Source organism: Pongo abelii, chromosome 11 (genome assembly GCF_028885655.2).
Source record: "Pongo abelii isolate AG06213 chromosome 11, NHGRI_mPonAbe1-v2.0_pri, whole genome shotgun sequence".
NCBI classification, from domain to species: Eukaryota; Metazoa; Chordata; class Mammalia; order Primates; family Hominidae; genus Pongo; species Pongo abelii.
In genome coordinates this window covers 126,164,896-126,236,984 of record NC_071996.2, presented here as the reverse complement: position 1 = coordinate 126,236,984, position 72,089 = coordinate 126,164,896, and the positions used below count along the sequence as shown (strand labels likewise).

Sequence of the window (72,089 nt, the reverse complement as noted above, 5' to 3'; positions counted from 1 at the left end):
TAAATGACTCACAAAGTATAGTATGCATGGTACACCATGTACAATCTTGTACAGTAAGTCAAATCTTGAGAAACACTGAGTTCTCAAGATACTAAAGTATAAAAGAAGTCTATCACAGAACATTTTAAACATTTTATCAAATCCATCTCTAGGACTATGTGAGGGAGGATGGAGAATTCCAAGGTATCCCTGCTTGTCAGTAAGGTATGTTTGTGTTGTTTTAATATGAATACTTTATTATTTATTTATTTATTTTGAGATAGAGTCTCGTTCTGCCACCCAGGCTGGAGTGCAGTGGCACAATGTTGGCTCACTGCAGCCTCTACCTCCTGGGTTCAAGCAGTTCTCCTGCCTCAGCCTCCCGAGTAGCTGGGATTACAAGCACACACTGCCAGCAAATTTTTGTACTTTTAGTAGAGAGGGGGGTTTCACCACGTTGTCCAGGCTGGTCTCAAACTCCCAATCTCAAGTGATCCACCCGCCTAGGCCTCCCAAAGTGCTGGGATTACAGGCATGAGGCATGGCACCCGGCCTAATATGAATACTTCATAATCTTAACACATATTAATAGATTTTTTTGCTGGTATGAGTACTGAACAGTTGTTATCTATGAAAGTGCCTACTATAAGATCTGACATGTAGGAGGTCTCACTAGATTTGAACCTAAATCTTTCTTGATTAAATATTTATACATACTATTCTTTGAAAAGTTAAAGAAAAGGTTTTGGACATTACTATCTTATTTTTTCAAAGCAGCCTGTTCTCTTTCTCACCTTGGGCATTGATCGATCTTGTGATGGTTTCTTAGTGTAAGTTAATGCTTATAATTAGTGCCTTTAATAATGAAATTGCAGATTTGAAAGATGGACTTTATTTTAAGAGGACTGTTAGTTCACAAAACTAACTTCATTATTTATCAGTCCTATGATCTTGGGCAAGTTAATATTTTAGAAATTATTTCCCCATCTTCAGAAAAGGTTATTGATAACTACTTCAACAATTTAAGTCATATATGTGAAGCACCCAGCCCAGAGTAGATCCAGGTCCCAAAGTCATATTTCAGGAAAAGATAACTTATTTCAAAACGAGTTATAAAGAAAAATAAAGAGTTATAATGGGTATTCAGTAATAATATCACTGGTATGGTTTGGTTCTGTGTCCCCACCCAAATCTCATCTTGAATTGTAACTCCCATGTGTCAAGTGGGGTATCTGGTGGGAGGTGATTGGATCATGGTGGTGGTTTCCCCCATGTTGTTTTCATGATAATGAGGGAGTTCTCACGAGATCTGATGGTTTTATGGTGTTTGGCAGTGCCTCTGTTGCTCTCTCTCTTCTCTTTCCTGCCATCTTGTGAAGAGGTGCCTGCTTCTCCTTTGGCTTCTGCCATGATTGTTAGTTTTCTGAGGCTCCCCAAGCCATAAGGAACTGTGAGTCAATCAAATTCCTTTTGTTCATAAATTACCCAGTCTTGGGAAGTATCTTTATAGCAGTGTAAGAATGGACTGATACAATTGCCTTTAACCACATTAAGTAGCAATTTAAGATGAATTACATATATGATAAAACATAATGAAATGTTTTATGTAATCAGTCTTTCCTTTAAAATGTTATGTAATCAGTCTTTCCTTTAAAATGTTGACTATGGATATATTTGTTTTTTGGGGCTACCATAACAAAGTAACAAAAACAGAATGGCTTAAAAAAAGGAAATTTGTTGTCTCATATTTCTGGAGGCTAGAAGTCTGAAATCAGCATGTTGCCCAAGCCATGCTCTTTCTGATGGCTCCAGGGGAGAATCCTTCCTTGCCTCGTTTAGCTCCTGGTGTTTGCCCATAACCCTTGACATTGCTAGGCTTATAGAGGCGTCACTCTAGCCTCATGGTTGTCTTCTCCCTGTGTGTCTTCACATCATCTTCCCTTTGTGTGTATCTGTCTCTGTATCCAAATTTCCCCTCTTTAAAAGGATACCAGTCATATTGGATTAGGACCCAACTCTGACGACTTCATTTTAAGTTGACTTGACCCTACTTCCAAATAAGGTCACATTCTGAAGTAGTGGGGTTTAGGACTTCAATAGGTCTTTTCAGGGGGATATAATTCAACTCATAATACCAGGGTTGTGCAATGTTTCAGCATAGTTAATGGCCGTAGAAGCTAACCTCAGGGCAGTAGGAGTTGGGCAGAAGGGGAAGGTGGAAAGGAAGGATTTTCCACACCCACATCTGTTAACACTACATTTGTAGAGGCCAGATGCACATGAAGGATGAAAAGTGGAAGCTTCTTTAAGGCCTTAAAATTTCACCATTTTTAACTAAGAGTAAAGAAAGCTTCAAATGTCTACTGCTTTTCACTATGAATCTTAGAGTTCAGAATAACAAGATAAAGACTTTACTTCCTCCTAGCCAAAGTCATAGCATAACTTAACACAGACTTATAGCAAATATATTTAATGTGTTCAATACAAATTAGCAATGGAATTGGATAATAAAATATAACAGTTTGACATATAATGAGAAGCTACACCTATAGTCAATAAATATTAGTTAGTTCCTCCCTTCTGTTGACTGTCAACTCCCCCAAAGCTAATTTTGTTAGACTCACTGTAGCAAAGGAAAACACAACTTGACAGATAGTGTCTCAGAAGGAGGATTTCAAGAAAAGCTATTTGTAGAACTTGGGGTCAGGCTCAAGTGGCATTAGGCTGATTTTTCACTACAGGGAACTGATTGATGCCAGGCATAGTTGATGACATAATAGTGTAGTATTGATGGACCCAGTGAGGGAAGGCTTTTGATGTGATACATAAGCCTTTTTCTCAGGTGAGCAATCCATTTCTGATAGGAGGGTTGGTTTCCAACATGAGAAAACTGTTTTCCTGGATAAATAAGTTTGCAGGAATCTCCTGAAGCAAATTATTAAGAGTTAAATTATTTATTGGTTTACATATATCTTCCTGAGCAATGATTTCCAGAGAATATCAACATAGGTGTCATCAGTTCTCACCTTTCTCATATTTTGCCATTGAAAGTATGGCGAAAACTGCAATTACTTTTGCACCAACCTAGTACAACTTGAAATGTTTCTATTTGAGGAATTCACGTTCAGTTATCTTTAATGAGTGAAATAATTCATATACACATTAGAGCACTATTTTCAGTAGATGAAAGGATCTGTCCCTTGCTGCAACAGAAAGACCACATTCATATCAATAGTCCTTTTATAAGAGGTATCCCTAAACCTGTGGTCAACACATGGGGCTAATCACATGACTGTCATAGGTTTGGTTTCTGGGCAGGCCAGAGAACCTTTTGCTGTTTTATAATCCTGATTATAGCTATAACTTCACATTTTCCATTATGTATGCCATTAATCATAAGAGATAATAAGTTGAGAGACTTTGAATGAACGATAATTGAATGAAACTCTATCTCCAATTCAATTCAATTAATAGAATTAATTGAAACTCTATCTCCATAACCATAAACAGAACTCAAAGCATGTAACCCTCAAAGAAGCATTTCTCACAAAGCTCAGCCTATTGGCCAGAAAGCCAACACATTCCTCACCTGCTGTCAAGGTTTTTTGTCGATGTGTAAGTTAACTGAGTTGGGAAATATTAATATGATAGCATTGAAAGAAATCTGCATTATCAGTACTAGACATCAAAATGGAAGCATGCGGGAAGCAGGGTTAATAGACAGGTGTGAAGCTGCCAACCTATGAGATTTTTCTCTAAATAAATAAACTATGCTAAAATAGCACGCTTCCCCTTAATAGCAGATCAGCATTTCTTCAAATCAGACTGTCATATTTTCTGCAATAGCAATCACTGATTTGATGACATAAGCATCATTTCTGGTTCTCATTTTGAGACAAGTTATATTCCACTGGAAATGTTCAAGCATGGGAATGTATTTTGGTACAACATTTTGTTGCCTTTGACACCAAGAATGAAGACCAGAAAAAAACAGTCTCTCTTGAGAGACTCTAAACAACATGGCTCACAGCTTTTTTTTTTTTTTTTTTTGAAACAAGTTCACTGTCACACAGGCTAGAGTGCAGTGGCATGATCACAGCTCACTGCAGCCTCAACCTCAAGGGCTCAAGCAATGTTCTTGCCTCACCCTCTTGAGTAGCTAGGGCTACAGGAGTGCACCACCACGCCTGGCTATTTTTGTTTTTTTATAGAGACAGGGTCTCACCATGTTGTCCAGTCTAGTCTTGAACTTCTGGGCTCAAGCAGTCCTCCCACCTCGACCTCCCAGAGTGCTGGGATTACAGACGTAACCCACTGTGCCCAGCCTTATGGCTCACAGCTTTAAGACAAATCTCTCTGTTTTTTTTTTTGAGATGGAGTCTCATGCTGTTGCCCAGGCTGGAGTGCAGTGGTATGATCTTGGGACACTGCAACCTCCACCTCTCAGGTTCAAGTGATTCTCCTGCCTCAGCCTCCTGAGTAGTGGTAATTACAGGCCCACACCACCACGCCTGGCTAATTTTTGTATTTTTAGTAGAGACGAGGTTTCACCATGTTGTCCAGGCTGGTCTCGAACTCCTGACCTCAAATGATCCACCCACCCACGCCTCCCAAAGTGCTGGAATTATAGGTGTGAACCACCATGCCCACCCAGAAAAATCTCTGACAGAGCAGCCTGAGAAAGTGAATATTCATGACTGTAACTTTGATTATTATTAGTCAGAAAGGAATAAAGAAGCATATTTGCAACTGCGCATGAGATACACCCTCTTACAGAAAACTTAAACAGGTCTTTTGAGAGCTGGTGAGAGACAGGGAAAAAGCAACTGTCCCAACAATAAACATATGCACATCCTCAAGCTCACAAGCCACCATGTTTACTTTGAGACAGGTTCGTGACTTGCCAGCGGCTTGCTTTCTCCTTGATGACCTCAAAAGAGCTAGGACTTGCATTTCTCAGGTCACTTGGCTGATTGTGCACACCTTTGGCACAAGTGTATTATACTTCTTGCTGATAGAATTTTGTTCTCCTTCTAGAATGTTCTTCTCCTTCTGAACATTAGGATGCCACAAGAGATCAATGGAAGTGGTGGGAAATGGGTTGAGTTCCCCCGACTCTACCCTACTAGGCTGGTTTTAAATTCTGGTCCTCTTCCAAAGTCCATGCTTTTTCTAGTGCTAATTTATTCATTCACTCAATAACATTTCAGAACCTCCTATATACCTTTATCAGCGAGAAACCCTAGAGAAAACAGAGGAAGCAGTTAAGAGCTTGAGGAGAGCTTAATAAACAGAGTGTTTAAAAGGTTCAGGAAACATATAGGGAAACCACAAGGAATAATGTAGTGGGCTCTATTGCCATCCCTAAGCCTCAACGAACAAGAGGATAAAGCAGTTACTAGGACTTGGGCATAGTGGCCTCTCTGTGAAGAGGGCCACCTCACAGGAGCTGTGACCTTGGTTGCAGGACTTAGCCAGCTTGCAGCAACCCTATAGGGAGGAAGCCAGGGAAATAAATATCCTACCTTTATCCTCCTCCCTCTCTCTGAGCTGCTGTTAATGTTTCCCACTGGTAGAACCAGAGGTGGATTTGCCATGAAGCTAATGACTGTTAACCAGCAGCAACTTTCATGTACACTGGTCCCTTCTAAGACTCTGGGTGGGCCCTAGCAATGTTCGCATGGTCATGGGGTTTTTGTAAAATGTCCATATGTAACATACCTTTTTACTTTTCTTTTCTTTTCTTTTTCTTTTTTTTTTTTTTAAGACAGGGTTTCACTCCCATCACCCAGGCTGGAGTGCAATGGCGTGATCTCGGCTCACTGCAGCCTCCACCTCTCAGGCTCAAGGAATTCACCTGCCTCAGTCTCCCCAGTAGCTGGGAGCACAGGTGCACGCCATCGTAGCCAGCCATTTTTTTTCTTTTTTTGTATTTTTTATAGAGGTGGGGTTCACCATGTTGCCCAGGCTGGTTTCAAACTCCTGACTTCAAGTGATCTACCCACCTTGGCCTCCTAAAGTTCTGGGATTACAGGTGTGAGCCGCCATGCCCAGCCTCCAAATGTAACACACCTGCAGCTAGTTAAGTCTGCTGTCTCTTTACACTCTGCACCAGACTTCTCCTATATCATGTGGTACTGAAAATCATCATGGGTATTTGAAGGGTCCCGCTGAGGGGAAGTTGAGTTGGAGATATGCTTACGTTGCATTTGGGGGGAAATGCATGTGGCTCACAGTGCTATCTGTGTCTTTTCCTTTCCCGTGGAGGAATTTTCAGGAATACTCCTACCGTCTTCTGTGCAGGATCAGAGTCACACTGTGATGTCACTGTGTCCTGTGGAGTATGTGTGTGCGTGTGTGTGTGTGTGTGTGTATGGGGAAGGGGCTAAGGGATCGAGTTGAAAAGATCCAGAAGCCAGTCAGAACATTTCTTCAACCCTTACAACTCATCTAGGGGAAAAACAAAACAAAACAAAACACACTGCCAATGTATTTCCCGAATTTGACAAAAATACTAGAAATTTAAGTGATGTCACCAGTAATAGGCTATGAGGTAAAAGAACTTTTAAAAAATAGTACACTGTGCCAGAAGAAAAATTGAATTATCTAGTCTCTTCATTGTACATAATATTACAAAACTGTTGTCACATGAAGAGGCACTCAAGAGAATTCAGACCAAAAATGTAGGGGAAAGACTATTACAGAGGCATATCAGGAAGTTCATTGACAAAAAATATGATGCTATTTTTCAGGATGTATTTTTTTCTTATTGAAAATATTTACTTTTGTATCTTATTTTATATTCATAATTTTATGATCTTTTTATTTAAAAAAATACGTTTTATAATAGAGATGGGGTCTCACTATATTGGCCAGGCTGGTCTTGATACCCTGGCCTCAAGCAATCCTCTCACCTGGGCCTCCCCAAATGCTGAGATTATAGGCATGAACTACCGTGCCTGGCCTATAATCTTATTTTCTTAAGGAAAACACCAAAGATGCTGTGAGCTTTAAGCCCCAACAAAACCTGCTCCACCCCTGGGCCAAACCCACCTGAAAGCCAGAGGGCAAAGGAGTCGGTTGGTGTCACTGTGGGCCAACTTACCAGGGCACAGAGCAGAACAGAGGAGGCGGAGAGTGGGTCTGGTTTGTAAACAATACATCCCAGGACTATACCAGATACTGCCTCAGGTGTTGGATTTATCATGAGAATAACATGGACATGGTCTCTGCCCTTGAGCAGTTTATTGTTTAGTGAGAGAAAGAAGCTGGCAAACAGGCATTACAATGCAATCTGCTGAGTGCTGTGCTATGGGAGCGCTGGGTGACACAAGAGGTGACTTCAAGGGCTGCCTAGCAGAAGATGCATATCTGCATGACAGGAATTAAATGAATGAGTCATTGAAATATGCCCTGAGGTCCCAAGTGGAAGGGGAGAGAGAGGCAAATGGAGTGCAGTGAAATTTTCAAAAGAGTTGGGAATAAGACATTAACAAGTATATTGTAAAGTTGTGCTATTACAATGGTCAACTTATGTTAGAATGCAGACCTGGGCTACTTAGTTTTTGTTGTTGTTGTTGAAACAGAGTCTCGTTCTGTCTCCCAGGCTGGAGTGCAGTGGTGCGATCTCGGTTCTTTGCAACCTCCGCCTCCCAGGTTCAAGCAATTCTCCTGTGTCAGCCTCCCGAGTAGCTGGGATTACAAGTACCTGCCACCAAACCCAGCTAATTTTTGTATTTTCAGTAGAGACGGGGTTTCGCCATGTTGGCCAGGCTGGTCTCGAATTCCTGACCTCAAGTGATCTGCCTGCCTTGGCCTCCCAAAGTGCTGGGATTACAGGTGTGAGCCACCATGCCTGGCCTACTTACTATTGTTATCTATCAGTTATCAGATCGAAACGTATCTGGTAATTTCTGTGATTCCTTTTATCCTTTAATATTAAAAAAATTATAACATTTAAATAATTTTTTCCTTTTTATAAAAGTAATATATGTGGGAAATATAGACTATCTAGAAAATACAGATGAAAATTGAAAAAGGAAACAGTCTCAACACTATTAACAGCCACTGTTAGTATTTGGGGGTATATTCTTCTGATGTTTTTTCTAGGCATATGAATCCTTGTGAAAGTTACACTATACGTAAGAATTTAGGCCGGGGGCAGTGGCCCATGTCTGTAATTCCAGCACTTTGGGAGGCCAAGGCAGGCAGATCACCTGATGTCAGGAGTTCAAGACTAGCCTTGCCGACATGGTGAAACCCATCTCTGCTAAAAATATAAAAAATTAGCCAGGCGTGGTGGCGGGTACCTGTATTCCCAGTTACTCAGGGGGCTGAGGCGGGAGAATCGCTTGAACCTGGAAGGCAAAGGTTGCAGTGAGCTGAGATTGCGCCATTGCACTCCAGCCTGGGTGACAAAGCATAACTCCGTCAAAAAAAAAAAAAAAAAAAAAAAGAATTTATAACTCTTGTGAGTTATAAGACCATGAACCATGTGCCAGGGAGTTGGGTTAATGTGGGGTTGCAATTGTGGATTTATAGATGATGGTGCCAAGCAACCTAGAGTCTGCTACGCTGTGATGGCATGGATACAAACGGAAAGAAGGCTTAACACGTGAGAAGCTGAAGGGGGATAGTCTCAAGCCCTATAAGGAAAAGTCTCTTGGTCTAATCAGTCCAAAGGGAATCATCACGCCTAGAATGCGAATGTAACCCAGTTGAATCCGTGATCCACGTGATCCATCTCAGGACAGTGTTCCCTTCAAAGGAGGACATTCCAATAATCAAAGTAATTTCAAAAAATCTCAAGCTCTTGGTCTTTTCAAATATCACAAAGGGATATGTACCCATAGAAGTGCTTCTTAAAAATGTTCTTTCCTTTCCCAACAACCTCATTTAAAGATGACAGAGACCTCCGTGCCATTCACCAACCCTCCCTGGGAAAAAATACACTTCCCTCAGCTCTAGCTGTTGCATTTCTTCACTTTTACCTTCTCCAGTTTTTCCAAGTCTGTGCCAGAAAAAGCCAAAAGGAGTCAATCCTGCAAGGAAAGACCCGGTTGGAGGACTAGGGGAGAAAAGAACTGAGTAAGTGAAGCCAAATTCCTTTTTGGGAGGAGGGGAGAGGGAACCTGGGTTCACTCACATATGATTCATTTTCATCCATCTAATCATATAGAGAAAATCATGATCTAGTCTGATGGGGAAAGGTATTCTGCGGAGTCTGAAAAGGCAGTGTCAGACAGCAGCACTCCATCAGTGTGTGGTCGCATCCTCGACAGCGGTGGGTTCAGCCCAGCTCAATCGAATCTGGACCTCGTTGTGAGTCCCTCACATCACTGCCCCCCACATTCGATCGGTCACTAAGTCCTGTTCCTTCTGTCCCTGATCAGTTGGGTAACAGGACTCAGAGCATTTATTGGTACAAGGCTGCTTTATTCAGATGCAAAGACTGAGTTAGAGGCTGTATTAGTTTGTTCTGGCTGCCATAACAAAATATCACAGATTGAGTGGCTTAAACAACAGAAATTTACCTTCTCACAGTTCTGGAGGCTAGAAGTCCAAGATCAAGATTTTGGTAGTGTTGGTTTCTCCCAAGACCTCTCTCCTTGGCTTGCAGCCGGCCGCCTTCTCCCTGCGTCCCCACGTGGCCTTTTCTGTGTGTGATGCATGCATGCATCCCGGGTGGCTCTTCTTTTGTAAGGACACCAGTCATATTGGATTAGGTCCCCACCCTAAAGGCCTCGTTTTGACTTAATCACCTCTTTAAAGATCTTATCTCCAAATACGGTTACATTCAGAGGTACTCAGGATTGGTTGTGGGGGACATGGTTCAGCCCCTACTAGAGCCCAAGACAAGATGCTGCAACAGAGTAGACCACTTCATACCTGCAGAGAGAGGAAAAGCCCAAAGTACAGACTGGGAGGTGAGCTTGGTGGCTGGGAGAATCAGGAGAGCCCCAGGCAGGGTCTCAGGACAGAAGAGGTTGAAGAATTCTTGGCTCTGTCTGCTTGTGGGGAGCAAGGGCTGGGATATGACTTGAATATTAGATATCAAAGGTATGCAGAAGGTGCACTCAGCTGCCTGGAGGAACCTCTTGCAATTATTTGCATGTCTGTATCTCTTTCTAGACTGTGAGGTTCTCCGGGCCAAGGAAAGTAATTCATCCATCCTGGCATTGCCAGCATCTAGGAACCTGGAACAGTGAAGGAACACAGCAAAGTTTGCTAAAGAAATTAATGAGGCTCCTAATGAGACTAAGAATGAATTAATGCCTCGTTTTCAAACCATCTGTGAGCTGGGTCACTATGAAGGTGGATGATCCCATCAGTTCTACGTTTATGTTCATCTTGTTCTCAAACTCAGGTTCCTGTTCCCCACCCCTCACTGCATGCTCTCTCTCTCTCACACACACACACACACACACTCACACAGACCCACTTTCACTCACACTCACACACACTCTTACACTCACACACACACATATGCTCTCACACAAAAAATCTCACACTCACACACACATATGCTCCCTCACACACACACTCTCATACACACACACAGATCCACTTTCACTCACACTCACACACACTGTCATACACATACATATGCTCTCACATACACCCACTCATGCTCACATACACACACACATTCTCACATTCATACTCACACACACATACACACTATAGTCCTCAGGCTATAGCAAGAAAGTGTGGCAGAATCTTCCCAAAGAAAGTACAAACCTTGGCCAGGCGTGGTGGCTCACACCTGTAATCCCAGCACTCTGGGAGGCAGAGGCGGGCTGGATCACTTGAGGTCAAGAGTTTGAGACCAGCCAGGCCAACACGGTGAAACCCTGTCTCTACTAAAAATACAAAAATAAGCCAGGTGTGGTGGCATGCGCCTATAGTCCCAGCTACTTGGGAGGCTAAGGCAGGAGAATCACTTGAACCTAGGAGGCAGAGGTTGCAGTGAGCCGAGATTGTGCCACTGCACTCCAGCCTGGGTGACAGAGCATGGCTCCATTTAAAAAAAAAAGAAAGAAAAAAAGTACACACCTGTTTGTCTAAAGATAATTTAAATAAAAATTTCATTGTCCCCTGAGCCTTTACTTATAAGAATTGGCAATAACAATAGGTTAGCAAGAGGAGGGGATTGCTTGAGCCCAGGAGTTCAAGACCAGCCTGGGCAACATAGTTAGAACATACAAACAAAAAACAATGGATAGATTTTTGCCTAAAAACCAAAGTGCTTATTCTGCTCTTTCCTCTGATGTTCCTTAACTCTGTTTTGCCTCAATGATTTTTGAAGAATGACAACAAATCAGCAAGAAAAAAGCAAATAATCCCATCAAAAAGTGGGCAGAGGACATACATAGACAATTCACAAGAGAAAATATACAAATGGCCAACAAGCAAATGAAAAAATGCTCAACATCACTAATTATCAGAGAAATGCAAATTAAAACCATAATGAGATACCACCTTACTCCTGCAAGAATGTCCATAATGTAAAAATGAAAAAATAATAGATGTTGATGTGGATGTGGTGAAAAGGGAACACTTTTACACTGCTGATGGGAATGTAAACTGGTACAACCACTAGGGAAAACAGTGTGGAGATTCCTTAAAGATCTAAAAGTAGAACTACCATTTGATCCAGCAATCCCACTACTGGGTATCTACCCAGAGGAAAAGAAATCATTATATGAAAAATACACTTGTCCACGCATGTCTATAGCAGCAAAACTCATAATTGAAAAAATATGGGACCAGCTTAAATGCCTGATATGGTTTGCTTGTGTCCTCACCCAAATCTCACCTTGAATTGTAATAATCCCAACATGTGAGGGGCAGGGCATGGAGATAATTGAATCATGGAGGTGGTTTCCCCCATACTGTTCTCATGGTAGTGAGCAAGTCTCATGAGATCTGATGGCTTTACAAACAGGAGTTACCCTGCACAAGCTCTCTTTCCTGCTGCCATGTAAGACGTGACTTTGCTCTTCATGATTGCGAGGCCTCCCCAGCCATATGGAACTGTGAGTCAATTAAACTTCTTTCCTTTATAAATTACCCAGTCTCGGGTATGTCTTTATTAGCAGTGTGAGAACAGAATAATACAATGCCCATCAATCAACAAGTGGATAAAGAAAATGTGGCATATATATATATGAGTATATATACTACTCAGCCATAAAAAGGAATGAAATAATGGCATTTGCAGCAACCTGGATGGAGTTGGAGACCATTATTCTAAGTACAGTAACTCAGGAATGGAAAACCAAATATCGAATGTTATGGTATAAGCTTAACTCCCACTTATAAGTGGGAGCTACGCTATGAGGACGCAACGGCATAAGAATGAGATAATGGACTTTAGGGACTCAGGGAGAAGGGCTGGAGCAGGGTGAGGAATAAAAGACTACACATTGGGTACAGTGTACACTGCTTAGGTGATACGTGCACTGAAATCTCAGAAGTCACCACTAAAAAACTTATCCATGTAGCCAAAAACCACCCGTTCCCCCAAAACTATTGAAAAAAACATTTTTTTAAAAAGCAATTTTTGAAGAGTAAAATGGTGACCTGCAGGTGGTGAAAGTGACAGTCTCAGGTCCTCTCAGGATCTGACCAGCTGCTGTGATACCTCAGTTCTTGTCTTCCTAGTTTAAAAGATTTTAAACAGGAGACACACAACAAAGGAGATGCAGCATAGAACAACTTATCGTAAAGGAGAAAGAATATTTTGAAAGCACAGAATAGACAGTACACCCTAAGGGGGAGAGGATTCAGGGCGGGCTGCTCATAAGGATGAGACAGCAGAGGCTGGCATGAAGGAGACTCCCTTACACGATCATTCATAAGGAGGTGGGAAGAGGTGTTGCTAGTAAGCATGTTCTGGTTGGTCCTCTGAGTGCACATGTGCAGTAGCTGTACATGCTTGTTCATACTTCGAATGTCTCATTAGCTTCTTATATCTCCACCCAGGGGTGGTTGTTTTTTTTTTTTTTTTTTTTTACTATTGTAATGAGCAAAGGGTCACTGTCTTTGAGAACAGTGAGTGGGTGATCTAAGGCCTCCCCAGCCATGTGGAACTGTGAATCAATTAAACCTCTTTCCGTTATAAATTATCCAGTCTCAGGTATATCTTTATAGCAGTGTGAAAACCAACTAATACATAACCCAAAGAAAGTTCAACGCCATTTTTTGACAATGTTTCACATATGAGTTTAACATACCAAATAAGCCTAATATGGATCTCTCAGACTTCTACAGGTCCTAATATTCAAAAAATTATTTAAGGTTAAAAAGACTGAATTTAGAATTTGAAATTTGAGTTTGGAAAGTTTGTCAATATTAAAGATTTAAAACACTTGATCGAAATAGACTCACAGGTCACTGTAAAATAATAGTCATTCATATAGCCAAATTGATATTCAAAGATTTTAAATTCAAAGATTTTAAAAAAGCAGAAACTTTTACTCTGATAGAGAAGAGATTCATTTTTTCAAACAATCAGAAACCTAATAAAGACAGCATGAAACAAATGGAATCTGTCTCTCTTCTTTTTATTTTTTTTTGCAGTTGGCTTAAAAGGTAAACAAAAATATTTACTATCTTTCATTAATGCTACACAAAAATCTTGCTCAAAAGAGAAAACCAAATTTTACCTTTGCCTCAGTATATTTTTAATGCTAAAGATAATTTTAACAAAACGTTATAAACAAATCCATCCAATCTCAATTCAGATCAGAGCACAAAATGTAAGATTTTTATAAACTTTTTATAACCTCTTACAATTTTTCCCATTTTTTTTTTAACTTCTATATCCATTTAGGTTTTTTTGTTTTCTTTTTTTTTGAAACAAAGTCTTGTTCTGTTGCCCAGGCTGGAGTAGCGTGGCACAATCTCAGCTCGTCATAACTTTTGCCACTCAAATTCTCCTGCCTCAGCCTCCCAAGGAGGTGGTATTACAGGCACACACCACCACACCTGGCTAATTTTTGTATTTTTAGTAGAGACAGAGTTTCATCATGCTGGCCAGCCTGGTCTGGAACTCCTGACCTCAAGTGATCCGCAATGCCTCGGCCTCCCAAAGTGCTGGGATTACAGACATGAGCCACTGCGCCCAGCCTTCAGTTAGTTTTATCTATCTCTTTTCCTTCCATTTAAAGCAACTTTTAAAAACCTCTAAACTAGACAAAATTACTTGGCCTTTAACAAAAACCACATTTTCATGTGATTAAGAAGTTATAACCTTTTTTTTTTTTTAACCAAAAACACATCCTATTGTCCTTATACATACTATTTCTTTTTGAGACAGAGTCTCGCTCTGTCCCCCAGCCTGGAGTGCAGTAGCGCCATCTCAGCTCACTGTAACCTCTGCATCCTGGGTTCAAGCGATTCTCCTGCCTCAGCCTCCCGAGTAGCTGGGATTACAGGCACACATCACCACGCCTGGCTAATTTTTTGTATTTTTAGTAGAGAGGGAGTTTCACAATGTTGGCCAGGCTGGTCTGGAACTCCTGACCTCAGGTGATCCACCTGCCTCGGCCTCCCAAAGTGCTGGGATTACAAGCGTGAGCCACTGGGCCCAGCCTATACACACTTTTTACATAGAATTTTTTGTCTTATTTATAGCAGTTTTCAATATATATACTTATTACAATGTTAACTCTTAGCACTCTAATTTTCAGTGAACACCTAGGAAGTAAGCAATTTTTTGTTTTCAGAGACAGAGTCTCACTGTGTTGCCCAGGCTGGTCTCAAACTCCTGGGCTCAAGCTATGCTCCCACCTCTGCCTCCCACAGTGCTGGGATTATAGGTGTGAGCCACTGTGCTTGGCTAAAATAAGCAACTTACTTTCAATCACATACCAACAATCCGTGACTACACATTTTACAAGTCCAGCAACATACGCTTTTCAACTGAACAACTCTTTAATATGGAATAGGAACATTTTTACTAACTCATAACTTTTGAGTAACTTTTACTAACTTTTACTAACTCATAACTTTTGTTGTTCTGAAATAAGAAGCCAAAAGTATATGAGTCTAAACTCTTATTCAGTAACTGATTAGTCTCAGTATTACATCTTATCTGGAAAGGATCTAGCCAGTCATGAACTTCTGTCATTTAATTTAGCTTAGCAAACCCCTAAGGGTATAGCTACTAAAAAGATTTGAGAAATATTTCTAGGTAAACATATTACAAAACATAACCATTATAAGAAGTTCACTTACAAACTTTTGTCCCCTTTATATTCATTTACTCTTAGCGATCATATCTGGAAAACTTTATGAAACTCTAGACTAATCTAGCTACCATCCCAAGCTAAATTTTCTATCAACCAATTTTTTTTTTTTTTTTTTTTTGAGAGAGATGGAGTCTTGCTCTGTTGCCAGGCTGGAGTGCAGTGGCACGATCTTGGCTCACTGTAACCTCCACCTCCCTGGTTCAAGCGATTCTCCTGCCTCACCACACCCAGCTTATTTTTGTATTTTTAGTAGAGACAGGGTTTTACCACGTTGGCCAGGATGGTCTCAATCTCTTGACCTCATAATCTGCCCACCTTGGTCTCTCAAAGTGCTGGGATTACAGGCATGAGCCACCATGCCCAGCGTATCAACCAATTTTACATTACTGTACACCAGGCAAGTATCATAAAAGCAAGAACTTTAAACTTAATACATGCACATTTTGCAGATAATTGAGAAGAAACAGTCATTCCCATCAAACCAATAATATTAGACTTGTCCCATCCAACAAAAGATTACTAAGTCATGTGAACTTGAAAAGCATCTGGCTTATTTAATTAATTTATGAATGCTCCTTTATTTACAAGCCAAATTTCTACTATAGACAATACACAAACAGACATATATACACATGTATACACAAAAATATAGACAGACACAAGGATTTTATAGCTTTAGTTTTAAAACTTTAGCCATGAATCAGGTAAAACTCACTAGTTTAAAGGGTCAGTTGGATTCAAACCGTATCTCTACAAATGGAACAGGCTGAAACTTACCTGCTCCACATGGCTGAAACCGTTACCGAATTTTAGAGAAAACGAGGTAGCATATTTACACTCTAGCACACTCGGGGAACTCAAGCCTCTCCAAGAAGCCTGGGCATTTTAAAGGGGGATTGAAATGAATGCCAAGGTAACATAAATCATAGGAATAAATTAAAACAACTGGGACTGGTTCCTTGAACAGGAATCGAACTTAGCCTGCAATGGTGAAGGACTAAATTCTAGACAATAGACTAGAGTGGAGAGCCTTTCTTTTTTCTTTTCCTTTTTTCTTTTTTTTTTCTGAGACAGCATCTTGCCCTGTCACCCAGGATAGAGTGCAGTGGCACAATCACAGCTCACTGCAGCCTTGACCTCCTGGGTTCTGGTGATCCTCCTACCTCAGCCTCCCGAGTGGCTGGGACTAGAGGTGTGCACCACCATGCCTGGCTAATTTTTTGTCTTTTTGGTAGAAATGGGGTTTTGCCATGTTGCCCAGGCTGGTCTCGAGCTCCTGGGCTCAATCATTTCTCCCACCTTGGACTCCCAAAATTCCGGGATTACAGATGTAAGCCACTGTGCCCATTCCCTTTTTTAAATCCTACAGGGAATCCAAAGCAGGTAGTTTGAGCATTTAAAGAGTTTTAACTTATTCCAGATCCGATTTCAGCTGGAATGCTGCTTACCTAATTTGCTGGATGTCAGCATTTCAGACAAGATTTACATTTCCAAGGGACTTCAGGACATTTAAAGAGTATTTTCTGATATTGGGTCAATAAGTCATTAGTGCCATTCATTAGTCCTAGTTTACAAAAAACTTGTTAAATATGTATTTTTATAACCTCAGTATTGGTTTCTTCTGTTCTAAATCTTAATACATTTCTTCCTTTTTGACCATCAGTTTTCCAATGAACTGTTTCATTGCCCTAAACTATTGTCAACTAAGCAACCCTAAATCTGCACCCTCAAGTGGATGGCTTCTAGGTGAAACAAGGCAGAAAAAATCTATTCATACATCTCAAAAGCAGAAAGCGTGGCCAGGTGCAGTGGCTCACGCCTGTAATCCTAGCACTTTGGGAGGCTGAGGTAGGGGGTTCAATTGAGGTCAGAAGTTCAAGACCAGCCTGACCAATATGGTGAAACCCTGTCTCTACTAAAATACAAAAATTAGCTGGGTGTGATGGTGGGTACCTGTAATCCCAGCTACTTGGGAGGTTGAGACGTGAGACGAGAGAATCGCTTGAACCGGAGAGACGGTGGTTGCAGTGAGCTGACATCACACCACTGCACTTCAGCCTGGGCAACTGAGTGGGACTCTGTCTCAAAAAAAACAAGAAACAAACAAACCCACAACAACAACAACAGCAGAAAGCCAGACTTCAGGCCTAAATATTGTACCATAATTTGCCCAAACTTAGAGAGTATAGCTGAAAGCTCACTTTTGAGACACATTGGCCAGGAGAAGCACCTAAACGAAGGTAAGACTTGTCTCAGCCCTCTCCTTTTTCCAGGTGCACAGAGGCAGACATCCTCACAGAAGATTTCCTTTATGGATAGAAATATTTTTAACAAAAGTCTTTAAAAATAGCTAGATAAATGCCAGAAAGGTATATTTTGGAGACCCATCTGGTTCAAGGGTGTTTGTTTATTTTTTAAAAATTTAGCTTCTGGCCAGACGGGGTGGCTCACACCTGTAATCCCAGCACTTTGGGAGGCTGAGGCAGGCAGATCACAAGGTCAAGAGATTGAGACCATTCTGGCCAACATGGTGAAACCCCATCTCTACTAAAAATACAAAAATTAGCTGGGCGTGGTGGTATGTGCCTGTAGTCCCAGCTACTCAGGAGGCTGAGGCAGGGGAATCACTTGAACCTGGGAGGTGGAGGTTGCAGCGAGCCGAGATCGCACCACTGCACTCCAGCCTTGTGACAGAATGAGACTCCATCTGAAAAAAAAAAGAAAACAAAATTAGCTTCTGGCCGGGCACAGTGGCTCACGCCTGTAATCCCAGCACTCTGGGAGGCCAAGGCGGGTGGATCACCTGAGGTCAGGAGTTCAAGACCAGCCTGGCCAACATGGTGAAACCCTTTCTCTACTAAACAAAAAAAAACTTAACTCAGTGTGGTGGTGCATGCCTGTGATCCCAGCTACTTGGGAGGCTGAGGCAGGAGAATCACTTGAACCTGGGAGACAGAGGTTGCCATAAGCCGAGATCGTGACACTGCACTCCAGCCCAGGCGACAGAGAGCAAGACTCAGTCTAAAAAAAAAAAAAAAAAAAAGAATGAAAAATGTAGCTTCTATTTCTTAGTTAAAATTACTGAGTTTAGCAGGGGGCCCATCAAGGAATACGGTGAAAAGGGCCTACCTTTTATAAACACTTTTTTTTTTTTTTTTTTTTTTTTTGAGACGGAGTCTTGCTTTGTCGCCCAGGCTGGAGTGCAGTGGCGTGATCTCGGCTCACTGCAAGCTCCGCCTCCCAGCTTCATGCCATTCTCCTGCCTCAGCCTCCCGAGTAGCTGGGACTACAGGTGCTCGCCACTACGCCCAGCTAATTTTTTGTATTTTTCAGTAGAGACGGGGTTTCACTGTGTTAGCCAGGATGGTCTCGATCTCCTGACCTCGTGATCCACCCAGGACAGCTTTCTTTAACCTTTAGAACAGGACAGTAACTAAGCCAAAAGATTAGCAGATTCAGTTTTCCTTATCACTTAAGCTTTTCATTTACCTTTTATAAAGAGTCTTTTAAAAGAGGCAATTTGCTGGCACAGTGGCTATAACACCTATAATCCCAGTACTTTGGGAGGTCCAGGCAGGAGAATTGCTTGAGATCAGGAGTTCAAGACCCTGTCTCTAATATAATAAATACAATTAAATAAAAGAGGCAACACAATATGAAAATATTTTCAGAAGCTTTGGCACATCAATAGGCATCCTTCAGTGAGACAAATTCGGGAGCCCTTATTTAAAATGCACTTCGTCTTTTTTATTTATTTTATTTTTTTTCTGAGACAGAGTCTCGCTCTGCCACCCAGCCTGGAGTGCAGTGTTGCAATCTCAGCTCCCTGCAACCTCCGCCTCCCAGGTTCAAGCAATTCTCCTGCCTCAGCCTCCTGAGTTGCTAGGATTACAGGTGTGCGCCATCACGCCTGGCTAATTTTTGTGTTTTTGGTAGAGATGGGGCTTCACCATGTTGGCCAGGCTGGTCTGGAACTGCTGACCTCCTGATCTGCCTGCCTCGACCTCCCAAAGTGCTGGGATTACAGGCGTGATCCTCCGCGCCCAGCCACAGATAACTGTCTCCTAAAAAAAGCAAAAAGAAAGAAAGAATAGCTGATGGAATGAAAACATGTAATTGACATATAAAGCAACTGAAATTTTAAAATAGCTCATATGGTATAATTCTATATATATTACATATGTATAAAGAGAAATAATATAAAATCACATGAAAAGTATACATCAAAATGCTAACAGTTTTCAGTTTTACCTCTGGATGGATGAGACTATAGAGAAGCTATCTTTTTATATTAAGTTTTTTTCTATATTTTACTTTCACAACCATTTTTTTAAGATTTCTTTTTCTTTCGATTAAAAAAAAAAAAGTCTCACTATGTTGCCCAGGCTGGTCTCAAACTCCTGGGCTCAAGTGATCCTCCAGCCTCAGCCTCCCAAAGTGCTGGAATTCAGGCATGAGCCACTGCACCCAGCCTTAAAAATATTTTAATGTAGAAAAATTCCTTCAATAACACATGCGGTAGTCAATGACTGGGATGGCTGCTGTTTTTCAGCCAGAAGAGTTTTGTGAATATAGGAAATACAATCAGGAAAAAGTCACCAAAAGTGTGTGAGCTAGTGAAGCTTTTGTCATGAAAGACAATCCCCATTCATCTCTGACAGCAATGGGCTTGCATGGACGGTGAATGTTGACAAAGATTGTTGTCTTTTGCCTTCTATCTTTCCCTTATCTCACATACTAACAGAATCTCCAGTTTTTAGCTGGGCACATGCCCATCCCAAATCATGATCACATTTCTCAGTATTCTTTGCAGGCAGATGTGGGTGTGTGATTAAGTTCAGGCAATGGAATGAAAATAAGTGTTGGGGGGAACTTTCAAGTTTTGCCCTAAAAGGAAAGGGTTATAGCCTCACTCTGCATTTCCCTCCCCTCCCCATTCCCATTGCTTGGGATTGTGGGAGCTGGAGCAGCCATCTTGGACCAAGAGATGAAAGTCACACGTTACAGACAGAAAAGCAGTAAGATCGGAGGAGCCTAGGGCTCCTGATGATTGTGGAGCCACCATGCCAGCCCTGAACACTTATGTGACTATTATATGAGCGTGAGATGAAATTTCATCTTGTCTTAGTCACTACTATTTTTTTTAATTTTAGTATTTTTCTTTTCTTTTTATTTGTATATTTATTGATTTATTTTTTGGAGATAGAGTCTTGCTCTGTTGCCCAGGCTGGAGGGCAGTGGTGCAATCACAGCTCACTGCAGCCTCGACCTCCCAGGTTCAACTGATCTTTCTGCTTCAGCCTCATGAGTAGCTGGGACTACAGGTGTGCACCACCACGCCTGGCTACTTTTTAAAATTTTTTATAGGGACAAGGTATCCCATTTTTTTTTTAATATAGAAGATACATGTCTCTTTTTTATAGAGACATGTATCCTTTTGTTGCCCAGGCTGGTCTCCAATTCCTGAGCTCAGGTGATCCTCCCACCCTGGCCTTCCAAAATGCTGGGATTACAGATGTGAGCTGACACACTCTGAGTCACTACTATTTTGAGTATCTCTGGTGTAGCATTAGGAATAATGTTCCCCATCAAAACCTTTAGTCAATCAGGCTCAATAGAAAGCATAGTAAAGTCTTTATTTGGGGTCTTTAAAATTAAAGATTTAGGAGAATTCATTCTAAGTAATCCCAGAATAACACCTAGATTATTAAAGAAGGCTACTGTCTCTAGAGAGTAAAATCCCAAGACTTAGCTCTGGAGAACCAATGAAAAGATTTCTTTAATCTTTTGTTTTCTATCTATTTCTGAGTTTCTTTGGAACTCCAAGTCCAGACCTGAAAAAGGAGTCAACCAGGTCTACCTGTGGGCAAGCTCTTAGCTCCTCCAGGGGTTCATGAACTCCGAAAAGATTCAGACCTGACTCAGGACACCCAGGACATTCATAAATGTGTTATGATGGATATAATGTGGACCTATCATAATTGCCACCATTTACTGAGACCACACTGTGCAGACATTGTGCTAAGTGCTTTTATATCAGATCTCATTTAATCCCAAGACACCCTTGGCATGAGCTTGTATCATTATGCCTTATTTTAACAAAAAACCTGAGGCTCAGAAAGGTGAAATAATTTACCCAAGATCATACTGAAGAGGTCTGTCTGACTCCAAAGCTAGTTTCCTCAAAAGTTCTAGAAACGAACTTGGTCTGGAAGCACGCTTCTTCTAGCATAGACGCCAATGGCCAGGCCTAGCAGAACAAACAAGTCAGCATCAGCCCATGTTCAAATATCAACCTCATTTTGTCCCTTGAAGTTTAGCTTGGAGGAAGCTGAAAACAGCAGTGTCCCATTTTTTGTTGAAATGCAATTGAAACGGCTCATGGTTTTTTTTCTCAGTCCCCTATGAGCCAACAAATTGTCAGGACACAATTGCAAGCAGTTCTAACACAATGACTGCAGAGAGTTTTTGTGATAATAAAATGTAATGGAAGCTCTCAGGGAGGATTTACGGGGCAGTCTTGCTATCTTACTTGTCAATAATGATAATTAGTTTACGTAAGGACATTGCCTTGCTTAGAATTTAGCATTTTTTTCTTTTCTGAAGCTCTGAATTACCTATTGTACTTCCCTGGCATGGTAACATTTGCCTTTTATTTATTTAATTTATTTTTTTAAAGACAGAGTCATGGCCAGTCTCAGTGGCTCATGCCTGTAATCCCATCATTTTGGGAAGCCAAGGTGGGCAGACTGCTTGAGCTCAGGAGCTTAATACCAGCCTGGGCAATATGTGAATCCCCATCTCTATAAAAAATACAAAAAATTAGCTGGGCATGGTGACACATACTTGTAGTCCCAGCTACTTGGGAGGCTGAGCTGGGAGAATCACGTGAGCCCAGGAGGTCAAGGCTGCTGTAAGCCTAGATTGTGCCACTGCACTCCAGCCTGGGCAACAGAGCAAAAACCTGTCTCAAAAAGAAAAAAAATAAAGGGTCTCGCTGGTCTCACTGTGTTACCCAGCAAGACTCTTTTTGTAGAGATAGTGAGACTCTATCTTTAAGATTAGCCAGTGTTGGCTAATTTATTTTTATTTTTATTTTTATTTATTTATTTATTTATTTTTGAGATGGAGTCTGGCTCTGTCGCCCAGGCTGGAGTGCAGTGGCACGATCTCCGTTCACTGCAAGCTCCGCCTCCCAGGTTTGTGCCATTCCCCTGCCTCAGCCTCCCGAGTAGCTGAGAACACAGGCGCCTGCCACCACACCCGGATAATTTTTTGTATTTTTAGTAGAGACAGGGTTTCACCGTGTTAGCCAGGATGGTCTCGATCTCCTGACATCGTGATCTGCCCGCCTCAGCCTCCCAAAGTGCTGGGATTACAGGCGTGAGTCACCAGGCCCAGCCAACGTTGGTTAATTTTTATTTGTAGAGATAGTCTCGCTATGTTGCCCGGGCTTGTTTGGACTTCTTGGCCTCAAGCTATCCTCCTGCCTCAGCCTTCCAAAGTGCTGGGATTACAGTTATGAGCCACTATACCTAGCCAGCCTTTTAAGAATGTAAGAATATTAACAATTTAGGTCGATTAAACATTTTATTTCAAATAGTAGATATTTTTCATGTAGAATCTACTGATTTCACTATTGCTATTCGAGATCTTTATGCCCCAGATAATAAATGGGAGAATGCATATAACTGTGGTAGTTGTGAACAAAGTAACCGATATGATTTGGCTGTGTCCCCACCCAAATCTCATCTTGAATTGTAGTTCCCATAATCCCCACGTGTCATGGGACGGACCTGGTGGGAAGTAATTGAATCATAGGGGCAATTACCCCCATGCTCCTGTTCTTGTAATTGTGAGTGAGTTCTCACGAGATCTGATGGTTTTATAAGGGGCTTTTCCCCCTTTGCTCAGCACTTCTTCCTGCTATCATGTGAAGAAGGATGTGTTTGCTTCCCCTTCCACCATGATTGAGAGTTTCCTGAGGCCTCCCCAGCCATGAGGAACTGTGAGTCGATTAAACCTCTCTCCTTTATAAATTACCCCGTCTCAGGCAGTTCTTTATAGCAGCCTGAGAACAGACTAATGCAGTTACTATTAATGCGAGAGTTCTTATGTCCTCCTCTTGTTCCTCTGTGGTGTTTCTGCTGTGAATGTTGGATCCCCTTTAAGACAGAAGCATACTCTGAGTAAAGCATCATTCCCAGGTAAAGCCAAGTCTATTCAGCACAAAGAGCTCAAAGGTCCCCTCTGGGGCTTGGGAGGGCCCTGGCTGTATGTTCTTGGGGTTTGGGGGAGGTATTTGTTTGTTTGTTTCTTGAGACAGTCTCGCTCTGTCAGCCAGCCTAGAGTGCAATGGTGCGATCTCAGAGCACTGCAACCTTTGCCTCCCAGGTTCAAGCAATTCTCATGCCTCAGCCTCCTAAGTAGCTGGGATTATAGGCACCTGCCACTACACCCAGCTAATTTTTGTGTTTTTAGTAGAGACAGGGTTTCGCCATGTTACCCAGGCTGATCTTGAACTCCTGGCCTCAAGCAATCTGCCCGCCTTGGCCTGCCAAAATGCTGGGATTACAGGCATGAGCCACTGTGCCTGGCCCTTGTTCTTGTTGTTAAAGGGCAAAGCTGCTGCTCTCATGCCCCCTTAACTCCATCCATCCATCTCTTATATAGCCTAATTCTAAAACACATGAATAAAAGAGAACTCACTATGCCTGTTTGCTATCATTTTGATTTCAATCAAAATAGAATTGTTTAGTCAGGCAAAAGCAAAGAACAGTGAATTTTTTTTTTTTTTTTGGTTGGGGGAGACAGGGTCTCACTCTGTCACCCAGGCTGGAATGCAATGGTGCAGTCATAGCCCACTGCAGCCTCAACCACTTGGGGTCAAGCAACGCCCCCCACTTCAGCCTCCCAAGTAGCTGGGACTACAGGCATGTGTCACCATGCCTGGCTAATTAAAAAAAAAAATTTTGTAGACATGGGATCTCACTATGTTGACCAGTCTCAAACTCCTAGGCTCAAGCAATCTTCCCACCTCAGCTCCCAAAGTGCTAAAGATCACAGGCATGAACCACTGTGCCTGGTAAATAATGTTAAGAATACAACTACCACAGTTATATGCATTTTCCCATTTATTATCTGGGACATAAAGATCCTGAATAGCAATAGTGAAAATCAGTAGATTCTACATGAAAAATGTCTACTATTTGAAATAAAATATTTAATCGACCTAAATTGTTAATATTCTTACATTCTTAAAAGGAAGAAAGCCAAATTAAAAAATATAAATAGGCTGGCCAGATGCGGTGGCTCACGCCTGTAATCCCAGCACTTTGGGAGGCCGAGATGGATGGATCAAGAGGTCAGGAGATCAAGATCATCCTAGCTAACACGGTGAAACCTCATTTCTATTAAAAATACAAAAAAATTAGCTGGGTGTGGTGGTGGGCGCTTGTGGTCCCAGCTACTCGGAAGGCTGAGGCAAGAGAATGGCGTGAACCCAAGAGGCAGAGCTTGTAGTGAGCCGAGATGGCACCACTGCACTCCAGCCTGGGCGACAGAGTGAGACTCTGCCTCAAAAAAAAAACAAAACATACATATATATGGGATTAAAAAAATATATGTATTTTTAATATATATTTTATATATTATATATATATTATATACATATATGCCATAGCAATTGCTGAACTGCCACCCTCTAGAATGCCTTCACCAAGGAGTATATCTTATTCTCTAATTCAATTGCGGAAGCAAATTCAACATTCAATAAACACTGACTACAGCTGTCTTCCAGCCAGGCGCTGTGCTATGCATCAGGGATTAAAATGCAAACCACAAAGCATGCGTGAGAAAAATTCATGAATCCCTACACTGATAGATCTCACAGTCCTGCAGGAGACTTTCATCTTGTAATCGGCACCAGTATCGAGGTGGATGTACAGTCCTATCGAAACGAAGATATGAGAGAAGACATTCCATCTACCTGAGATTAGTCAGGAAAATATGTTGAAAAAGACGCTTAGAGTGAAGGCATGGAGGACTTTCCAGTAGCTTGCTAAGGGGTGGAGGTGGGGGCAGGCATTCCAAGCAGGAGTAGTCATATGAAGAGAGGCACATCTGCAGGACAGGGTGTGACTTTATGGATGACTATGCCCCAGGACAGTACTGATAGGAAATACTAAAATATGCCAGTGGTTATCCCTTGGCTCTGGGATTAGTGGTGAATCAGTTTCAGCTTCATCATTCCCTGTCTTTTCCAAAATTTAAACAAATAGACTTTAAGTTATTTAATGAGGAAAATTATCGCAGTTGTTCTTTTGGTTTTGTGTGTGAATGGAGCATTTGGGAATATGGCTAGGAAGTAAAGAGGTCAAGATGCTGAGGGTGAGAAATGATTCTGAAATAGAGACTCTGGTTAGGGCAGCCTCAGAGTTTCCTGAGTTGAGGAGATTGGCCTCTGTCTGAGAACAATGGTTCTTAACACTGGCTTAGGTGCTTGAAAATACAAATGCCCAGGCCTCACCCAGACCAATGAACAGAGACTCTGGAGTGGGATTCAGCCCTAGTAATTCCCCCAGGGTAGGCTCTTAAGCAAAGGGCAGGTACGGACAGACATGGACACCCAGGAATGTGTGTGCAATAGTGAGAGATGCTGGAGGCTGAAAGGGGAGGAATGAGGCCAGGAGGGAAAGGGGTAGTGCTCAGAAGGGCAGCAGCCAATGACATTTTGGGGCTGTAAGAGGTAGAAATATGCCAGATGAAGGAGAGGGGAAAGGACATTCCAGGCAGAGAAAACACTGCACAAAGGCATGGAGGTTTATAGGAAGCAGGAAGCAATGTTGTGATCGAAGCAAGGTGCAGAGAGGACAGGAGGAGACGAGTAGAGTGAGGTTGATGACAGTGGGTTTAGTTTATTTTTAAAACATCTTTGCAGCTGGGTGTGATGGCTCATGCCTTTAGTCCCAGCTACTCTGGAGGCTAAGGCAGAAGAATTTCACTTGAGCCGAGGAGTTCAAGTCTGCAGTGAGCTATGATCACACCACTGCACTCCAGCCTGGGAGACAGAGTGAGACCTCATCTCAAAAAGAAGAAAGAAAAAAGAAAGAAAGAAAAAAATCTTTGCTATTAAACCCTTAGCTTCTCAAGATAGATTTTCTTTTTTGCCACTAATCAGTTATGTGCATGGCTATTGAGTTATTACTGATTTTCAAATTATTTCATCTTTCAAGTTTCAGTTTTATGGATACTGCAGTTAGTTCTCATTGGCCAATGCTTATAGTCTATAATTTGCTTAATAGAGACGGGCTGTCACTCTGTTGCCCAGGCTGGAGTGCAATGGAGCGATCTTGGCTCACTGCAGCCTGTAACTACTGGGCTCAAGTCATCCTCCCGCATCAGCCTCTCAGGTAGTCAGGACTACAGGTGTGTGCCACCACACCTAGCTGATTTTTAATTTTTTTGTAGAGACGGGGTCTTGCTGTGTTGCTCAGGCTTGTCTCAAATTCTTGGCCTCAAGTGATCCTCCCACTTTGGCCTCCCAAAGTGTTGGGATTACAGACTTGAGCCACTGGACTTTGCCCATAATGTTAGTATTTAAAACAGCAGAGTCTGCTGGTCTAGAGCAGGGGTTTTCAGCCTCAGTATGACTGGCTTTTTATGCTGCGTAATTCTTTTATGGTGGGGGACTGTCTTGTGTATTGCAGGATATTGAGCAGCATCACTGGCCTCTACCTACTAGATGCCAGTAACATCCACCCTCCACCCTCTTTCATGCCCATTCCCGGTTGTGATGATCAAAGGTCTCCAGTCATCACCCAGTGTCACTTGGGGACAAAATCGTGCCCCATCTTCAACTGAGAACTACTTGTCCAGAGATCTAGAGTTTAAATCTAGACCGATTCTTCTCAAATGTGCATGCATATGAATTCTCTGGGGATCTTGTTAAAGTGCATGATCTGGCTCAGTAGGCCAGGAGCGCGGTCCCGGAAATTTTGTCTGTGTACAAGACTTCAAGGTGATGCTGATGCTGCTGCTCTAGGAAGAACACTTTTGAGTAACCAGGCTCTAAACCCCACATATATTCACCTCATTGAATGGGATGGGGGTCATGTTTATTGTAGCTTTCCATTAACACATTTGAGAATTTGCTGTGGCCTCTGAGTATTCCTAGGATCCCTTTATGCCATTTTATAGAATTCATGAATATGAGGGCCCACAAATACACTGAAGGCCGTCATTGTGTAGCCTGCAGCCCTGGTTAATTTATGTATGTAATATTATTCACCTGGAAAGCTTTCTTTAATTGCCACATTGTTAATTCATCCAACTGCAAGAAGAGCAATTACAATTTGATTTTCACTGGCAGCAAATGTTTCCATTTAGTCACGTGACACTTTCTTATTCCAATCACACTCCATTGTCTAATCAAAGTCCATTTTTGGATCATGATAAAATGTTGTCCCTTTAAATAGCTTAGCAGTTTTTCAGCTGATGTAAATTCAAATTGTCCACCCAGATGAGCCTCACATGATGGAACAGATGTGATTTGGAAGAGTTGAGCTGGAAAATATGTTTCCCAAAATTAAATAATATTTTCTCCAACTTACATAATAGGAAGTATACTTCCCTTGAAATTATACCCTTAGAAGACAACCATCTAGGAGAATGTCACTATTAAAAATCCATTCAACATTCTTTTATTTCACAAATATTTACTGACCATTACAACAGGCCAGGGACAATTGCAGGAGCTGGCAAGAGAACTATGACCCTGGCCAACAAGATGTGGTCTAATGGGGAAAGCAGACAACATATGGGATGATGTTGGACAGAGATAAGTGCCCAAAAGAAAAACAGTGATGCTCTGATATGGGAGATGTTACAGGTGGTCAAGGCACCCTCTCTCAAGAAATGTTGCATGGAAGCTGAGATGCTAATGAGAAGGAGATGGCTCTGCAAGGATCTGAAACAAGGACATATCTGAGGAAGGCAAAGTGATGTCATGTAAGAATAGTGAACTGAGGCCGGGCGCAGTGGCTCACGCCTCTAATCCCAGTGCTTTGGGAGGCCAAGGCAGGTGGGTCTCCTGAGGTCAGGAGTTTGAGACCAGCCTGGCCAACATGGTGAAACCCCGTATCTACTAAAAATACAAAAATTAGCTGCGCATGGTGGCAGGCACCTATAATCTCAGCTACATGGGAGACTGAGGCAGAAGAATCATTTGAACCTGGGAGGTGGAGTTTGCAGTGAGCCGAGACTAAGCCATTGCACTCCAGCCTGGGTGACAAAAGCTAAACTCTGTCTCAAATTGAAAAAAAAAAAGAATAGTGAACTGAGAAAGCAGAAAAAGGAAAGGACAAAACTGAGAGTCAGAAAAGAAAAGGTTTGTCCCTGCTCAGACACTTGCTAGCTCTAGGAATTTGAGCAAAATTCTCTCATCTTCTCTAGGTCCCAGTATCTGCAGAAACAAGGGGAGTGACCTAGATCAGTGGTTCTCAAACTTGGCTGCAATTTGGAATCACCTGGGAAACTTTCCAACCGCTGATGACTTCATTGATCTGGAGGATGGTTTTGGGCATGGGGATTTTAACAGTCTCCAGGTGATTCTAATGTACATAGCAGTTTGAGAGCCCTGAACTGATTATCTGTGAAGCTGTGTCCCAACCCTACCACTTACAGATATCGGCTACCCCTGTAGTGGAGTTCAGTGACCTCAACTGGCCCAGCCTCCCTGGGCCTCTGTATCTTCAGCTGCTGAATGTGGGGAGTTGACCTGGATTTGTCTATCCACTTTAATTTTATTATTATTCTATGGCATGATTAGATTGTTTGCTTATTTAACAACAGGGCTGAAATCCCATCTTGGGCCAGCTGTCTTTTTCCCAGCTGGAAGAGGTAATGTGATATTCCCTGCAGGGCTTCTTTCTGTCTCTTAGCCTCTCCAAAGCAAATGTACTTTTCCATCTCTTTCAACTGTAGTATAAAAAGAGAGGACTATGGTCACACAGTCATAGGCATTTCCTTTATAAATGAAGGCAAGCAATGAAATAGCTCTTGGCCTGCCACCCAGGTAAACTCAAGACAAATTTAGAAACATCGAACTTGCACCATCCTTTGACAAAACAGAGTGAGAATATGTTTTGTTTTGTTCTTTGACTATCGTGCACCCACTCCTTTCTTATATTCCTTAAGATATAATCCAAAAAGACAGGTAGTGTTTTCAAAGGCCAAAGCTCACTAAAGAGCTTAACTCTATTAATGACAGAGGCCGCTAAATTCCAGCTCAAGCAGATTAGCCTAGTTAAGTCCTCAGCATTAGGGTCTCGTCTAACACCAGGCCTGCTGAGAAGCTGTCAGCCCTCCTCCTCGCAAATCCTCCCTAAACTCCCAATAATAGCAACTTAATCTATGAAGAAAGCAACAAAGCAGAAGCTCTAAGTACAGTCTGTGCCTTAGAGAAGAGCTATCCTTTGGAATAGAATGTGAGCAGCATGGATTATTTTAAACTTTCTAGTCATTCTATCGAACAAGGAAAAAGGAACAGATGAAATGAATTTGAATTCTTGTTTTATTTTGCCTCATAGAACCATAGTATTATCATTTCAACACATAATCGATATATAAATTTTATGAATGAGATATTTTACATTCTCTTTTTCTTAGCAAGCTTTTGAAATCCTGTGAGCATTTTACAGCATATCTCAATTGGAGCTAGATACATTTCTAGGGCTCAATAGACCACATGTGGCTTGTGGCTACTGTCTCGACAGCAGAACCTCAGAGGATCCTGTTTACTTTTGCAGTACTGGCAGCAGGGGGAGAGGCAGGGTCGGCTGCGGGGTAGGGAGATGGAGCCCACTAAACATTTCTTTAAACAAATATAAAACATATTATTCTATGTAGGAAAACATGTTAACAAATTTATTTCTTTGTTAAAGAGATCTCGTAGTGAGCTGAAATGAGAAAAGGCTGCCTTTGTCCATCTGGGCTGCTGTCATAAAATACCATAAACCGGGTACCTTTTAAATAACAGAAATTTCTTTCTCACAGTTCTGGAGGTTGAGAAGTCCAAGACCAAAGTGGGGCAGATTCAGTGTCTGGTGAGGGCCTAATTTCAGGCTCGGGGTGGCACCTTCTAGCTGTGTCCTCACATGGTGAAATGTTAAGGGAGCTCACTGAGGCCTCTTTTATAAGGACCCTAATCTCATTAATGAGGACTCTGCCTTCATGCCCTAATCACTTCCCAAAGGCCCCACCACCTAATACTGTCACCCTGGGAATTAGGTTTCAACATAGGAATTTTGCGGGGACCACAAATACTCAGACCCAGACCATGGCGAAGGCTTTGGAGCCAAATAGATCTGGGTTTAAATTCTGCCTAAGTCAAAGTCATACCATTTTTAGGCAAGCCTAAAAAAGTAAAAACCTTTCTGAGTTTCTGAGCCTCACTTTCCTCAACTGTTAAATGGGTAAAATTCCTCCTCATCAGACTCATGTTGACCAGCCACCTTGGCCATACAATTAATCCAAATTAATAATCCACAGCGCAAGGCATGTATAGAAGAATAGACTGTTAAAGCAAACTAAATATGACCTGAGAAGGACTCTGTACTTCCATATTTGAGTCCTTGTAGATGAACTGCAACCTAATGTAATAAGTAGACAAGACTGAAAATCTAACTTAGGAGTATTTGCCTGTAACAATCATTGAGTCTTGACCAATCACAGCAGCCATGCTCCAACTACTCACACACCGCCTAGTGTTCAAACTGTGTTCAAATAAGGCAAACACCTTATTTGAGCTGTACCCAATCCCGTTGTTTCTGAACCTCACTTCCGATTTTGCTATGTCACTTCCCTTTTTTTGTCTATAAATCTTCTTCCACCACATGTCTGTGCTGGAGCCTACCTGAATCTGCTGTGATTCTGGGGGCTGCCTGTTTTGTGAGGTCATTGCTCAGTTAAACTCCTTTAAATTTAATTCTGCTGAAGTTTTTCTTTTAACAAGACAAAACTAAACCTTAACTGGGATGTAAATTGCTAAGTTTAGGTGCTATGTCAGTATTGGGGGCTTATTAAAATTAACTTAGTATTTGGCTGGGCACAGTGGCTCACACCTGTAATCCCAGCACTTTTGGAGGCTGAGGCAGGCAGATCACCTGAGGTCAGGAGGTCGAGACCAGCCTGGCCAACATGGTGAAACCCCGTCTCTACTAAAAATACAAAAATTAGCAGGGCATGGTGGCACATGCCTGTAATCCCAGCTACTTGGGAGGCTGAGGCAGGAGAATTGCTTGAACCCAGGAGGTGGAGGTTGCAGTGAGCCGAGATCATGCCACTGCACTCCAGCGTGGGCAACAGGAGTGAAAGTCTGTCTCAAAAAAAAAGAAAGAAGAAAACATCCAGCAGAGTGCCGATCACAGTGGCTGGTTGCCGAAGAAATGTGGGCATGCTCTTTGACATGTGCATCCCACAGTGCCTTGCATACAGCGGGTAACCAGTAAATTATGAGTTCACTACAAAATTATGGCATTAACAAAAGCAGCAGCTGTGGACCTGATTCTTATTAAAGGAAAGCTCAAGAGCCTTAAGCCATACATATTGAAAGAAACCCAAATGCTATTATTTTATCTGTATTTTCCTCTAACTTCTCTGGCTTTTACAAAGGAACTGCTATTTGCAGCAATTTACCATATCAGCTATTAACATGGCTCCAGAATTTAGTTTTAGCTTTAATTTTTCTCATAGGTGACTTTTTTTTTTTAACTAAAACAGAAGGTTGTGGTATGCTCCAATTTTTTGATGAAAATCAACCTTCCTCCACTCTCTGCTTCATAAAAGTCCCTGATAATGACTAGCCCCAGTGCGCAGACTCCCGTGGGTCTTTCTGCCTGCCTTCATAAGAAGGGTAAGGGGCAACACGGTGGCTCATGCCTGTAATCCCAACGCTTTGAGAGGCCAAGGCAGGAGGATCGCTTGAAGCCAGGAGTTTGAGACCAGCCTGGGCAACATAGTAAAACCCTTTCTCTACAAAAAATAAAATAAACAGCTAGGTGTAGATGTATGTACCTGTAGTTCCAGCTACTCAAGAGGCTAAGGTGGGAAGATGGCCTAAATCCACCAATTGCAGGCTGCAATGAACTATGATGGTACCACTGTACTCCCTTCAGCCTGGGCCAAAGAGTGACACCCTGTCTCAAAAAAAAAAAAAAAAAAAAAAAAAGCTTAAATTTTATTTAAAAAAAAAAAAAGAAGTTTAAGGGCTTTCAGTGCAATTTTTATCACAATTCCAATGACATTTTTCACACAAGTAGAAAAAACAATTCTAAAATGAACATGGAAACACAAATGACCCTGAATAGCCAAAACAATTTTGAGAAAGAACAAAGCTGGAGACACTTGCTGATTTCAAACTATGTTACAAAGCTATAGTAGTGAAAACAGGATGGTACGTGCATAAAACTGAACACATAGACCAATGGAACAGAATAATAAGCCCATAAATAAACCCATGCAAATACATAGTCAACTAATTTTTGACAAAATCACCAAGAACATGCAATGGGGAAAGGAAACTCTCTTTAACAAATGATGTTGGGAAAATCGAATATCTACATGCAAAATAATAAAATCGGATCCTTGTTTTATAACATATTCAAAAATTAACTTGAAATAAATTTAAGAATTACATATAAGATCTAAAACCATAAAATTCCTAACAGAAAACATGGCCAAAAAGCTCTTTGTATTGGAAGCAATGATTTTTTTTTTTTTTTTTTTTGGCCATGACACCAAGAGCACAAGCAACGAAAGCAAAAATAAACAGGTGGGACGACATCAAACTAAAAAGCTTCTGCACAACAATCAAAAAAAGGAAGAGGCAGCTAACAATAGAATGGGAGAAAAGATGTGAAAACCATATATACAATAAAGAGTCAATATCCAAAAAATATAAAGAACTCACACAACTCAATAGCAAATAAATTAATAAATAAATAATCTGATTAAAAATGTGCAAAGGTCCTGAATGGACATTTTCCAAAGAAGACTTACAGTCAATGGATATATGAAAAATGCTCAATATGACTAATCATTGGAAACATGCAAATCAAAACCACAATGAGGTATAATATCACACCTGTTAGGATGGTTATTTCCAAAAAAGACAAGGGATAAGTGTTGGTGAGGATAAGGAGAAAAGAAAGCACCTGTACGCTATTGGTGGGAATGTAAATTGGTCCAGCTATTACCAGAAAATAATATAGAGGTTACCCAAAACATTAAAAATAAAACTAAGATGTGATCCAGCAGTTCTACCTCTGGTTATGTAACTGAAGAAAATGAAATCAGTTAAAGAGATATCTGCATGCTCATGTTCATTGCAGCACTATTCACAATAGCCAAGATATGGACTCAACCTAAGTATTGATCAATGGATGAATGGAGAAAGAAATTGTGGTTCATATATACAATGGAATATAATTCAGCCGTAAAGAAGAAGGAAATTCTGCATTTCTGACAACATGGATGGGACCTAGAGAAATTATGTCACATGAAATAAACCAGACACAGAAAGACAAATGCTGTGTGATCTCACGTATGGAAACTAAAAAAGTTGAACTTATAGAAGCAGAGAGTAGAACAATGATTACCAGGGATTAGGGAGTGGGGGAAATGGGAGATGTTGGTCAAAGGGTACAAACACTCAGTTATATGATGAATAGGTTCTAGGAATCTAATGTAAAGCATGGGTGGTGATGGATGTCTTCATTTTATTGTAGTGATCATTACACAATACATACATATATCAATTGTCACATTCTACACTTTGAATATACACAATCTTTATTTGACAATTAAATATTCTAAAATAAAATTACAAAGAAGGGTAAAGGCTGAGAATGGAAAGAAACAGAATGATCAGAGACAGAGTTGGCAGTGTTAGGAAATCACCACACTGCCCTTGCTAAAATAGATGATATTCTAGAATGCTTAAGAGTTTCAAAAAGACAAGAAATATCTAATTTTAAGAGTTTGGTGTTGATAGTGCGGAAGGCTGAGCATGTAGGGGACAGGAGATATATGGGGACACTCTACTTTCTGCTCAGTTTTTTCTGTGGGCCTAAAACAAATGTAAGAATGTAAAGCAGTCAGGCATGGTGGCTCACACCTGTAATCCCAGTACTTTGGGAAGGCTGAGGCAGCAGGATCATTTGAGCCCAGGAGTTCCAGACCAGCCTGGGCAACATGGTGAGCCCCTGTCTCTGCAACAAATTTAAAAATTAGCCAGCTATAGTGGCTCATGCCTATAGTCTCAGCTACTTGGGAGGCTGAAGTGAGAGGATCACTTGAGCTCAGCAATTTAAGGCATCAGTGAGCTGTGATCAAGCCACTGCACTCCAGCCTGGGAGACAGAACGAGACCCCGTCTCAAAATAAAATAAAGCCCATTTAAAAGAGGGTGGGAAAAGCAGTTTGGCTCAGGTAGAAAGCCCAATTATAAACATAGAATGCTGCAACGATCACCATGTTATTTTATGAAACTGATTTTTTTTCTTGTATTTAGTCATAATGAGACCGAGTTGAAGAAAAAAAAGGGTGGCAGGGGGTGGTTTCCAGAAAATACAACAGCTTCAAAAGAGATGGACATAGAGGCAAAGCTTAAATTAAGAATCACAATTAGCAAGTCAATAAAGGCTTGGAGGTCAGCTTGTGTTGCTGTTGTTTTACCAGACTTAGAGGTTGCAGGATCTGCAGAATCTTTTTTATTTTGGTGGCTGTGAAAAAGTCAATCTGGGTATAATTTCCAGTCCCTGGATTCCTATCTTAGGGTTCTCCAAAGGCACAGAACTAATGGAATAGTTAATTTGTATTTTTAGCAGAGGCGGGGTTTTAGCATGTTGGCCAGGCTGGTCTCAAACACCTGACCTCGTGATCCACCCGCCTCGGCCTCCCAAAGTGCTGGGATTACAGGTGTGAGTCACCGCGCCCGGCCTTTAAATTTGTGTTCTAATATGAACATTCTCGAGGTTTAATAGGCCTAAATAAAACATAGCTTCAGGTCTGTGGGCTGCCACTTCATGACTTCAGACTTAGGATAGTTTTAAAATTGTATTGGGCAGTGGAGATAAAAGTGCTGCAGGCTACAAAGGAAACAGACACATATATGCAGGCGTGAAGGTATAAGGTAAAGTGCTATAATAAAGGCAAGTTCAAGGTTGACGGGGGCATAGGGGAACTAGGAATTTGCAGAAGATCAAACTCTTGGTTCCTCTTGTCTTTGCAATATGTATCAGACATTTATTTGACACTTGAACGTGTATGGGCATGACACGTCTACAACATTAGTACAAAAGTGTCCCAGTACAATAAGCCTATAGTTACGTCCTGTTTCCTATTATAAAAGCATTCATCTTGGCAGCTGACTGTTGACTTTGTTTTTAAAAAGAAAAGCAAATTAGACTTTACCAGTGGTTCTCTACCAGGGATGATTTTGCTGTCCAAAGCACATTTGGCAATGTCTGGAGACATTTTTGGTTATCATATCTGCAGGTAGCAGGAAGATGCCACTGGTATCCAGTGGTTAGTGGCCAGGGATGCTGCTATACATCCTACAGTGCCCAAGACAGCCCCACCATCAAGAGTTATGTGGCCCGACTATTCACAATAGCAAAGACTTGGAACCAACCCAAATGTCCAACAACGATAGACTGGATTAAGAAAATGTGGCACATATACACCATGGAATACTATGCAGCCATAAAAAATGATGAGTTCATGTCCTTTGTAGGGACATGGATGAAACTGGAAACCATCATTCTCAGCAAACTATCGCAAGGACAAAAAACCAAACACCTCATGTTCTCACTCATAGGTGGGAATTGAACAATGAGAACACATGGACACAGGAAGGGGAACATCACAATCCGGGGCCTGTTGTGGGGTCGAGAGAGGGGGGAGGGATAGCATTAGGAGATATACCTAATGTTAAATGACGAGTTAATGGGTGCAGCACACCAACATGGCACATGTATACATATGTAACAAACCTGCACATTGTGCACATGTACCCTAAAACTTAAAGTGTAATAATAATAACAAAATTTTAAAAAAAAAGAGTTATGTGGCTCAAAATGTCAACAGTGCCAGAGATGAAAGACCTTGACCCAGGGGTTTACAATCATACCCTATAGCAAAATACTAGATATTGCAATTCAATCTGCTTTCAGATGTACCATAACCAAGAATTGTTTCTCTCTCTCCTTTCTTCAGCAGTGCCAGGCTAGCCAGGTCTCCTCTCTGTGTTATGCAGGGACAATCTGCTTTCGTTGCTATCACTCCCAAACGGGCACACACAAAATCAACTCACAGCGCAGTGGAACAAGTGAGCTCCTGTTTAACAGGATTCAGGCTCCATGCGTTCACTACTATTCTTATTATTATTACTTAATCATGTCCTTGAGATCTCACCCTCCCAGCTCAAGTAACTTAGCAAAATATTTCTTTCCAGTAAATAATGGGCTTTCCCAAAAGGAATTCTGGTGTAAAACATTTTTGTTAACTGGTTGTTTCAAGTGATTGTGGTAAACTTTGAAGTTGTATTTGTCAGACAAAAATCTAGCACATCAGTGGACCTTTGTAATGAAACTGATATGAAATTCTGATTTTATCATTTAGAAATGTAGGAAGTTTAATACCTCAAAAGTATTGTAAGAATTGAAATGGCAGCACATGCAAATACAAATCAGATTAAAGCTAACAAATGTGCTATTTTTCCCTGTTTCCCAAAAACAATGCAGTGTTTTGTGAAGCTGGCCTAGTTTTTCTTATGGCTCTTTGTCAATTTTAGACTAAGTAGAGTTGTGTTAAAGGGGATGTGGGAGGAAAGAGAAGCCGTATGTGTGCACTTGTGTCTGTGTGTGTGTGGGGGGGGGGGGGGTCCACTGCGTGGGTGTGTGGATGGTGGTACTAAGAGGAGGTGAATTCTGCTACTTCAATGCCTGACAACACTGAAAACATTAGGAAAACCCCATCTGGATATACAGTTCATATAATATAGCTTTTAAAAAGTATCTACAATTTCAAATTCAAGTGAAGGGCGAAGGAATTCAGCTTGGTTTAGGTTCAGTGAACTGGCCTGAAGGACTGTAATTCCCATCTGAATTCTCATCCCAGCTTTATTCCGGATGGTCCTACCATCCCTCCTTACCTTGTAGCTCTCAGTCAATGAATATGTGCTTTTCAAGTCAACATCAGATTCCCCGCTCCTTACCTGTGAGGATGGAAACCCATATAATTTCCTGTGTTTGTGTTAAACAATACTGGGATAGGAAATATTGTCCTGATGTTAAATAATAAGCAAATCCATCTTACCTACTTGCTCCAGGAAGTAAATGCTTGCTCCTGGAGGATAAGATTAGAGATGAGCAGAGGCTGGGAGAGAGGGAGAAATGGGGAATGACTGCTTAATGGTTACAGAGTTTCTGCTTAGTATAATGAAAAGGTTTTGGATATAGTGATGATGGCCGCACAACAATGTGAATGTAATTAATGCTACTGTATTGTACACTTAAGAATGGTTCAGATGGGGCCAGGCACAATGGCTCTCGCCTGTAATCCCAGCACTTTGGGAGGCCAAGGCAGGAGGATCACGAGGTCAGGAGATCGAGACCATCCTATCCTGGCTAACATGGTGAAACCCCGTCTCTACTAAAAATACAAAAATTAGCTGGCGTGGTGGCATGCACCTGTAGTCCCAGCTACTTGGGAGGTTGAGGCAAGAGAACCGCTTGAACCCGGGAGGCAGAAGTTGCAGTGAGCCGAGATCATACCAGTGCACTCCAGCCTGGGTGACAGAGGGAGACTCCATCTCAAAAAAAAAAAAAAAAAAAAAAAAAAAAAAAAAAAAAAAAGAATGGTTAAGATGGTAAATTTTATGTTCTGTGTATTTCATTACAATTTTTTTTTAAAAAGCCTGGAGGACTTTGCTGTTCTACTATCTTTTCTTTCTTCCTCCTACCCCATAGTCCTGCATGACAGAGTTTAGGGAAAGGAGAACACAGATCTCCTGAACCCAAATGTTTTCAGAAAACCAGGCCAGTAACATAAATAAGTGAAACCAGCCAAATGGTCTGCTTTAGGGAATAGGAGGGACTGGGATAAACAGGAGAGCATGAGCCCTTTCTAAAGAGGCCCACTCACGGATCATCTCCTGATGCTTATTGCCATGCAGAAATGCAGGCCCCAGCATTGCCAGCTCTTCTCGTTTTACTTTAAAAAAAAAAAAAAATTTTTTTTTCTTTCTTTTTTTTTTTTTTGAGACGAGTCACCGAGGCTGGAGTGCAGTGGCGCAATCTCGGCTCACCGCAACCTCTGCCTCCTGGGTTCAAGCAATTCTCCTGCCTCAGCCTCCCAAGTTGCTGGTATTACAGGCACCCGCCACCACGCCCAGCTAATTTTTATATTTTTAGTAGAGATGGGGTTTCACCATGTTGGCCAGGCTGGTTTCGAATTCCTGACCTCAAGTGATCTGCCCGCCTCAGCCTCACAAAGTGCTGGGATTACAGGCGTGACCCCCGCACCTGGTCTTAAAAAAACTTATTTTAGATTTGTGAGTACATGTGGGTTTGTTGTACAGATTATTTCATCACCCAGAAATTAAGCCCAGTACCCAATAGTTATGTTTTCTGTTCCTCTCCCTCCTCCCACCCTCATTTTTTAATAGACACTAGAAATCAGGATTTTTACGAGAAATATTTTATTTTAAGTCTGTGTGCCATCTAGAACTCGGGGCAGATGTAGATGGAGGCCATCTGTTTGCATTTCCCGGTCTTCTGCTGATCTTCTGACCTGACCCCAAGCTTGCAGCTGGCATTGTTGTCAACACTAGAAGGCAGTCCAAGATAGGAGAGCATATTTTTCTGGACTTAATGTATAATTAGCATAAAAGGTTACAAAACAGGATGATGGGTAACTCCATATATATATTACATATATCTATGGACTATATATGGACTCTATTTAGTAGTCCTCATTTTTATTTTCCCAGAGGCTTTGTTGATACAATTGTCAGATAAGGTCTTGTCTCATGCCCTTCCTGTGATGCCGCGTGGTGTGTGTACGAGAGCAAGAGAGAAAGGAAGTCTGAGGCTGGAGCGAAGAAAAGGAAGTGGCGTGTTTGGTTGGAAGCCAGGAGAATGCCCCCAATCACTGCTTTCAGAGTCTAAATGGCAAAGAAGGATCTTGACTTATTTCCTCTGTTATAACTTCTTAGCCTCTGTGAATAGCCCACCACCAGCTCAGCTGCCCTGATTGTGTGTGTCTTGATGCCAATGGACTCTGCTGCAGGATGGCATCAGCTACTCTGAGGGCATTCCCCAGGGCAGAGGAATTGCTTTTCCTCTCTTCTACCAAGAGGCATACTAGGGATTGCTGCAATATTGACGTGAGACTACATTAGGCACAAAAAGTGAAATTTTAAATCACTGAATGTTAGAAGCTTCAGAATGAAAGGTGGAGGGAGAAAGTGGAAGGGAGGACATGGAGTTGGTCGCTTTTTTTTTTTTTTTGAGACAGGTTCTCTGTTGCACAGGCTGGAGTGCGGTGACATGATCATGATTCACTGCAACATCCACCACCTGGGCTCAAGCAATCCTCCTGCCTCAGCCTCCAGAGTAGCTGGGACCACAGGATTGTGCCACTATGCCCAGCTAATTTTTTCATTATTTGTAGAGACAGGATCTCACTATGTTGCCCAGGCTAGTCTCAAACTCTTGGGCTCAAGTAACCTCCTGCCTTGGTTTCCCAAAGTGCTGTGATTATAGGCATGAGCTACTGCCCCTGGCTGAGCCCAGGAGTTTGAGGTTACAGTGACCTGATTGCACCACTGCATTCCAGTCTGTCTGATAGACTAAGACCCTGTTTCAATAATAATAATAATAGGCTGGGCGCAGTGGCTCACGCCTGTAATCCCAGCACTTTGGGAAGTCAAGGGGAGTGGATCACTTGAAGTTAGGAGTTCGAGACCAGCCTGGATAACATGGTGAAATGTCATCTCCACTAAAAACACAAAAATTAGCTGGGCATGGTGGCCAGCACCTTTAATCGCAGCTACTCGGGAGACTGAGGCAGGAGAATCGCTTGAACCCTGGGGTGGAGGTTGCAGTGAGTAAAGATCGCGCCAATGCACTCCAGCCTGGGCGACAGAGTGAGACTCTGCCTAAACTAACTAACTAAATAATAATGAAATATTCTGTTGTAGGAGTGGGGTTAGCAAAGATGATGCCTTATTGTAATATCTTTTGTTTCCTTAAAATTAACTTTGAAATATAATAAAACTGTTTATGAGTTCGCAGCCACTTGTATAAAAGTTGATATATGCCAGGCATGGTGGCTCACACCTGTAATCCCAGCACTTGGGGAGGCCAAGGTGGGTGGATCACGAGGTCAGGAGTTCATGGCCAAGAGACCAGCTTGGCCAATATGGTGAAACTCCATCTCTACTAAAAATACAAAAATTAGCCAGGTGTGGTGCCACGTGCCTCTAATCCCAGCTACTCGGGAGGCTGAGGCAGGAGAATTGCTTGAACCCAGGAGGCGGAGGTTGCAGTGTGCCAAGATCATGCCATTGCACTCCAGCCTGGGCAACAGAGTGAGACTCCAACTCAAAAAAAAAAAAAAGGTTGGTAAATGCGCATGTGTGTGTATGTATGAGTGGTGGCTAAAAGTGGAGGAAAACTTTTCACTACATACTCTTTAATATTTAAATTTTGAATGTTAAAAATATAACATCTACTCCAAATATAAAATAAAATAAATATACAAGTTCAATAAGGCTTGCTATGTTTGTTTATTGGTTACTATTTTGCATTATGATTTCATAAAGAAAATATTCCTAAAACATAAATTTCTGGAAATGCAAAAAATAAAAAAATGCAGCCAAAGTTTTTTCTCTTTAATTTTTAACTTTTTATTTTGATATAATTTTAGACTTACAGGAAAGCTGTAACAAAAAGTACAGAATTCTCACATATCCTTTACCCAGTTTCCCTTATGTCAACATTGTACATAAATAGTACCATTACCAATACTAGGAAGTAAACACTGGTACCATATTACTACACTAGACAGATTTTCTAGCCAAAGTATTAACCTTGAAGCCCAAGTAAGCATTTAGAAATTTCTTTGCTGACTGGAAAAAAAAAAAAAAAAAAAAAAAAAAAGCCCAGAACTAAAAAGTTGGCGAGAAAGTTTCTTTTTATTTTTTTGTTGAGACAGTGTCTAGCTCTGTCACCCAGGCTGGAGTGCAGTGGTACAATCTTGGCTCACTGCAACTTCTGCCTCCTGGGTTCAAGCGATTCTCCTGCCTCAGCATCCAGAGTAGCTGGGATTACAGGTGCCTGCCACCACGCCCAGCTAATTTTTGTATTTTTAGTAGAGACGGGGTTTCACCATGTTGGCCAGGCTAGTCTCAAACTCCTGACCTCAGGTGATCTGATCACCTCTGCCTCCCAAAGTCCTGGGATTACAGGCGTGAGCCACTGTGCCCGGCCTGAAAGTTTCTAAAATAGTCTTTCACTGTAGCGCCTGAAGAAAATTCTTCAATTGTCTAGAATGGGAGAAGAGATCACTTAAGGTTGTCAGTTGTACCATCTTTCTTGTTCCCCACTTTGCTAAGTAAGTGTTAATTTCCATGATTCCGCATCCATTTCTCACCACGTGCACTGCCTTTTATTTAAATCTGCAGTTTGTTTCCATCCAAGCCCAGACCAGGTGGTGATGTACCTTATCTTCACCATCCCCTCCCCCACTCTTCTTTTTGTGACTTTTTAATTTGGGCTTTATCAGGATTTTGGCTTTTTTTTTTTTTTTTTTTTGGAGACAGGGTCTCACTCTGTTGCCCAGGCTGGAGTGCAGTGGCGTGATCATGGCTCACTGCAGCCTGGATATCACAGGTTCAAGTGATCCTCCCACCTCATCCTCCCAGGTAGCTGGGACCACAGCAATTCCACTCCTAGCTATGTACCAAAGAGAATTGAAAAGAAATATTCACAGAAAAATTTGTACATGAATATTCATAGCAACGTTATTCATAATTACCAAAAAGTGGAAGCAACTCAGATGCCCATCAGCCGACGAATGGGTAAACAAAATGTGGTACATTTACACAATGGAATCTTATTCAGTCATAAAAAGGAATGAGGGACTCATATCATGCTGCAACATGGATGAACCTTGAAAACATGAGGAGCCTCAGGACCAATGCTTCTGCTTCCTACCAAGAATCACTCAGTTCTCCAGCTCCCATACAGCCTTCTGAGTCAATCCTGCCTGACCTTAGTCTCTGAAAAATAAATATTTGATAAAATATTGGTACTGGATTCATGTGCTGCTCCAGGAGAAATTTACCTGCAATGTGAAATTCTGTAGGCATCGTGGTACAGTGGGATGGTGTGATGGTGAGTCAGGGAGGAAGATAAGGAAACCTGAGTGCAATAGTTTGGATGTTTGATCTCTCCAAATCTCATGTTGAAATTTGATTCCCAGTGTTGGAGGTGGGGTCTAATGGGAGGTGTTTGGGTCATGGGGCAGATCCCTCATGAATAGATGATTGCCCTCCCTGTGTGTGGGCGGGGCAGTGAATGAGTTCTCACTCTATTCGTTCTCACCAGAGCTGGTTGTTAAAATGAGCCTGGCACCTCCCCCATCTCTTGCTTCCTCTCTGGCCATGTGGTTTCCGCACACAACAGCTCCCCTTCACCTTCCGCCATGAGTGGGGAAGCTCCCTGACGTCCTCACCAAAAGTAGACGCTGGCACCATGCTTCTTATACGGCCTGCAGAACCATCAGCCAAATAAACCTCTTTTCTTTCTTTCTTTTTTTTTCTTATTGTTTTTTGAGACAGATCTTGCTCTGTCACCCAGGCTGGAGTGCAGTGGCACAATCTTGGCTCACTGCAACCTCTGTCTCCTGGAGTTCAAGTGATTCTCATGCCTCAGCCATTCAAGTAGCTGGGATTACAGGCGTGCACCACCATGCCTGGCTAATTTTTGTATTTTTAGTAGAGATGGAGTTTCACCATGTTGCAAGACTGGCCTCGAACTCCTGGCTTCAAGTGATCCACCTGTCTCGACCTCCCAAAGTGCTAGGATTACAGGTGTAAGCCACTGTGCCAGGCCAACCTCTTTTCTTTATAAATTACCCAGCCTCAGATATTCCTTTACAGCAACACAAAAACAGACCAAGATACTGAGTATCTGCAGAACTGTCACTAGTAAGCTGGGTGGCCTTGGCCAAATCACTCAACTGCTCTAGGTCTCATTTTCCTGAAACACAAGAGAATGAGGCTACATGCACATTTCTTAGTATTGTTGGCATCAAGCACAGCTTTGAAAATCTGATGAAATAAATCTATAGACTCATATGCTCAGAAAAATGCATATTGTGCCTAAATATTGAAACCACCTTTGCGAAATTGTGACTGAGACAGTGAAAGAGGTCCAATTTAAACGACTCCATCTTGCCTCTAACCTCCAAGCTGTCCTTGTTCATTCCTGGGCATAGGCTGAACTAATTTTGGGAGGAACTTAGTTTATAGTTTAAAACAAAGAGAGGATAATAGCCCTTTCCTGTAACAAACTTCCTTCTTGTCTGGGGACTAGACTACTAACATTAGCCACAAAATTAGAAATTATGGTTTAGTACTCACATAGCTGGACACTACAAGATTCTGACCCTCCCTAAACTGCTCCTAAGATTAGTGCTTGAGATGGTTTGCAGACTCTACCCTTGATGTATCAACCAGCACCACCCAGATCAAGAAACCAACCCATCTGACCTTGTGACCCCCCCACCCAGGAAATGACTCAGCACAAGAAGACAGGGACACCCCATGATTTCACCTTTGACCCAACAAATCAGCACTCCCCAACTCACTGCCTCTCCCCTCCCACCAAATTGTCTTTAAGAACTTTGATCCCCAAATGGTGAGGGAGATTGATTTGAGTAATAATAAAACTCCAGTCTCCTGCTCAGCCGGCTCTGTGTTAATTATCCTTTCTCTATTGTGATTCCCCTGTCTTGAGAAATCGGCTCTGCGTAGGCAGTGGGTAAGGTGAACCCATTGGGCGGTATTTTTTGTATATCTGAAAGGGACAAAACTATGAAAATATAGGTGACAAACATTACTCATCTTTTCACATTCTAAAGAAGATACTGTATTTGCTCTACTTTCCTCAGGATCTTTGTTAAACAGATCAGGAACTGGTTGAGAGGAGAACTGGACGTAACAAGAGAGGCTGGATTGATTTACCTAAGAAAGGTCAGGGCACTGATGTAGAAGGTAAGAATAGATCTGGGGTAGATAAAATGTACTTCATCAAAATTACAAAAGTGAAAAACAACCCATGGAATGGAAGAAAATATTCACACGTCATTTATCTGACAAGTGACTTGTATCCAGACTATGTGAAGAGCTCTTACTAACTAAACAATAAAAAGACAACTAAATTTAAAAATGGGCAAAGAATTTGAAAAGACGTATCCCCAGTGAAGGTAGCCAAATGGCCAAAAAGCTCAGGAAAAGATATTCAGTCTCATTAGTCTCATTTGCCATTAGGGAAATGCAAATCAAAACCCACAATGAGATACCACTTTACATCAACTAGGATGGCTAGAATAAAAAAGATGGACAATAGCAAGTGTTGGTAAGAATGTGGAGAATTAGAACCCTCACACATTGCTAGTGGGAATGTAAAAGTGATTCAGCTACTCTGGAAAATAATTTGTCTGTTCCTCAAAAAGCTAAACATGACCTAGCAATTCCACTCCTAGCTACGTACCAAAGAGAATTGAAAGAAATATTCACAGAAAAATTTGTACATGAATATTCCTAGCAAAGTTGTTCATAATTACCAAAAAATGGAAGCAGCTCAGATGCCCATCAGCCGATGAATGGGTAAACAAAATGTGGTACATTTACACAATGGAATCTTATTCAGTCATAAAAAGGAATGAGGGACTCATATCATGCTGCAACATGGATGAACCTTGAAAACATGATGCTAAAGGAAAGAAGCCAAGCATAAAAGGTTGTATTATTTCATTTATGTAAAATGCCAAGAACAGGGAAATCTATAGAGACAGATAGTAGATTAGTGGTTGCCTGGGGCTGGAAGGACAGAACAATGGGGAGGGACTGCTAATGGGTACAGGTTTCTTTATGGGGTGATGAAAACGTTCCGGAATTGGTGGTGGTTGCACAATCTTGTGACTATACTAAAAATCACTGATTTGTAGCCTTTGAAAAGTTAAATTTTAAGGTACATAAATTATATCTCAACAAAAAGAATAGATTTGGGGGCACAGAGGAGAGAGGAAATGAGGATGACAAGGTCCAAGCATAAAGAGTTTTGGGAAGAATGAGAAAAGGCAGCTCAAGATATCTCTGCCTTGATGTGTGAAATGTGGGAGAGATGGGTGGGTAAAGAGGATATTTAGGAAGCTTGATGTATATTTGGGATATATTCCCACCTCCTTTCTTTACTTATTTTAGAAACTCCAGAAATTTCATAGTTTAAAAAGGATTGTGGAATTGGATGTGTGAGTTTGTGGAATGTGATATTGAACTGGGACTTCCTTGGCTTACACATTCATTCAGTCAGCAAATGTTTACTGAGCATCTACTGAACGTCAGGCCCTGTTCTGTGAACCATGGATGCAGTGGTGAATAAGACAGAATGAAGCGTTACCCTCCTGGAACTCATAGTCATGTGTATGTGTGTGTGCTCCAAATTAAAAATAGCTAATATAAAACGTCAGTAATTTGAAACCTGCCAATTTGGAATTTATGCTAATGTAAAGAGGGGCTGGGCTGAGATTTAGTTTTATATTTCTCCATAAAAAGATTTGGCAAAATAAACAATGTTAAAGTCAAACCACTTAACTAACTCCCTCAATCAACTCACAGGCATTTCCTGAGGGTCTCCTGTGTCCAAGGAACTGAGATGACACCAAGAGGAGGCACTTGGTGGATGCTAAAACTGGAAGGAACTTGGGTGATGATGTAATAATGACTTCAATCCCTTCACTGTACAGAGGAGGAAACTGATATTCAGAAGCCCAAGGGACGTGGCCAAGTTTCCACAGTTTGCTAATCACAGAGCTGGGATTACAGTCCAGGTGCCCTAATTCCGGGTTCAGTCAGAAGCATTAATTTGGAAATAATAGACATGTTAATGGAAGATTGTCTATTTACTAAACCAAGGACCTAACGTGCCCTCTGAAACAACATTTTACTTCTAATTTCTGCTTCTACCCATTAACAATAATGAAACAGCATTTCGTTCATTTTTTCCCCCTGTTTATTCAGGTTCTTTATGAAACAGTGCATCACTTCTTAACTCTGTTTTATCAGTTAGCAGTAATGATCGGCTGATTTTTTTCTTGCATTCAGCATTATATTCAGAACCATTAGGAGTGGGAACGTCATTTAGATACAGCCCCTGACTTCAAAAAGCTAAAAATCCGGAAGAGAAAATAAGACATGTTCACAGATCATTATAATGTAGGGTAGATCTTGATGCCACATGAGACAGCTACCACTGACACCAGGTTCCCGAGGAGCCAGGTCACCTCTGCTTGGGTGAAGGGGAAAGCAGGAAAATGTATTCTGACTTTACAAAGCTTTAGAGAAATAAAGTCTGGAGTTCATTAAAAACTGTTCAAATCTTCGGGCAAGGAAAAGCATATAAACTTCGAGGGAAAAATAAACAATTTCCTTAAAGCCCCCCGAACAATCATTGTTTCACCACAAGGCACATTTTTTAAATTGGATACTGAGATTTTTAGAAGCCTTAAGCAATACTCTGGGCAAATATCTATAACTGCACTCAAGTTGACATCCATTACACCTACACTTAGACTAATGTTAAAACACTTTAAAAAATTCAGTTCCCTCTAAACTGATACCTTTTGCTGTCATGGTTTAAGTTGCAGCTATAATTGTGTAAGGATCTGCTGAAATGATAGCGTTACATGTTTTTAATGAGGCTTGATGGTTTGTGATAGAATAAATACTTCAACATAAAACAAAATTCAATTTTATTAAGTTATAACTAACATACAGTAAAGTGAGGGGGTTTTTTGGTTTTGGTTTTCGTTTTTTATTTGTTTGTTTTAAGACAGGATCTCACTCTGTGACCCAGACTGGAGTACAGAGGTATGGCCACAACTCCCTGCAGCCTCAGGCATCTGGGCTCAAGTGATCCTCCTGCCTCAGCCTCATGAGTAGCTGGAACCACAGACACACACACACACACATGCCCAGCAATTTTTTATAGAGATAGAGTCTCTCTGTGTTGCCCAGGCTGGTCTTTTTCTATTTCTATTTCTTTTTCTTTTACTTTTTTTTTTTTTTTTTTGAGACAGAGTCTCACTGTCACCCAGGCTGGAGTGCAGTGGGACTATCTCGGCTCACTGCAACCTCCACCTTCCAGGTTCAAGTGATTCTCCTGCCTCAGCTTCCCGAGTAGCTGGGATTGCAGGCACACGCCACCATGCCTGGCTGATTTTTGTATTTTTAGTAGAGACAGTCTTGAACTCCTTAGACCTGAGCTGAGTAGCTCACACCTATAATCCCAGCCTCCCAATGCGCTGGGATTACAGATATGAGTTACTTAGCCCAGCTCTAACTGTGTTTTGATGAATGCAACACTTTCTGTTGTGATCCTCACAGTTAGCTATTAGCACACTAAAGAGCTGCAGAACTGAACAGAGAGAAGCTGTCTAGGAATCAGTAATAATAGAAACCAAACATTTCAGCACATTCTGTGTGCTCAGGCAGTAGAGTTTGCTATTTACATGAATAACCTCAACTACTTCTTTCATTCCTACAGAAAAGGCACTTTTATAATCCCTACTTTACAGATGGAGAACCTCCAGCTTGGAGAGAAGTTTCCTGGCCAGGGTCACACATCCAGGAAGTGGCTCCCAAACTGGACTCTCCCTGAGCCAGCTCTACTACCTTGGGGGAGAATTTCATCCCTTTCTTGCCTCTGTCACTAACTGGTTTTGTGATTTGGGGAAATGCATTCGTTCTGGAGAAGGCTGGACTAACCGTCTGGTCCCCAGATGCCTCTAGTTCTCTTCCAGATCCCCACCATCCTGGTTCACAAGTGGAAATAAAACATTCTGACCAGCAGTAGCCCCAGGGCTGAAAGTCTCAGACAAACAGCTCTAGAAGTTAAAGAAACAAGCAGAAATGCCACATACGCTGGGACATAGTCCAGCTTGCTCCCACGCAAACTCTTCCTTCTTTTTCCCACCCTGAGCAGCTGGCACAGTGGCCAGTACAATGCCATCGAGCAAAGTTCAGGAGGCTAAAGAAACACATGGTGAGGAAGTACATTCGGCCCCAGGCCAGCAGAACAATGTGGCCTCTATCTTCTGTTCTGGCTTCTCTGGTCTTGTCACATCTTCACAAACCATGAACAAAGAGATTTGAGCTGGCTGAGCCACCCTCATTCTCCTGGCTTACATCACATCACCCCATTCGCTTCCTCCTCCCGCCACCCCCTCTCAGCAATGAAAGTCGACCATTGTCAGGTATGCTCAGAGGAAAGTGTACAATGAGAATGGGGAGCTGGGAATAATAAGGATGCTTATTCTCTGCAGCAGGAGGGTGAGTCTGGAGCCCTAGTTCCAAATTCTGACTCTGCTACCAAATGGCTGTACGAATTGGGGCGCTGAGATTTAAATCTCAATTTCTGCATTTGGAAGATGAGATTAATAATAACTTCAGAATGCTCCTGTGAAAACTAAGAGAGAGAATGCACATAAATGCCATGAGTAAATCCCAGAGTATGGCTTCCTGGCACATTTGACTTGACAGCACTGGAGGAAAGGATTAGATTTGCACAGTGATTTGGGTAAACAGGTAAAGAGGCCCAGAGGGAGTTTTCACTGGTCTGGGACTCTGGTAGCCCTAGAGACTCCTGTCACTCCAGTCCTCTCTTTGTAACCCCCAGGATTGAGAGGTCAAAAATTCATCGCACTTGCAACATCTGTGCGTCAAGGCATACCTCTTCAAGGGCTCCATTATAAACTTTCTTACAAAAGTATGAATTGAATGGAATGATCACATTGACGTGAGTAAATCATTTTACCTCCCTTCGCTCAATATTGCCTAATCACTGAGACCACGATATCATTTGTAAAAATAACCCAATGGCATATTCAGACCAATGGTGAGAGTAGGGATGCTTTTGGTTGCGAACATCAGAAAACCAGATTGATCTTGGCTATATTGCTCTTGCATAACAGGGAGACCTAAATTAGTTACTGGTGTTTGTTTGAGATATATTGATGCCAGGATTTTGTATGGAGTCTTCGTAACTCCTTTGGAATTGCCCTCATGGTTTGCTAAGATGACCACAGACAGCTCCAAAATGACATCATCACACTGTTCAAAAGCAGGATGCAGAATCTTTCTCCTTGTGCACTAACCTCCCATCAGGTAGGAGGAAACATCTAGAAGCCCCAAAGCAGACTCCCTTATAGCTCATTGGCCAAAACTAGGTCACATGGGCATTCTTGGCTGAGAGGAAGACAGAGAAAGCAAGTATCCAACTCGTTTAATGGGACACCAGCCAGGGGGATGGGAGGGGGTTTTCTGAGGAGTCAATTACTAGTGTTTGACTAAAGCTATGCAAAGTATTTCTGTTATAACTTAAAAAGTCTCATTTCCGGATATTATCCAAACAAACTGACTTCCTATTATTCAAGTATATAAACAAAATTTTAAAAACCAGAGGATCTGCAGTTTCTACAACACCTGCCAACCCTCTGCAGACATTTGGCAGCTTGGCCTATAACAGTTTGCTCAGATTTCTTAAAATAGGAATTCCCACTTTCCCCCATGAAAGTTCCGGGATTCTTTCAAATGTCTCAGGTTTTAAGTCCAAGAGTTTCCTTTAAATTGCCTTTTTGCCCTAGTGCTTCGATGGTACTCTCACACTGATCACGTCATATAGAGGCTTCTACTACATTTATATATTAACATCTTGTTGGAAGATAGCTTTAAAATATGAAGTAGTATTTTTTTGTTAAAGTATAAAATGTCAATATTAAAACCAATAAAAATATTAAAATATATTTTAATGTCATCATGGGCATGGATTAATCAATCAAACAGTCCTAGCTTATAATGAAAACCAGCAGTCTTCTGCCTCACCTTCCAATCCTGCTTCCAGAGTCAGTAATTTTCAACTCCTTTTGCTTTTTCTGTATGTCTACATTGCATGCTTAAACTGCTGCTTCTTCACTTTTTAATTTTAGATCTCATCTGTTAGCACTCTCCCATGCAACAGGAGGATTTGACTCCCTCGCATTCTTGCACCTATTTTTCTCCTCCACCCATCATCTCCATCTAGTTATGTCACTTTCTTTTTTAAATAAATGTTCCTTTTTACATTGCATTCTGTTCTTGTTTTACTGTTGTAAAATTTTCTCTTACCTTTCCAAAAATATCAATGACCATTTTCTGAAGTTTTCCCCTGCTATCTTCATCTCTCCCATGTTCCTTGTTTGGTATATTCTCTCCTGTTGAAGCCTTTCTTGAAATGTCTGGTGATTCCTGGATGTCCATTACTGTCACTAAAAGCTGAGTGGCAGCTCTGTGTGAATAGACTGTTGGTGGGCTTCACTATGGTGTGGCAGATGGGGACCTACATAAATTGGAACCTGGCAGGTCTTCCCTCTTCTGTTGGTCAGTTTCCCCAGAGAGGAACTTGCCAGTCTCCCGTTGGAGGAATATAAAAGTGGCTGCCTAGGATCATGGGAACCTAGTGTGGGAAGGGGACTAAGGAATTTACCATCTAATAGGAAGTTCCACTGAATCTGCTTTAAGGGCACTTCACCACCCCCATCCCCTTGGTTGAGCCTGGTGTCCCAGAGCTCAGAGTTTCCCTAAAATTTCCAAGAGCAAAGCTCTGGTGCCTGTCCAGGTAGGGGGTGACTATGCTCCAGGAATTAGAGCAGGAAATCTGAGAGCCTGACTGCTACTTCAAGGGACTTCCCATTCCTCTCTCTGGACTTTCCCCCCACCCTCAACCTTCAGAGGTAGGTGGTGCCTTCCACAGCTCAGCTCCTCCCAGGTTCTGCAGTGGGAATCAGCTTACTCCTTATAGGACTTTCCCTTTCAATTCTCTCTGGCATTAAGTTTCTGTTCTGCTCTGCCAGGTCAGATTCCACTTGTCCGTCTGTTTTCCATTTTACAAAATAGTGTTGACATCACTTTCTCCTCTTACTCATCTCCTGTTCTCTTTGGGATTTTCTTACTTTTGACCATTTTTATTCCTTTATTTACTGGAGTTTCAGGAAGGAATAAATATTAATGCAGGCACACTCAATTTATGATGTTTAACTGAAAGTAATGAATGTGTAACCTTTAGGTGTCTAATTTTAGCTCAGCATATGCCCACCTACCTGTGTGTGTGTGCGTGTGTGTGTGTTTGTGTGTGTATTTAGAGAGTCAAGGCAAAAATTTTTATGTCTTAGGTGAGAGAAAGACTACACTTTCCAGCTTTCTTGCAGCTTGCTGCCATGTGGCTAAGTTTAGACCAATATAATCAGTGGAAGTGGTGTGTGCCACTTCTGAGCCTTGGCCTTAACATACAACTCAGTGCTTCTCTGGCCCTTTCCTTCTGTTTTCCCCGTGGGCTGCAATGTGGATGTGGTAGCAGCCAGCTTCAGCTCAACAAAGACAACACCCTAGGGGCTGGTGAACAGCAGGGTGGAAAGGACTTGGGTCTCTAAATGAACACACGAAGCAGAGCCACCCATCATCCTGGACCATTTGCCTCCAGACTATTAGGTAAGAAAGAAATCAGCTTCTTGGTCAGGCCTCTGTAATTCGAGGTTGTTTTGCAGCTGAGCCTGTGCTTTCATGCAACCCTGTTCAATGGCTCCCAAAGTGAGTCTATGGATAAGCCACATTTTGATTGCTTCGGGTGATTAAAATATTTACTGAATCCCAGATGCCACTCTCAGAGATGTTGATTCACTCAGTCTGGGATACAGTGCAGAAATCTTTTCTTTTTTTAACTACCTAGATTTTTCCGATACATTACCAAGATTATGAAGCACTGACCTTGTCCAACGTACTGAAAAATGTTTTCTTTACATTCCCATGATTTTCTCCCTCCCCATTCATTTTCTCTCCGACTCCGTATTCTCTTCCCGACTCCTTTGTTAAAAGTCAAATGTAAATGTTATTGTAGGAGACAGTCAGTTGTTTTGTTTTTCCAGAATCGTTTCACCCTGACTTTCCTTTGGGGAACCCCTTATTTTCTTTTCTTTTCTTTTTTTTTTTGAGATGGGGTCTCGCTCTGTCGTCCAGGCTGGAGTGCAGTGGGGCGGTCTCGGCTCACTGCAAGCTCCGCCTCCCGGGTTCACGCCATTCTCCTGCCTCAGCCTCCCAAGTAGCTGGGACTGCAAGTGCCCACCACCACGCCCGGCTAATTTTTTGTATTGTTAGTAGAGATGGGCTTTCACCATGTTAGCCAGGATGGTCTCGATCTCCTGACCTTGTGATCCACCCACCTCGGCCTCCCAAAGTGCTGGGATTACAGGCGTGAGCCACCATGCCCGGCCGGGGAGCCCCTCATTTTCTATACTCAGTCTACATAGTTCAGACAAACCAGCCATCCGCATCATACCCCTAGCTCTTGGGAGCACTCTCAACCGCACAGCGTAGGCCAGGGCAATCAGCATATTCCAACCTCTTGACCGTACTGATGGTTCATAGATGGATAAGTCAGTTCATTGAGACCCAGTCCTAGGGAAAATAAAAGCTATTCTTCCCCAAAGAATGCTGACCTGGTGGGATATGTGCCTGCAGCTGCTGGTAGCCATCTCACCACCACAAAAGGAGTCTAAAAGTGAAATCCACACAGTGGAGACAGGAGAGGAGAGACGGTGCTGACTGCATTCTGATGATAGCATTTGTTTTTTTTTTTATTTTTGGTTTTTTGGGGACTGAGTTTTGCTCATCACCCAGGCTGGAGTGCAATGGCATGATCTCAGCTCACTGAAACCTCTGCCTCCTGGGTTCAAGCGATTCTCCTGCCTCAGCCTCCCGAGTAGCTGAGATTACAGGTGTGTGCCACTACACTTGGCTAATTTTTTGTATTTTTAGTAGAAATGGGCTTTCACCATTTTGACCAGACTGGTCTTGAACTCCTGACCTCAGGTGATCCGCCTGCCTCAGCTTCCCAAAGTGCTGGAATTACAGGTGTGAGCCACTGCCCGGCCCTGATGATAGCATTTGAGTATCTGGATCCGTGCCTAAATCCCTAGACTTTTCAGCATGTAACTCAATTTTTTTTTTAAGGAGAAGAGTGTCCTATTAAGCATATATACATATTAGTATATTTATAATGTTATTTTATTATAATTATATATGCATATATAGCTTATATATAATATATGTTTATATATACTTATACATCTATACACACACACATTATAATTATAAAATTAACTGTCAAGTTCAAAAACAAGACGTTTCTAAGTAAATGAACAGGTAACATTTTAAAGATATTTTCAGAAAGAATAATCATAGATCAACATATCTAATATATCACTCTCCTGTTTTAAATAGTATTTAGGCCCAGGTGTGGTGGTTCACACCTGTAATCCCAGTCCTTAGGGAAGCCAGGAAGGGAAGATTGCTCGAGGCCAGGAGTTTGAGACCAGCTTGAGCAACATAGCCAGACCCTGTCTCTACAAAAATTTTTAAAAAGTAGGCAGGTGTGGTGGTATGTGTCTGTAGCCTCAGCTACTCCAGAGGCTGAAGCAGGAGGATTTCTCAAGCCCAGGGGTTCAAGGCTTCAGTGAGCTATGATCATGCCACTGTACTCCAGCCTGGGCAACACTGGGAGACCCTGTCTCTGAATAAATATATCTAGGGTATTTTCATCTCTGAATTTTCATAAAGCTTATGCAAACAGACCTTCAGCAAGTATGCAAATGTCTATGTTACAGTGCCAATTTTCTGGTTACAGTACTAGACTGTGTTCTAGAGTTTTCTCAGGTCAAATCTGATCTAGTTTTGCAAGCACTATAAGACAACTTAAAACAAAATATGTAAAATACATTAGGCCTCTTGGCCCAGGAATACAGATTTTCAGTGTTAAAGGTATTTGGTAAACTTTAATTTGCTCATGATAAAGAACATAATTTAGAAGCAGGCTTTTCTTGTGGCTCTCAGGAAAATTAAAGTGGGTCTGATAGATTGAGCTTGTCATCACTTTCCAACATCCCACATTCGAGGCACAGAGGCTGTATGCGGCAGTACAGTGGATGGACCTGCCAAAGCCATTCCTACACTCCTCTCACACATGGAGTCAGGGCTGGCACACCATGGCCCAAATCCAGTAGGCTGCTAACTTTTGTATAGCTGTGACCTAAGAATGGTTTTCATATTTTTAAATGGTTGAAGAAAGATCAAAAGAAGAAGAGTATTTTATGAAAATCATATGAAATTCAAAATTCAGTATCCCTAAATGAAATTTTATTGGAATACAGTCACATTTGTTCATTTATATATTATCCATGGCTGCTTTTGCACTATAATGGCAGAGATTAGTTTTAACAGAGACCAAAAAGCCTGCAATGCCAAAGTTATTTATTATCTTGGAAGTTATGGAGACAGTTTGTTGACTCCTGCAATACAGAATAGAAAGTCGGATACTTTCTCAGCCATATTTATACCTGGGAGTGACCCACGTGACCCAGTTCTGACAATGAGATGTCAAGGAAAGTCTGCAAGAGGGATTTTGGGAAAGAAGAGTGTTTCTTAAATAAAGTAGAAAACGGCCAGGTGTGGTGGCTCAAGACTGTAATCCCAGCACTTAGAGAGGCCAAGGAAGGTGGATCACTTGAGCCCAGGAGTTTGAGGTCGGCCTGGGCAAAGTAGTGAAACCCTGTCTCAAAAAATAAATAAATAAAATAATAAATAAAAATAAAAATAATTTTTTTTAAAATTAGCCAGGTGTGATGGTGCATGCCTGTAGTTCCAGCTACTCAGGAGGCTGAGGTGGGAGGATTGCCTGAGCCTGGGAGGTCGAGGACACGATGAGCCATGATTGACCAGTGCACTCCAGCCTACATGACAGAATGAGACCCTGTCTCAAAAATAAATAAATAAAGTAGGAAACTTTAACCTAGATGTGATATCTGGAACTGTGGTGACAATTTTGCCACCATAATGAAACAAGCATGAGGCTGACAGCATTCCTATCCAGGATATTCCTGGGTATGTTGGTCAAAGATCCAGTGTTTCTTGTCTCTGGAGCTGGAGTTGATTTGAAGCCATGTTTAGTTTGTCTAAACCTAGTCTCCACAATGGTCACTGGGGAGAGAATAATTTAGACAGATACTTCTACTGGGAATCTCCATTTCTTAGGAATTTGTGGTCACTAACCACAGATTCCAACTGAGGGGAGTTCAATCTCAGCCCAAATTAAATCTGCCAAGGTACTTGGAGTAGGAGGGACATAAACACAAGTTTAAAAAGCTGTGTTTCAAGATAAAATGTGCTCATTTACCGTGGCAAAGATGTAAACATATCAATCATTGCTAATTCCCACTACTCAGTGAATCTTTTTTTTTTTTTTTTTGCTATTTTATAACTTTATTTGATGTGTTTGATGATCAGTGATTAGTTCTCATCCACACTGACTGTAGATTTTTGAAAGTGGTAACAGGTACATAGGTAACCAAAGTATAGAGCTTATCTGGTGAATCTTCACTCTCATTACGTTTTCTGGACAATCACACATGGATTCCGTATAGGACATTCCTTATTCCTTTGGCCCAGACAGCTTTGTTGAGCCTGGTATCAGTGCGTCTATCTGGAGTTCCCATCTCCTTCATGGCAAATTTCCAAATCTCTTTGAGTGCCTGAGGAGCTCGCTTCTTGAAGCCCACTCCATGGATGCGCTTGTAGATGTCGATGGTGTATTCTTGGGTCACCACCTTGTTGACAGTAGAAGGGCCCTTTTTCTTCTCGCCACCCTTCTTTGCGGGAGCCATTCTGCTGGGTTTAAGTTGGAAAGGAAGTTTTGGTTTTGTTTTATTGAGACGGAGTTTCGCTCTGTCACTCTGTCGGCCCAGGCTGGAGTGCAGTGGTGCGATCTCAGCTCACTGCAACCTCCGCCTCCTGGGATCAAGCGATTCTCTTGCCTCAGCCTCCTGAGTAACTGGAATTACAGGCATGTGCCACCACACCCGGCTAATTTTTGTGTTTTTAATAGAGATGGGGTTTCACCATGTTGGCCAGGTTGGTCTCGAACTCCTGACCTCAGGTGATCCACCCGCCGTGGCCTCCCGAAGTGCTGGGTACAGGCATGAGCCACTGTGCCTGGCCTACTCAGTGAATCTTTTATAGAGGAGAGATAATTTTATTATTGCAAGTGAATACTTAATAGGACTTGATTGTTAAATTTTGTAATAACAATTTAGATCATGAAATCTCTAGCAGGACCATTCCATCCATGGTCTTTTCGGGAACAAGATGTCAATAAATAAGATCTATCTATCTATCTATCTATATATATATATATTATTTTTTTTTTTTTTGAGACGGAGTCACCCTCTGTTGCCTAGGCTGGAGTGCAGTGGTGCGATCTCGGCTCACTGCAACCTCTGCCTCCCGGGTTCAAGCAACTCTCCTGCCTCAGCCTCCCAAGTAGCTAGGATTATAGGTGCACACCACCACGGCCAATAATTTTTGTGTTTTTAGTAGAGACAGGATTTCACCATCTTGGCCAGGCTGCTCTCGATCTCTTGACCTCAGGTGATTTGCCCGCCTCGGCCTCCCAAAGTACTGGGATTACAGGCATGAGCCACCGCGCCCGGCCTCAGTATGTATATTTTTAACAAGTAAAAGGATGAACAAAATACAGTAAAAACTTAGAGTAAATGCTGTATAAAGATTAGGGTATTTCCTTACATTTCATACCTTTAATTATATCTTGAGTTTCCAAAGCCACAGGGTCTAGGTACATCTTCATTAAAAGTATGTTAGAAATCCATTATAGGAAAAGTTTTCTTCCTGCAGAAAGAGAAACTGAAGCACAGAAAAGATGGTCACAATCACAGAAAAATTCTCTCTGTGGGACTCAGACTTTTATGGAATACTCAAGTTTTGTGGCCACTCAGACAAGACAGTGCATTAAGGGACACTCAGAACAAAATCTCACCCAAACATATGGAGAACTTCTAGAGCCTTAAGACATTATTCACACTGAATTCCCAGTAAATGGGAAATTTCAGGGTATCATAGGCTATATAGCTAAGTTGGAATTAGTTGTTTTCCAAAAATTAGTTTAAAAGCTGCCCTCTGGAATGTCAAAAAAAAAAAAAAAATGCTTCCTGGCCAAGCACAGTGGCTCATACCTGTAATCCCAGCACTTTGAGAGCTCGTGGCAGGTGAATCACTTGAGCTCAAAACCCCATCTCTACTAAAAATACAAAAATTAGCCAGGCATAGTTGTGCATGCCTGTAATCCCAGCTACTTGGGAGCTTGAGGTGGGAGGATCACCTGGGCCCAGGAAGCAGAGGTTGTAGTGAGCCATGATGGCACCACTGCACTCCATCCTGGGTGACAGAGTGAAACCCTGTCAAAGAAAACAAAAACAAAAACAAAACACCCCCTACCATCCCTGCCAAAGGTAGAGAGAGCTGCTAGCTGGGCACTGGATACCAGGGTCGTACAGTATTTTTGCCTAGGACAACCAACCATCCTACTTTGCCTGGGACTGAGGTAGGAGAGAAGTAGGACTTGTTTTCCGTGCGTCAGTCAGGATCTCACTGATCAAAACAGGATGCAGTAAAGAAACCAGCCAAAACCAGCTAAAATCAAGATGGCAAAGAAAAGCACCTCTAGTTGCTCTTACTGCTCATTATACACAATTAGAATTCATTAGCATGCTAAAAGACACTCCCACCAGAGCCACGACAGTTTCCAAATGCCATGGCAATAGCCAGAAGTTACCTCGTATGGTTGGAAGAACCCTTGGTTGCAGGAACTCCACACCCCTTTTTTGGAAAATTCATGAATATCACGCCCCTTCTTTAGCGTATAATTAAGGAGTAGCTGTAAATGTAGCTAGTCAGCAATCCACAAGGGCCACTCTGCCTATGGGAGCCCAGCTCTGTCTCTGGAGCAGCCATTTTACTCTGTTGTCCTGCTCTCAAATTCTTTCCTGTACAAAACCGAGAATCCTCCTGGGCTGAGCCCCAATTTTGGGGTGCGCCCACATCACTAGGACAGGAGCTTTCACTGCTAAAACCAGGAAAGTCTCAGGCAAACAGCAACAAGTTGGTCAGCCCATCTGAATCCTTGGCTTGAGCTTTCCCTTAGTGCCCACCTAAATCTTCCTCATCCTTGCACACCCAGGTCAACTCCATTCCCCCCATAACTCCCTTCCAGATTCCTCAGCCAGAATGAATCTCTCCACATGCCCAAAGCACTGGGTTGGCACTGCTCTTATGACACTGGCTTCACTCTCTCTCCTATGAGATGCTTCTCTAAGTGTGAGCCCCGAGAGGGTGGCACATGTGTCCATGCCTTGGCTCTTTTCACTGAGTCAGTGCTTGATCACAATTGTCCCTCACACACTGGGATGATGCACTGAAGCCCTGGGACCTGAGCATCTGACCCTGTGCTGCATCCAGGCTTATGATTTATTTTGAGACATGGTCTTGTTGTATTGCCTAGGCTGGAGTGCAGTGGCATGATCACGGCTCACGGCAGCCTCAATGGCCTGGGCTCAAGTGATTCTTCCACCTCAACCTCCCAAGTAGCTGTGTCCACAGGCACGCACCAGCACGCCTGGCTAATTTTTAAAATTATTTGTAGAGATGGGGGTCTTGCCATCTTGTTCAGGCTGGTCTCAAACTCCTGTCCTCAAGCAATCCTCCCACCTCGGTCTCCCAAAGTGCTGGGATTATAGGCGTGAGCCACTGCACCTGCCTGGACATCTTAATTTTTTTTTTTTTTTTTTTTTGAGATAGATTCTCACACTTTTGCCCAGGATGGAGTGCAGTAGTGTGATCTTGGCTCACCGCAACCTCCATGTCCAAGGTTCAAGTGATTCTCGTGCCTCAGCCTCCTGAGCAGGTAGGATTACATGTGCCCACCATGACATCTGGGTAATTTTTGTATTTTTAGTAGAGACGGGGTTTCACCATGTTGGTCAGGCTGGTCTCTAACTCCTGACCTCAAGTGATCCACCCACTTCAGCCTCCTAAAGTGCTGAGATCACAGGTGTGAGCCACCGCACCCAGCCTGGACTTCTTTTTTTTTTTTTTTTTTTTTTTGAGACAGAGTCTCGCTCTGTCGCCCAGGCTGGAGTGCAGTGGTGTGATCTCGGCTCATTGCAAGCTCCGACTCCTGTGTTCCCACCATTCTCCTGCCTCAGCCTCCCAAGTAGCTGGGACTACAGGCGCCCACCACTACACCCAGCTAATTTTTTTTTTTTTTTTGTATTTTTAGTAAAGAGGGGAATTTCACCATGTTAGCCAGGATGGTCTCGATCTCCTGACCTCGTAATCCACCCGCCTTGGCCTCCCAAAGTGCTGGGATTACAGGCATGAGCCACCATGCCCGGCCCAGCCTGGACTTCTTACTGTTTACTGGCATAAACACACCTTACAGCCTGGGCCTTAGCCCCTCCATAGAATCTTTGAGTCACAGAGAGATGCAGGAAATTCCAATTTAATCTAGTAACCACAAACAAAGCTGAAAGTAATTCTTCAGCAGATTCTTGCCAAATAATTCTGGCAAAGAAATATCCCTGATGGAACTGAGGGAATTAGCAGAAAACACATTACATACCCCAGATAGGGTATCAGACTGAAGTCACTGCATCCACATGTTTTCAAAATCTAGAGCCCAGAGCAAAGAGAAATCACAGGCAAGATGGAAGAGAAATTGCTCCTTTGAAATAATGGTGGCCCTGGGGCAGTTTCTAAGCCTATCAAGATGTGGAAAGGGAAATAACCTCTGCAATAAAGGCAGGCCAAAGGATGTGGTAAGGGCTTCAGCGAGATTGAAAAGTTCACTATCAATGGTTCCTTATGAAGAGTGTTTTCTCTGGCCACAAATAACCATTTGGGCACACTGTTTTGCATAAGCTTTGTCATCTAAACATCTAAACTCAGTGACTGTAGTCAAGTCATCCTGATGGTTTGTTTCATAGAACTCTCAAAAATAACAGTGGAAATATATAGCTCTAAAGATCACCTTGCCTATGCAGATCTGAACAAAACAATTTTACTATTCTGTTTTCACTTGACTATTTGATCTTTGGACTAATTGCTATAATATCGCCCGTCAACTTACCATAGTATTTGAGGGGGAGGAAATGGACTTTAAAAGTCTCTCATAATTTCAGCTAACATTTTCATCTGTCTAGTTGTCTAGGTAAGAGGTAGTGGACTCATAACAGTAATCAGGTAAATACTAAAAATCTTTATGATAGTAGTCTGATGGGGCTAGGAGAGTTTGAACTTCTGATATGCTTTGGCTGTGTCCCTGCCCAAATCTCATCTTGAATTGTAGCTCCCATAATTCCCATGTGTTGTGAGAGGGACCTGGTAGGAAGTAATTGAATCATGGGGCAGGTTTTTCCCATGCTGTTCATGATAGTGAATAAGTCTCATGAGATCTGATGATTTTATAAAGGGCAGTTCCCCTGCACATGCTCTCTTGCCTGCCACCATGTAAGCTGTGCCTTTGCTCCTCCTTTGTCTTCTGCCATGATTGTGAAGCTTCTCCAGCCATGTGAAACTGTGAGTCCATTAAACCCATTTTTCTTTATAAATTACCCAGTCTTGGATACTTCTTCATAGCAGTATGAGAATGGACTAATACAGTAAATTGGTACCAGGTAATGGGGCACTGCTATAAAGATACCTGAAAATGTGGAAGCAACTTTGGAATTGGGTAACAGGCAGGGGTTGAAACAATTTGGAGGGCTCAGAAGAAGATAGGAAAGCGTGGGAAAATTTGGAACTTCCTAGAGACTTGTTGAATGGCTTTGACCAAAATGCTGATAGTGATATGGACAGTAAAGTTCAGGCCAAGGTGGTCTCAGATAAAGATGAGGAACTTGGGAACTGGAGTAAATGTCACTCTTGCTATGCAAAGAGACTGGCAGCATTTTGCTCCCACCCTAGAGATGTGTGGAACTTTGAACTTGAGAGAGATGATTTAGGGCATGTGGTGGAAGAAATCTAAGCAGCAAAGTGTTCAAGAGGAAGCAGGCCATAAAAGCTCAGAAAATTTGCAGTCTAACAATGCAATGAAAAGAAAAACCCATTTTCTGAGGAGAAATTCAAGCCAGCTGCAGACATTTGCATAAATAATGAGAAGCCAAATGTTAATCACCAAGACAATGAGGAAAATGTCTCCAGGACATGTCAGAGGTCTTCATGGCAGCCCCTCCCATCACAGGACTGGAGGCCTAGGAGGAAAAAATGGTTTCATGGGCCAGGCCCAGGGCCTTGCTGCTTTGTGCAGTCTTGGGACTTGGTGCCCTGTGTCCCAGCCATGGCTAAAAGGGCCCGATGTACAGCTCAGGTCATTGCTTCAGAGGGTGAAAGCCCCAGGCCTTGGTGGCTTCCACGTGGTGTTGGGCCTATGGACACACAGAAGGCAAGAATTCAGGTTTAGGAACCTCCACCTAGATTTCAGAGGATGTAGGGAAATGCTTGGATGTCTAGGTAGAAATTTGCTGCAGGCATAGAGCCCTCATGTTAGGGCAGTACAGGGAAATGTGGGGTGGGAGCCCCTACTCAGAGTCTTCACTGGGGCACTGCCTAGTGGAACTGTGAGAAGAGGGCCACCATCCTCCAGACCCCAGAATGGTAGATCCACCAACAGCTTGCACCATGCACCTGGAAAAGCCGCAGACACTCAATGCCAGCCCTTAAAAGCAGCCAGGAGCAGGGGCTATACCCTGCAAAGCCACAGAGCCAGAGCTTCCCAAGACCATGGGAACCCACTTCTTACATCAGTGTGACCTGGATGTGAGACATGGAGTCAAAGGAGATCGTTTTGGAGGTGTAAGATCCAGCCAACTGCCCTGCTGGATTTCGGACTTTCATGGGGCCTGTAGTCCCTTTGCTGTGACCAATTTCTCCCATTTGGAGTGGGTATATTTACCCAATGCCTGTATCCCATTGTATCTGGGAAGTAACCAACTTGCTTCTGATTTTACAGGCTCCTAGGCAGAAGGGACTTGCCTTGTCTCAGATGAGACTTTGGACTGTGGATTTTTGAGTTAATGCTGGAATGAGTTAAGATTTTGGGGGACTGTTGGGAAGGCATGATTAGTTTTGAAATGTGAGGATGTGAGATTTGGGAGGGGCTGGGCAGAATGATATGGCTTGGCTGTGTCCCCACCCAAATCTCATCTTGGAAGGGACCCAATGGGAGGTAATTGAATCATGGAACAGGTCTTTCCTGTGCTGTTCTCATGAGAGTGAATAAGTCTCACAAGACCTAATGGTTTTATAAAGGGGAGTTCCCCTGCACATGCTCTCTTGCCTGCTGCCATGTAAGATATGTCTTGCTTCCCCTTCGCCTTCTGCCATGATTATGAGGCTTTCCCAGCCACGTGCAACTGTGAGTCAATTAAACCTCTTTCCTTTATAAATTACCCAGCTTTGGATATGTCTTTATTAGAAGCATAAGAATGGACTAATACAACTTATAAAGCAGAAATCCCTCCTTCAGACTGCCAGGAAAGGGCTAAGAAGAGGCTATACCTTTCTTCAGAGGGATACCATTTCCAAGATAACATTTCATTCAGACAGCACCGAATGTGTTCCTACCATCTGTGACTGAAATGGACATCCCCCAGGACAAGAACACACCATGCAATGGGATGTGAAAGAACCCTTAATAGAAAATGTAAAATGTTTAATAGGAAATGTGTAATGATTAGGTAACTTCCTCTCCTTGTCTCCTGTCCTTCCTCCTCAATACCATTTCATCTGTTCCTTTTCAACTCTTCCCTACTTTCCTGGTCCTTGACCTTACCTCTGAGAAAAAACAAGTTCTCAGCGCTTCTTGCAATTCAACTTTCCCCTTTCCCCACTTCTCTTCCTTTTATTTTTCTTTATCCTGGATGATGGACAAAGCAGAAGCCAATGTGAAGAGGAAAAAAATAAATAACAGAAGGAGCTAGAAAAGGGAAGGTATGTGGGTTGATGTCTTATCAAAGGCTTCCCTGGCTGGAAAGTTTATCCATTGCCTCCAGAGCTCTCAGTGCCTTTAAGGCACAGGTGTGCTTCTGTCCTGGTTTGAAACAGCAAAATGTGTTACTCTCCATAGAAATGTTGTAAAGCATCCCTAGGTCACATCCCCAGTGCTTCCATGTAATAATGCACTAAGTTCAACCGACCATATCTTATTCAAAACAGAAATCAATTTCATCTTTTTTTTTTTTTTTTTGAGATAGGGTCTTGCTCTGTCACCCAGGCTGGAGTGCAGTGGCCTCATCTCTGCCTACTGCAACCTCTGCCTCCTGGGCTCAAGCCATCTTTCCATTTCAGCTTCCCAAGTAGCTGGGACTACAGGCGTGCACCACCATATCCAGCTAATTTTTGTATTTTTTGTAGAGACAGGGTTTCTCCATGTTGCCAAGCTGGTCTCGAACCTCTGAGCTCAAGCAATCCTCCCGCCTCAGCCTTTCAAGGTGCTGGGATTACAAGTGTGAGCCACTACACCCACCCCAAATTCATCTTTCAAGGTATAGCTTGTGGCTAAATGAAACGCATTTGCTTTTATTAATGATTTAAAATGTCCTTTGCTTTGGGTATTATTTCAATAATAGTAATGAATCTACATCTATATCCACATCTATCTCCATCTATATCTATATTATATACAACATATATAATATATAAAGATGTCATGTATAAACCCTATATATAATATATAAACCCTTCTATAAATCTTGTTACAATTCTTTGAGATGAATGAAAATTCTATATTCATAGATCCAATGTTATTTTTAAATTAAGTCCATTTAAAATTACAAATTGTATGATTCTGCTCTTATATCATCAACCAACCTAAGATAAATTACACCATTCCTTTATTTCAGCAGCACATAAAATGCCAATGCCAGGTCAAATTAAAGATCAAATTTCCTTTACATCTAGAATTTTTTAAGATGTTGTTGGAGAACTAGAGAAGGCAGTGAAGATTCTTCTTAAATTTGGAACATGTAGCGATCATCTTACAAGAAACATGTGTCGAGGTACTTAGAAACACACACCCTTAGTATGCACATGTAAGAATATGAATTTAAAGATACAGTTTTGAAAAGCAATCTTTCCCTAGCAAATGCTCTATGCACCATAGTAATAGCTACTAAAAATCAAGACTTTTGACCAAACGAGTGTTCTTTTTATTTATTTATTTATTTTTATTTTTATTTTATTGAGACGGGGTCTCCCTCTGTCACCCAGGCTGGAGTGCAATGGTGTGATCTCAGCTCACTGCAAGCTCCATCTCCCAGGTTCAAACGATTCTCCTGCCTCAGCCTCCCGAGTAGCTGGGATTACAGGTGCCTGCTACCATGCCCGGCTAATTTTTGTATTTTTAGTAGAGACAGGGTTTCACCATGTTGGCCAGGCTGGTTTCGAACTCCTGACCTCAGGTGATCTGCCCGCCTTGGCCTTTCACTGTTGGGATTACAGGCATGAGCCACTGCGCCCGGCTAGGTGTTCTTTTTAAATGCTTAACTTTGACAACAAATATTAGTCCATTTATGAAGCTTTTTGGCTTTGTCCCTTTAATGATGGACATACCATTTTGCTGTTGCATAAAGAGTCCCCAGGTGTTGTCTTCAGTGCTGAGGATGGCTGCTGTGTCCATTGGATTTTGGAAAAGAGGACTGTTTAGAAATAGCTTTAGAATAGAATCGCAGCTTAGATAGACCCAAAAAGAACTTTAGCCTTCCTGTCTCATCCTCTCCCTTTTTTTTTTTTTTTTTTTTTTTTTTTTGAGACAGAGTCTTACTGTGTCACTCAGGCTGGAGTGCAGTGGTGGGATCTTAGCTCACTGCAACTTCCGCCTCCTGGGTTCAAGCAATTCTCCTGCCTCAGCCTCCCAAGTAGCTGGGACTACAGGCATGCGCCACCACGCCCCGCTAATGTTTTTTTGTTTTTTGTTTTTGTATTTTTAGTAGAGACGGGGTTTCATCATGTTGGCCAGGATGGTCTCGATCTCTTGACCTTGTAATCCACCCACCTCAGCCTCCCAAAGTGCTGGGATTACAAGCGTGAGCCACAACGCCCAGCCTCTTCCTCTTCTTTGACAGGTAAAGGGTATGCAGTTACTTACCCAGAATCTCACAGCAAGCATCACATACCCTCAAGGCTCTTGGGTCCTACACCCAGAGCACGGGGTCTGGCCAGAGGACCCGGCATTACTGTGCTAAGCCCCACTGCTTGCCATCAGGGTTGCTTCAAGCACAGTTTTTAACCCCTTGGAGCCCCAGTCTATAGGATAAAAACAGTACCAACCTCCTAGGGATATTGTAAGAGCTAAATGTCACAACATACATAAAATATTTAACCCTGTATCTGGCACCTTTTAGATAACTGATTGGCAAATGTTGACTATTGTTTTATATGTTAACATAATGCATACTTAGTTTTATGCTACAGTATTAATAAAATACTGGGAAAAATTAAAGTCAAGCAGTAGTTTACACCGTAATACAACAGCATGTTCTTTATCCAATAAAATATTTCTTTTTTTTTTTTTTTTGAGACGGAGTCTTCCTCTGTCGACTAGGCTGGAGTGCAGTGGTGCGATCTCGGCTCGCTGCAACCTCCGCCTCCTGGGTTCCAGCAATTCTCCTGTCTTAGACTCCAGAATAGCTGGGATTACAGGCACCTGCCACCACGCCTCGCTAATTTTTGTATTTTTAGTAGAGACGGGGTTTCACCTTGTTGGTCAGGCTGGTTTCCAACTGCTGACCTCTGGTGATCCACCCGCCTCAGCCTCCGAAAGTGCTGGGATTACAGGTGTGAGCCGCCGTGCCTGGCTAAAATACTTTAAAAAGAGTCTTGAAAACACTGATTTTGATGATGAACACCAGGAACACAAACAGGCCTCACAAATCAAGGTAGAAGCTTCGTCCTACAAGGCGCTGACATCCAAAAGGAGGCAACTTCATTCTTGACACAGAAAGAAATTTCACTTTACCTTCTTCCATTGTTTTGGCTAGTGTCTGACTGACTAGATTTTATACCACAGCTTTATTGAGATATAATTCACACACCATCAAATTTACCCACCTAAAAAGGAGAATTTCGGGGGGGGTAGTATATTCGCGGCATTGTGCAACAATGACCATGATTAATTTTCGAACATTTTTCATCACCCCAAAAGAAACCCCATGCCCGTTAGCAGTGATTGACTTGATTTGTAATTTGCAATCTTTTCTACTAGTTTTTGAATATTTCTGAATCCGAGGAGCCTGTTTCCCCAGCCACATGAGACCACAGCAGTTGGCCAACTCGTTTCCTCCTGCCAGCCCCCGTTTTCTTTCATTCCTGTCCACCTGCAGTTGTCAGTTAACCCCGCCCCCGCTTTCTGCTGTATTTTATATTCCGTCCAGAGAATTTAAAGTACTGACTCCTCACTCTGACAATTTGCAATGCTCACAATTTCACACCAGTTTTCTCGCCGATATTCATCCTTAAGTCTAAATTAATTCAGCCTCGCCAAAGTGTGGGAGATGAAAAACATTCTATCCAGGTTGAAAGCCACACTCATACATTATCACTCAGGCAAAGAAACACATTTATTGGTCAAAACTTTTACAAATGGAAAGCTTTTAAAAAACATACCACAATGAATCCCATATAGAAAATACACAAATTTCACAGTCTCCTATAAAGATTTTAACAAGTAATAAACAGTGTTATTCCATAGTTTTGAATGATAGAAAGGAGGAAGCTTCTGAGATAAATTTCACCTATTTTTATTTAGGGAATTAAATTATTTCTCAGAAACACATGACTAAATATTATTGTGATCCTGGAGAAATTCCAGTAGCAATTTGTTTCATATATATATATATATATATAAATTTGTGTTATATATGTATAAAACGTGTGCATGTGTGTGTGTGTGTGTGTATATGCACATATGCACACATACATACACCAAGAAAGTGAGAGAATCATTTCAGCTCACTGCATTTCTTGGAGGAACAGAAATAAGTGAGAAAGGTGGAAGAAAAGGCAGAGTTATCAGATAAACCTACACCCCCAATTAGATGTTATTGCCTTGACGGATAAAAGGCCAGGCAGAGACCATAAGATACAGGCAGAAATGACCTGGAGGATCATTCACTCCTAACTCTATTTACCTAGGAAAGAACAGAGTCCAGGTCACCTAGCCAGTTACTAGAAGATCAGAGGCTGAAGGACTATCTAAAACAGAAGCCTGGAGAGTAGAAAAGAGTGTGGCAACCAGGTTCTCGTTCTCTGATTGTCCCCACATCACTGCAAACCCACATTGCAGGGTCTGGAATCCAACCAGAAAGATCTAAGGCTCCAAGTTGGTCTGGAAATGGAGTAGGAGAGAATTAAGCAGGCTTGGGGAACGCCAGCAACATCAGGATCATGTCTGTTCTCAAGAGAGCCTAAGATGATTCTTAACCAGAATCTAAGAGCTATAAAAAAGAAAAAAAAAAAAAAAGCAGCTGTGATAACTCAGTTGAATGAGGCTGGAGCCAGAATTGAGTCTGGGCTTAGTACCATCAATGAGGTGACAGAAGCTCAGCCTCCACCTCTGTCTGAGTAATAGGATTGCTCTGGCCTGCACTAATGATCACAACACGACTGATGGGGAAGATTTTTTTCTGGGTCCATCAGTTGTCATTGGCGTATGACACCTTGCCTTATTCACTGCTCCAATACATAAGGCTTTAAAGGCTAAACTTGTTGTTGAAAACTTGGACTTTTCCCAAGACTCGGCACCAAAATAGCTCTTACAAAAGGGAAAAATCAACAATGTGGTGTACCGGCCCCCAAAAAGAAAAATGTTCTCAATGCCAATAAGACAGCTTGATTCTGCGCTGTTTAATCCCTTGCTTCAAGTGGATTTTTAATTACACTCTACTTTTTTTTGACACGTCTGTTTTATAGGAGGATTTTTAGGTTTATTAATCAGCAATTATGGATTAGGAGTACCTCCTGCTCAATCTAGAGAAGAGTAATAGGAACATGGAGTCACTTTTAATCTTCATGAAACTTCACTGGGGTTCAACTGCTTCATCGGCAGAACGAATAATTAGACAGATGATGAAGTCCCTTCTAGTGCTAAAACTTGGCTTCTTTGACACAATCCACCAGATTTCCAGGTTAGTGCCACAAACATTCCCCAAGAGACTACTAGAGACCTCCTCCGTCAGGGTCAGGATTGAAAGGCAAACAAGACACAGATTCTGCTACTGAAGAACTCATCATCCTATGGGTTAATGTAGATTGAGATCAACTTTCTCCTTTTGATGTAAGATAGTAAGGCACTAAGCTGGAGGTGTTTGGGAAGGATTGACTATAACAATGAAAATATAAGGTACTAGAGAAATCTCTTTGTTTTAAATATAAATAACTGCTTCTGTGTTTGCTATCCTAGAGAAACAGAACAACTGGGTGGTTATTTTAGAAGTCGCCCTGTTTTTCTCCCTTACAAAGATAGACAAATTCTGCTTGAAGTAACTCCTCCAGCCCTACAAATAGACATTTGGCTACTTAGGTTAAAAAACACAAATATGAGAACTAGCCATCTTGGGCTATTGACAAAGCAACCAATCAATAAATCTTGCCAATGGTGTCTCTTGTCAGAGGAAAAGAATATGAGCTAATGTACCCCAGAACTGTTTTCATATTTATCATAAACTTTAGTAGCCTGCATCAGTGAGGTAGTTTGAAAGAGATGTAAAGTTACAGATGTGTGGACATGATAACCAGATTCCACCTCCATGTTTCCCATGATAGAAATGTACATTCTACCGAAAGCAAGGATGTCACTTTTAATCCTATACATACGATAAAGGTTCACCCATCATCCCTAACATATACATATTTTGATGTTTTCATAGTAGTTGCAAGGGATTTGCAGCAAAACATCTAGCATCACTTACTGTTCCCCTTTGAAAAGATCAAACTGTGCTGGCCTTCATAAGCACTGAAGCTGCAACCTTCTTCGTAAGCACAATAGACTTAGCTGGTCATCAACAATTTCATATGCTTCTAGCTGCAAGACAAAAGCAATGACTCAGGCTGCACCCAGGGTGCAATGGAAACACAGGGAAAAATGTCCAAATCAAACAGCATACATGCGCATTTTCCCAAGGAAATGTTTCTCTTACAGTGTTCTAGGGTTATTTCTGTTGTCATTGTTTTGCTTTGCTGTTTAAAAAAAAAAGATTTTTTTTTTTGACATGGAGTTTCACTCTTGTCACCCAGGCTGGAGTGCAGTGGTGCAATCTCGCCTCACTGCAACCTCTGCCTCCTGGGTTCAAGCGATTCTCCTGCCTCAGCCTCCTGAGTAGCTGGGATTACAGGCATGCACCACCATGCCTGGCTAATTTTTGTATTTTCAGTAGAGACGGGGTTTCACCATGTTGAAACCCTGCCAGGCTGGCCTCAAACTCCTGACCTCAGGTGATCCACCCACCTCAGCCTCCCAAAGTGCCAGGATTGTAGGCATAAGCCACCGCACCTGGCTGCTGTTTAAAATTTATGTGCAATTACCTAGTTGATGGGAACCTTTACAATGGAAGATACCTCCATCAAGCCATACTAGTGAATATGGCCAACATTTGTCTGGTAGCAAAAATTCATATGAAAAAATTCATTAGCGATCTACAGGACTATATGAAACTTACAGGTATACTTTGAATACATAAAAAGACTTCTGGCATGGCCAAATTAAGACCTCTGGAGATTGTAATATGTGAAGAGATAACCCCATCCTACATAGCCTCTGCCATGTATACTGAAAAATAACATTTTATGTATGCCAAAATTAAAGTTGCTTATGTCTAGACTTTTCAATGGCAAAATTCTAGATAATTTCATGCGAGCAAACTTTTTTCACTTTTTAATGCCTCTGATTTACAAGCATGGGCTTTAACTGCCTGCTAGATAACCCAGCGGATGTTGGGTGGTCAGCTTGGCCTCCTCACTACTAGGTGTGAGATTAAAATGCATACTTCTGTGAAATTGCAAAAGATGACGTGGCATGGGCTTTTAATAAACTTCTCCAAGGGGATAAAACTCATGGTTTTTAAAAAATAAGTTAAAGGTCCTGCTTTGACCAAAATTGAACTAATTTCAAGCCCACAGGTCAGTGGACCCCTGGATTGCTCAACTAGGGTGAAGTCAAAGGGATTCTGGCCCAAAAAACTTCATGTAGAACAATTGAGAAGTTTCAGACCTTTTGTAGGTGACATTACCCAGCAAGACTGTATTTTGCTGTGACTAAACCCCAATCCAGCCTCTAGCCCAGAGCTGAATATTTAAAAATTGGAAGCCTGAAGACATATTACCAATAAGTTGGGAGGCAGCTCCCTGAAGTTGTCTACGAACACCTAGAGAAGAGGAAGCACAAAAACAAACATCTAGCAGTGGACATGGGTTGGAAACGAGACATTCTTCTTGTCGAATGACTAGTTACTTAACACTTAGTGACTAATTATCAGAAACCTCTTTCTGACTTGCTCCCTGTGAATCGGCTTACGGTATTGTTGATTACCGGTTCAGAGAAATCAGACACAGCAAATATTCTCCTTCTGCAAGTGGGTCTTACCTTAAAACAGGTCTCATCCTATGGTACAGCCTTAAAAATTCTCTGCTTAATGGAAAAGTTTGTTTGCATGTTCAGCTATAAATGCATTCATCAAACAAGTACTTATTTTGTGCCTACTAAGCGCCATAAGCTCACCTGGGCACTGAGGGGATGTCAGTAAACAGGATGGGCACTGAGGGGATGTCAGTAAACAGGATGGGCACTGAGGGGATGTCAGTAAACAGGAAGGACAAGGTCCCTGCTCATGCTGGTTCACAGAAGAGTCCTAAGCCCAGCGAACTGTGAACTGGACGTATCTCACCAGGGAGGACTCCTTTCTTTCTTTTCTTTTTTTTTCTCTTTCTTTCTTTCTTTTCTTTTCTCTTTCTTTCTTTCTCTTTCTTTCCCTTCCTTCCTTCCTTTCTTTCTTTTTCTCTCTCTCTCTTTCCTTCCTTCCTTCTCTCTCCTTCCTTCCTTCCTTTCTTCTTTCTTTCTTTCTTTTCTTTTCTTTTCTTTTGTTTCTTAGATGGATTCTCACCCTGTCGCACAGGCTGGAGTGCAGTGGTGCAATCTCCACGCACCGCAACCTCCGCCTCCCAGGTTTAAGCAATTCTCCTGTCTCGGCCTCCCGAGTAGCTGGGACTACAGGCACCTGCCACCACACCTGGCTAATTTTTGTATTTTTAGTAGAGACGGGGTTTCACCATGTTGGTCAGGCTGGTCTTGAACTCCTGACCTCAGGTGATCCACCCACCTCGGCCTCCCAAAGTGCTGGGATTACAGGCGTGAGCCACCACGCCCAGCCGGCACTTTCTTTTAGAGATTATTTTATAATGAAAAGGCCATTCAGGAAGCAAATTAAAACCATTTCTCTTAGCATGAAAACTTTTTGGAATTTCCTGATATGGAATTTCCAGAATTTCTACTCCTGAATCATGTGCAAAAGCCTGTCTTCC

The 72,089-nt window shown here is 42.0% G+C and overlaps 1 protein-coding gene and 1 long non-coding RNA gene across 2 annotated transcripts; both read right to left on the bottom strand.

Moving 5' to 3' along the window:
- Positions 1–19,003: 19,003 nt before the first annotated feature.
- On the bottom strand, positions 19,004–46,260 carry LOC129057892 (uncharacterized). Its single transcript, XR_008522670.1, has 3 exons — positions 46,204–46,260; positions 21,373–21,486; positions 19,004–19,300 (listed from the first exon to the last, which is right to left on the bottom strand). It is a non-coding gene; the product is annotated as an uncharacterized LOC129057892 (long non-coding RNA).
- Positions 46,261–55,979: 9,719 nt separating this feature from the next.
- Positions 55,980–56,332, bottom strand: LOC112132408 (large ribosomal subunit protein eL31-like). The gene has a single exon (XM_063712644.1). It carries the CDS (start codon positions 56,330–56,332, stop codon positions 56,072–56,074), a length of 261 nt encoding a protein of 86 aa, XP_063568714.1. The 3' UTR covers positions 55,980–56,071.
- Between the last annotated feature and the right edge of the window lie 15,757 nt (positions 56,333–72,089).

Coding starts and splice junctions, on each gene's coding strand:
- LOC112132408 (XM_063712644.1), bottom strand. CDS start 56,332: ATGGCTCCCGCAAAGAAGGGTGGCGAGAAGAAAAAGGGCCCTTCTACT.